Source organism: Pistacia vera, unplaced genomic scaffold, assembly GCF_008641045.1.
Source record: "Pistacia vera cultivar Batoury unplaced genomic scaffold, PisVer_v2 Contig392, whole genome shotgun sequence".
Classification (NCBI taxonomy): Eukaryota; Viridiplantae; Streptophyta; class Magnoliopsida; order Sapindales; family Anacardiaceae; genus Pistacia; species Pistacia vera.
The window spans coordinates 210682-276128 of record NW_022196215.1 but is presented as its reverse complement, the minus strand read 5'-3'; the positions used below and the strand labels follow the sequence as shown (position 1 = coordinate 276128).

Genomic DNA, 65447 nt, shown 5'->3' with positions numbered 1-65447 from the left:
CTAGAAGCACCCGTCAACGGATAGGTTCCGGTTCTAAATTTTTGGAACCATTACTGTGCGGTTCCGGTTCTGGTTCTTATAGTTAGGAACCGGAACCGAAACCGGTAACCAAGACTAATATAAAATAAAATTAAAGAGTAGGGGGTTAATAAAAACTTTTGTAGAAAAAGTAATGTGAATACATTTATATTTATATTTCATACCATTTAAAGTAAGTTGGTTTGACTTTTGAGAATCTATATTTACAAAGTAATAGAGTTTGTAATTTTAAATTTATAATTTGTAATTTTATTTTTGTTAACAAGTTCCTAATGGGAGAGTATTTGAAGTTTTTAAGGGTTTTTTTGCTATTTTAAAAACTTTTGTAGGGTCATGTAATTTTACAGGGTACCCAACACCGAAACCGGAACCGTTATTATAAGTTTCGGTTTCAAATTGCAAGGAACCGTCAGTTTCTGTTCCAGTTTTGGTTCCTTAAAAAAATATAGAATACCCGGAACCAAACACCTCTAGTAGTATGATTCATATTTTATGTTGATGCGTGATTCTAACACCAACTAATCGACACGTGTGTAACGTTGATTGGTCAAGAGACACACGTGATTATGGATAGAAAAATGTGAAATGAATGCAATGAAAGCCTTTTAAAGTGGTTCAGATGCTAAGGTAGCAAGTCCTACGTCCACTGATTTGTATTAGTAATATGGGTCAGGTCGCAACAGCGGACTGACTTACAAATTATTAGGAAAAGTAAATTACAAAGTTTGCAAGAGAGTTTTTTTGTAAAAATGGCCGAATCCCCTCAATGAAGGGGTCTTCTCCCTTTTATAACCAGATAAGGGCGTGTAATCATCATTAAATCCATGGGTTGGTGTGAGTGTCAGGACATAATCCGGCTTTACGTCCCATTGCCCCCTTCCCAAGCTGATTTCACGCGATTTATTGCAGGGAAATGGACACGTGGGAACTCCATAGCATTTGGCAGGCCTGACGTGTACTTACTGTTCTGACAGGAGTAGGTTACACTGCATCACGTGACTTTCCATGTCAGCCCTTGCTTTCCCAGGCATAACAGAAGTCCCCTAGTTTTCGAGGTTTGAGGATCGAACCTTGGAAATTAAGTCATGTCGCAATTGGAGGTTCTGGTAATTTCGACCTGAACGGAAGAAGCTCGGGACAGGGCCTTTTGCGAACACGACCTCGCATTCTGTCCAAACGACCTGACAATCATCATCCTAGCGACCTGGATTCATCGGACGTTTCTTACCGTGCCTTAGGGTTGGAGATTCAATGAACCTGTTTCCACGCTGTCAGACGCTCTACATGTGTTAAAGCGTCTGGCAAGCGCATTAAATACGTTGTGTGCTGACCCGGCATTGTTGTGACAGCATTAATTGCACGACACATTTGAAACAACGACCCTCATCACAGCATTGAATGCGACGTGGGGCGCATTTAATGCGAAGAGAGAGAGAAAGCTGTCGTTTCAATTCCGAGAGGTGGTAACCGTCGGATCGCAGTCCATATAAAAGCCCAAATTTTTCAGATGAAGCCACCAAAATCCCATCTGCCTCGAGCGACAAATTTTTGCAAACCAGAAGTTCTTCTTTTTCGATTGGCGCTTCTCAGATATCTGAAACAAGATCCGTTCTTGGCCACGCCCCCCAAAAGGTAAGGTCTTCTTCTTTCTTCCCCCCCCCCCCCCCCCCCCCCCCCCCCCCCTTTTTTGTTTGGTTGGTGGGCAATGGCGTTGGGTCTCTCGGTGTTTCACCGGAGACGCGACGTTGTCGTCGGATTCGAGCCGTGGATGGCGGCTCGAGTTACTGTTAGGGTTTAAAGGATTTGTCCCATGCCGCCGTGCGGGACAACATGCGATGGCTAAAATGACCTGTCTGTCGGTGTTGCAAACTCTGGAATGGAACCGTCAACGTTCAGACCCGAGAAAGCGGCCAGTTCGTCCTCGCGGACGCATCCCTTGATGTCTTCTTGGTTCTCACCCAAGAAGAGTTCAATAGGATAAAAAGACAGTTCGACGTCCGCACAGAGGTGTTCCTCGACCACACCCGGTCGTCACGGCATCCTTCCAAAGCCTTGCTGCGATCTCTGAAGAGATCTTCAAGGGTGGAGGGATGATTCCCTTCCATCCTTTCATTAGGTCGGTCCTGGATCACTTCGGGATCGCACCGATGCAGTTGACACCAAACGCGTATGTCATCGCCATCGCGATGTACATCACGTGCCGCAAGAGTGGCTTGGGCGAGCCAACGGCGGTGGAGCTCGGTATCGCCTACTATCTCAAAAAGAGTAAGGACAAGGATTCCTATTACTTGTCCCGACGACCTACCATCGCCGAAGGGATACATAGCTATCCCAACAACGCGGGGGCCTATGAGACAAAATTCTTCTTTTTCTGCTGTGACGGCCACTGCCGTTTTCAGAAACCAAGTAGGTTCTTCTTTGCTAGGTTCATTGCCTGTTCGTCTGCTTTATCATAACGACCTGCCTTCTTTTGCAGTTAATAAGACGACCAGCCAAGACCTGCTTGACAACCCAGACAGGCTCATGTCTTTTGGAGTCCTTCCCGAGGAAAGCCGGGACGCGAGGAAGCTCGTGACAACCGCGAACTTGCAGAAGTACGGTTTCATCAGTAACAACATGTCTTTGGAGCCCCTAGAAGGTAAGTTACACTGATTCCCTTCTGGTCGCAGAATAACTTTTGCTTACTAATGTACTTGCATGCAGCAACTACGCCTCCGAAAGAGTCCGAGCAGTCTCGCCAAGCACCATTTGTCTTCCCTCGATCGAGGAGATAGAGAGCGATCGAAGCTGCTCGTCCTATTACAGCACAACAGGTGCAAACAGCCGCGCCTTCCTAGCCCCGTCTTGTGCAAGAAGCGACCAGGACAGAACAGGTCGCTTAGACACCACCTGCTTGCCCAAGGTGGAAGGCTCCGGCCCAGAGGTCGAAGAAGAGGAAGCAGATTCAGGTCGACGAGTCAGAGACTGAATCTGAGGAAGAACCTTTGAGGTCGCGACAGGACTCAAGAAAGAGGTCGGGCAAGGAACCCGCGGACGAGACGATCGCTGCCGACAAGGCGAAGGGCACGCCAGTGCTGGACTCGTTGGGGAGCCTGCCCGAATACCTGCAGCCGATAGTCTATTCTCTGCTCGAGTGTGGGCTATCGGAGTCATATGATGAGTTCGCCGATACGGGCAACGACCTGATGACCACGTCGTTTCAACATCTAAGCAAGGTAAACGAACTGCTCTTAAAGTTTGTCCGCCGTTTTTATTCTAATTCATTTCTTGCTCGCAGGTTTTGCTTGCGATAAGGATGTTTATGGACAAGACTCGGCTGGGGGCCGCAAAGGGGGCAAGCGACCTAAAGGAGGAGGTCGCGAAGCTCAAACAGAACATGGAGTCCGTCGAAGCGAAAAGAATGCAAGCATTCGAAGCGGCGAACAGGTACCTGAACCAAAAGGATGCCGCTCTGCGAACAGTGGACTTCCAAAAGGCGGAGCTTGAACGACGTGTGGAGGAAGTAAATGAGCTTCAGAGGACAACTGCTAGGCTCTCCAAGGAGGTCGGAGAGAAGGACCAGGAGCTCCAGACGACCTCCATATGGGCTCAGCGAGCTGAACAAGAAAGGGAGGCTTCCGAAAAGGAAAGGCTTGCTCTGGAGGCCGAACTTCAGGAGAGTCGAGAAAGAATTGCTTCACTGACTGAAGAAATGCGTATCCAGTTAGAGGAGACCGAGGATAAGGCCGCCGACTGGGCAATCGGGTCCATCTATGCCCTGCGACCGAAGAACCCAGATCTGGATATTTTCGACCTCCCACAGGGGTGGCAAGAGACCTTGCGAATTCTGGCGGAGGAAGATGATCAGGCAGCAGCGGCCACCCGAAGATCCGACCAAGCAGAAGGTTATGGTCCTGCTTCGAAGGATCCCCCCGACCAGCCATAGTGCAATGGGTGTGACTCCATTAAAATAGGATCTTAATTTTTGTTGTAAATAAATGAGAATACATTTTGCTTTCAATTGCTGTTCGCTTTATCATATATGAGTGCAGTTTACAATTCAGTTTTACATAGGCAATATTACATGTGAATCGTTACAAGCGAACAAAATAAATGTGAACTGCTTAAGCGAACAGAATAAACGCGAACTGTTTAAGCGAACAGAATGATACTTTACAACAAAGGGGGAACTAACAAAATCAAAAACTGATCTATAATGAGAGCCGAGTTCGTGATTACTGATAGTATGGCCGGAGGTGCTCGGCATTCCGAGCTCGGGGTACTTTGGAACTGTTCAATCTTTTGAGATGGTAAGTCCCCGGTCTGATCACCTTGCTGACCCGGTACGGTCCTTCCCAGTTAGGTCCTAGTACCCCCGCACTTGGCTCCCTGCTTCCAAGGAGAACTTCTTTTAGCACAAGGTCTCCGACCTAGAAGTCTCTTCGCTTGACCTTTGAATCGAAGAACCTTTTCGCACGTTGCTGATAGGCTGCTATCCTTAGCGAAGCCTTGCTGCGGTGCTCTTCAACGAGATCCAGACTTGCCCTCATAAGTGCTTCTTTTTCAACCTCATCGTACAAGTCTCTCCGAAGAGAACCAGTTCCCACCTCTACAGGAATCATTGCTTCGTAGCCATAGGCTAGCGAAAAGGGGGTTTCTGAGGTGGAGGTTCTTGAAGTTATCCTATACACCCATAAGACTTCGGGGAGATCGTCAGCCCAATTTCCTTTGGCTGCCCCAAGCTTGGCCTTCAGAGTGTGCTTGATGGTCTTGTTGACAGCTTCAACTTGGCCATTCGCTTGCGGTCTGGCGACTGAGGCGAATTTTTTATGGATGCCCAGCTCATCGCAGAACTGCTTGAACTCCTTCCTCTAGCGCCAAACTGTTGATGCGTGATTCTAACACCAACTAATCGACACGTATGTAACGTTGATTGGTCAAGAGACACACATGATTATGGATAGAAAAATGTGAAATGAATGCAATGAAAGCCTTTTAAAGTGGTTCGGATGCTAAGGTAGCAAGTCCTACGTCCACTGATTTGTATTAGTAATGTGGGTCAGGTCGCAACAGCGGACTGACTTACAAAATGTTAGGAAAAGTAAATTTAAAGTTTGCAAGAGAGTTTTTTTGTAAAAATGGCCGAATCCCCTTAATGAAGGGGTCTTCTCCCTTTTATAAACAGATGAGGGCGGTGTACTCATCATTAAATCCATGGGTTGGTGTGAGTGTCAGGACATAATCTGGCTTTACGTCCATTGCCCCCTTCCCAAGCTGATTTCACGCGATTATTGTAGGGAAATGGACACGTGGAAGCTCCATAGCGTTTGGCAGGCCTGACGTTTACTTACCATTCTGACGGGAGCAGGTCACACTGCATCACGTGACTTTCCACGTCAGCCCTTGCTTTCCCAGGCATAACATTTATATGCACAAAGTATCTTGGAACCTTATTAATCCGCTATTAACTTCTCTGTGATAATAATTGTTGATGCTGTGGTCAACTGTATTTAAATCAGAATGGAATTGATCAAAATTTGGTCTCGAGCAAAGAATGGTTGAATTCCCTGAATGTTGTGCCGTCTAATTTATACTCAAATGGCCTTTAGTTTACGCCTTATGCTTCTTATTCTCTTTTTTCAATCAGGGCAGAACCATTAGCTGCCTATTCTGTTAAAGGTTCTTCGGAATGGATTTATGTTGATAATCCACAAAACCAGCAAAAAAAAAATATAAGTATAAACTAAAGACAAATGTTAGAATTATGTTGTTTCATAAGGGCAAACGAAATGATAGAATGGAATTTAATTATCAACTATAAGTATGTTACAAAGAACAAACTTTGATACATAAATTGAGAGACAAAATACTCCCGAAAAGAGAAAAAACCGACCAATGAAAAAAAAAAAAAAAAAAACCCTAAAATGGCACTAAAACTAATAAGGGAAACAAATATTGAAAACAAAATAGGGCACATTTGGACAGCGGGGAGAAGTATTTGTCAATACAAAAAATGTAGCAGGCACTACAAATGTGAAGTATGATATGATTTCTTTGTCTATAATAATTAATAAATGAAGATCTCAAGTGGTAAATACTAATTCTTCTCATTTTCCTATTGGATGAGACCTTTTCTTACTCATTACAAGCTACCAAACAAAACTGAATGAGCTTTTTTTTTTTATAAATATATATATATATATATATATATATATCTATGTTTTCCCAGGACGTCCAACTGCACCCTCTATAAGTTATGGCCTGTAAATTCATAATACTTTAGAGGTATTGAGCTTGTATTCTTTCTCTGTTGTCTTCCCACCACGACTTCGCGTGCACTTCTCCGAATTTTTCTCGACTGTGCAGAACCAGAATGAAGATTTAGTGTAAATGCATGTAAGAACTCAACATTGATTTTTAAAAAGTTTCAGAAATAACAATTTGTTTGTGGAGGATGTGTATCTGCATTACCTGAATCTGACGCGCCGAAGCTCCCTAGTTCCATCAGCTAATTGTCTGATGGTAATATAGACTCCAGGCTCATCTTCCTCAACCCATTCTGTCTCTACTTCACTGGCATTGCTAACGGAAATAGAGGGCTCATCTCGGGATGAGGTTGTTGTTCGTGACGCGTCAAAAGAAGATGTGTCTCCTCTCGGACCAGTTCCACCGTAAGCACTTGATCCGGCATTGTAATGCTGGCTGCCACCATGATCCATAGGGTATCCAGAGGGTTTATATTGGCTTCTAGGCATCCATTCTCTGTTCATTGATGAGCCCATTGGGCTTTCCCTTGCAGATTCCATCCTTGAGTAATTAGAATCTCTGTGTACCTGGAGGGTTATAATATCAATATGGTTTCCAAATCAGTTAATATGCATATGAATAGAAATATAAATGATTCTAGGTAACAGTGGCATTAAGTTGTCTACAAGCATCAATGTCTTTACTAGTAGAATAAGATCTCATTCTTTACATCTTCATATAAACTTACTTTTACAGTTTACCTCAACCACACCTATCGAATTGGACCTATTTATTAAGTTCTGGAGAATCTAAAAGTGCAGTTACTCATGGTTAAACAAGGTTATCAATGAGTGTACAATATCCTGGAAATGATGTAAAAGAGTATAGTTACCTCATCCTCAGATCTTGGAGGAGTGTGAAGAGCTTGGCGGTTAAATCTCTGTACATTGTAAAGCTCCATGATTCGATCATAATTCTCACCCCACCATCGTTGTGCTTGCCACTTATTAAACATCTCTCGACTTCAAGTTAAAATGCCCCAATAAAATTAGTTTGTCCGTGTGTTAGTTACTAGAGTATCAACTATAAAAATTTCAAGACAATTGGAGAAACTTAAGGTTCAATTTCTTTCATATTTGATCTATCAATATAAAATACTTGATATGAGCCCATTTGTCAATTCTATTGTTTATGCATTGCCTCATAAATAATACAATTTGAAATATCAATTTAGTATAGTAAAGGAAGCCAAAAATTACCAACATAAGCAGTAATAAAACTTCAGAACTACTTTTAGCTTTATATTGTGGCCAGTAACAGATGCCAGCTGAAATATCTTAGCTTTCAACAAAAACTAACATTGGAAATTTTCAATGTATAGGCTTTAAGTTCACGGTAATTTATTAATTGCATACCTGAAGCGAATTCGTTTTAGATCATTCCCCCCGTTAGGAAGAGAAACAAAAGTAATGTGAACACCAGGCTCCACTTGTGCCATCCACTCCTTGGATTCATCCTCATCGTCTAGCACCACATCACAAGATTGGACTGAGGCAGTATCCATCCCTCCACCGCCAAATGCGCCAGTAAATCTAGTGTCCGACCTCCCAGTAGGATGATGACCAGGCCTCGTAAAGTCCCATGCAGGCGTCGAACTTGAGCTCCCACCTCCTAGATACGGATATGGAACACCTTCTGAAGCCACATCGTAATCCGGATAAGGCCTCTGCCCTTTCTTGTAGCTACTAGACCCCGTGCATGGTTTGCATTGCCGACCAGAGAATTTCAATGCCATATCTTTGATCTGCATAATACAAGTTCAAATTAAATCATTGGAACATTTTATCACAATGCAAGCAAGTAAATGAAATTGAGATGCAGTTTCATAATTATATTTTAACTATAAGTAATGTTACAGTTACCGAAAGGAGCACATCGAATTCATGCAATGAATGACGTGGCGTAATTCTGACCATCAATTAATATTAATTCATGATTAATCGACAATCAGGATTGTACTATATCATCTGGTGCATGAATTCGATACACTCCTTTTGATAAGCATAAGAGAGATGTGATAATGTTGTCTACATGATTATTTTTGGTCAACGAAATTCCCTGAACATATTTGGTCAAACTAATCAACCCAGATGGTGAAAGAGTCTAAAATGAATAAGTACTTTTCTGCTACATAAAATCCTGAGGCCTGCTTTGGCTGTCAATTTAGATTGCAATTTCGAAGTTTTTTTTTTTTTTTTGGATCGCTATGCATCGACAAGAATTCAATGTGGGACAGGGGCAAGGACATTGAAAATCTTTTTCTAAAACCACTAGTCTTTTTATAAAGATTTCGACTATTGCTTAAGTAGGAATATGTTGCCACTATTCTGTCCTACAATTACAAGTTCTATGGGACCCTTATTTTAAGATCCGACCTTAAAGATTATTATAATTATTATATAGTTATATCATGGTATTAAAATAGTGCACACAGTTTTTTCTTTTTGATGTAACTTTTGGTAGAGGTTGCCCACCCAATTTCAATAGTGATTTTGATAAATAAAACTTAATCGAAATTGAAAGTGTTATGATTATCATATAAGCTAAACATACCAATCGTAAATTTACATCAGAATAACATTGAAATAATATTAAGATTTATAGCATCATTTGAAACTAAATAAAAAAAAAAAATTAACATAGGTGTAAGGTGCCATATATTTTAAAATATCTAATAAGATTTATTTATTTTTACCCTTCATTTCTCATCTTTAAAGTCAGTCTATTCAATTTTATAACCTACAAATCGTTAGTTTTATGTTAATAGAAATAAAAATTGAGAAAAGAAATAATAAATTAAATTGTAACATAACATAATATTACTACATAGTAATTAATAATACTAATTAAAGTCGATCTTAAAATAAAAGGTCCAACATAGACTCACAATATAACATGACATATTTCCCTATTATTATTCATATATATTTTTTTGAATTTTTATCAATCATAAATTGCAATATTGCAGTCAAGGGTTTTGACGAAGCTGAGAAATGAGCCAGTGTTATGTCAGAACTAAAAACTGCAGTGGGTCTGTTGCACTGTTATTGTGCCTCATCGAGACGAAAACAAAATGCATTCAAGAAGACAGCAAATTTTCGAAAACTTTTTCTAGTTACAGGGAGTAGTAGGCTCAAAACCCTAGTGCCAGAGACAGACTTGACGATAAAAATATTAATGCAGTAAAAATAAAGCCTCTCTTTTCAGCGAAGCTCAGAGAAGAAGATTACGTTGCTGATCAAAGTTTCAAAGGAATCTTTTATTTTATGCACAAAAACTCTCCTTTTTATGACTGTACGAAAGACTTAAGTAAGAAAAACTTACTATTTATTTGTCTCTTGTATATTTATAAAAAGATTCAGAATTAAAAAAAAAATAAAAAAATGGGACGCCAATCACGTGATGGTCAAAGTTATTATTACCGTGGGTACTGATTACTGAAACAAAAGCTACAGCAAGAGGTAGTCATTTATCCATATGAGTATGTGACACTAATTAATATCCACCACATAAAAATAAAATACACACGATCACACATGAACCTAACCTCGTCTATTGCCTAAACCTAAAGGCTAAAGAAACTAAAAATAAAAATAGAATTACTAGCTTATTTATTCCTAAATTAATAAAAAAAATGAATGGATTAAGATAGGCATAAGAGGAATGGTGGTGATGGTCCCTACAAAATATGCCGGGGGGGGGGTAATGGAGTTATGATTTTGTTTGTTTTTACTGAAAAAGAAAGGCTTAGATAGAAGATGAAGAAAAGAACCTGCGCCGTCAGGCTTTTGACGGCTTCTTTTGTACTAGGCGTGCCACTCCCACGCGCTCCTTCTACTTCCTCCCCACCATCTGCCATTTGCTTCGTACATGCTATACACGTAAACATCTTCCCCTCTCTTTCCTTTCCTTTTCTTCTTTTTTTTTTTTTTTTTTTTTTTTTTTTACTTATCTCACCCCTGCGCAAATTCAATCAAAGATAAATTACCACAATACCCAGAACACATAAAAACAATCATTCTCCAGATCCTCTATGTTGCAGGTGCAGGAATCTTTATTAATAATTAATTACTAATTTATTTGTAACGTCTATTTTACAGCAAGATGAATGACAATGAATGAGGAAGAATCAAAAGAGATGAAGATTTGGGAATCATGATGAATGTGGGTTTTGGGGAAAGACAAAAGGAAAAAAGAAAAGGAGGGAGCTCGGGATCAGAGAAGACCAAGAAAATATGTTTAAACTATAGGCAGTCAATAATTGAAAGAAACAAAATGGGGACATGCCACTTCTCAAAGTGGTCTAAAATTAGATGGAGACTCACTGAGCATTCTGCTTTAATGTAGAAAAAGCCCCATTAAAGAATAATCAAAATCAACCTCCTGTGAAGAGCCGAAGTTTATAACAAAATATTAATGAAAAAAATACTCACAAAATATATAGTTTTATTTATTTATTTTATATTTTTTAAATTGTTTAATGTTTGTGAATGACAGTGGACCAATCTGAAGCAATGTCAAGAAATGAAAACAATGGATGAAAAGACAAAGAGACAAGAGAAACAGTAAGAAGAAGAATCACATTGATATTTGTTCATTGAAAAACACACAGTACATCTGCATCCATTATTATTCGAAAACGACTTACCTAAGCCGAAAGCAGCAAGCTCTATTTTTATTTTTATTTTTGGGTCTCTCTTAGCTGTCTTCTTAATTCTCAAAACAACTCCTCCTCAGTCGTCCTTCTTCGTTCTCAGCAAAACTTTACTCTCAGTCATCACTTCAAATAAATTCGAAATTTCAATAAAATTAACTACATTTATACGTTAATTCTTCTGCATTATTTTTCTTTTGAAATAAAGCCACTGAAGAAAATTCACATAATGGAAAATGCAACTTGCGTGAACTCTTTTAACAAGATCTGAAATCATATCTCAATCTAAAACACTTTTTATTTCTTTGTTTTTTGAGGAAATAAAGTGAGTAGAATAAAGAATTAAAAGAACCAAAAATTAAAAAAAACAAAACAAAAGCAAAAGTGATGCTCTGTTTGGTTGCTGAGAAAGTGAAGAGAAAACACTTACCTCGATCAAACCTTTTACTGCAAACAACTTGCTCCTTGATAGTAGCTCAAAACGGAGATTGTACAGCATTAATTCTCAGCTCTTTTTTTACTTTTTTTTTCCAGCTGAAACACCACTAATTTTTCTCAGTAATAATCATAATCCCTTCAATTTCGCCCACAGAATCAACTCAAGAATCTTCTAAAAAAATTTAGACAGACGCCAGCGATGTATCGGCGATATACCAGTGTTTGAATCCGAAACGGGAAAAGAAAAGGAAAGTTTCGGATATACAGCTCCGGGTTTTACGTTACAAGAAGGGAGAACGTGTTGGAGTTCGAGTATATATATACAAGAGAGGGGCTTTGACGGCGTTAAATACATCCGTTAAATAACGTAAACGTGAAAGTTTGATTCGTGTATACGTGAACAGAAACCGTTTGGTTAAGGGAGGATTTTTTTTTTTGAAAAAAACTTTGGTCCTGATGAGTGAGGACATGTGGGACCTAGATGTCTAGGTGATGCAAGGGAGGGATCTCTTACGTGTTTGGGAAGTAGAGTACGTGGCATTAGAAGAGAGGTGGAAAAGCAATGGATGAAATGAAAGGCTAGGATTTGATGATGAGATATTTTGACAGGTTAGGAACAATCACATCAGGTTATATGTTATGTTTGAGTTTGGTGGATTTTATAATTTTTTAAGGTGGAAAAATTTAGAATATAATTAGATAAATTCTACATATGAAATTTTTACAATTTTGGTGGTATTTGTGCAAACAAATTATTTATTTTGATTATTTCAAAAGAGGGAAATATTTAATTGAAATTATTTCTCGTAATTATAATGAGGCCCAAAATCAAGATAAATCAATGACAAGGACTCATTAGGTGAAGATATTTTAGAAATATATATTGCAATTAATTTTACAAAAAAAGAAAAATTGGCATTAATAAATTTTATACTAAAAACAGTAAATGACATAGTCCCAGGTTTGACAAAATCTCAAATTGGTATCTCATGTTACATTTATTCCAGATTTTCATCCTTAAAGTGATGGAAAAATATTTGATGTAACAGTAAAGGGGTAAATTGGTCATTTTACATGGGTGACGCACATTAGCATACCGTCGCCTCTAACAGTCATTCAGCGCACGTTAGTAGACGACGTCCCCAACGTTTTTTGCTCTTTTTCAGGAGATTCTTCCACCCAAAATCACCTTTGTCACCACCATTTGAACCCTCATCCTCCCTTCTACAAAACCATACCCTTCACAACCCCTCATCACTCAACGATCGCCAACCAGGACAGTTGCGATATGCGACTGGTTGTTGCCAGTTTCCGGCCGTTTTGAACGGTGAAAACCCTAACCACCACCACAATTTGACTCATTGCATCCTCCCCTACAAAACCCCTAACCTTCCCAGTCACGGCAGCTCACCGTTTGCTGTCCACCACTTCACCAAAAAACGGACGATGAACACTAACTCTCAGCCAGCGAACAACGGCGAAACAGTTGTTGGGGACATAGGGTTTTATAGATTTGGAGATGGTGGTTGCAGTGGTGGTGTCCAATTGGATTTTTGCTGTCGGAATCGACCAGAATCCAGCGAAGAACACCGAAACCTTAGACCTAATGGCGTCGGCGTTTGGAGGGGCCAATGAGTCAGGAACCAGAAGGGTTTTCGATGACGAACTACGGGGAAGGTGATGGAGGTAACCACGGGGTTCGACGCTGTAAAAAATAGCCTAGATCGAGCTGTGTTTTACAAGGGTTTGTAGTGACTGAGGGTGTTTTTGACATAATTTGAAAATAAAATAATAAGTTTATAATTTTACTAATTTAGGGGTTAAAACAAATTAGGGTTTAGGATTAAAGATATTATGGTAATTGCATCCTCTAAACCCTAAAAATTATAAAACTTACTATTTTATTTTTAAATTATGTCAAAAACACCCTTAATCACTACAAACCCTTGTAAAACTAAATTGGGGTTTAGGATTAAGGGTAATGATACCCTCTAAACCCTAAAAATTGTTAACACTTTTATCTGAAGGAAGAATAAGTATAACCTGATATACCAATTTGGGATATCGTGAGAATATGTCGTTTACTCTACTAAAAATGGAGTGACGTTGTCGTTGGGGAAGCAAAAGACTGGCAATTGGATTTGATTTGAAAATAAAGATAACAAATTAAATTAAAGCACTAATAAAAAAAAAAAAAAAAAAAAAAGAAAAAAAACAAAGAAATATACAGAGGACAAAGTACAAAATTTATAATAATAAATTTTTAAAAGGACAGGCTCCGTATATGTTCAAGTCCAATCAAGTATGTACTTATTTATAGTGCTTTGGAGGTAAAGGGAATCAACCATCTTGTTAGATATCTAAATTGGAAAATTACAACATCTTCAATCTTGTCAACCCACAGCAAAAAGCCTATTGGTTTTTTTATTTTGCCTTAAACGATAGTTAAGTAAAAGTTTGAAAGGGATTATAGTGTCAAATTTATAATCTTTTTGAATAAACATGTAATTTATGAAAAATTAGCGACGAAAGTTAAAATAAAAATTTTTTATTGTTTTTGGGACAGAGAGATTAGAGTACGGGAGCAGAGCATTATACATCTGGGGACTGACTAACCGGGGGTGAGCGGTGACAAAAGGGTGAAACTGAAGGGGGTAGAGCAGAGAGTACTTTAATCAATAGAAATGAAACTGGCTATTGTCGGTTGTCAGGTAGGAATAGGATAGGAAGGCATAGTGGGGAAGTAACGTTTTGTTTTTGTGTAGAGAAATGAGAATGAGAAATGCTTTAACTTTAACCCCACTGTTTTTGTCCTTAGCTTTATTCCTTCTCTTCTGGGGCTAACCCCTCTTTAAGCAAAGAATGCTTGGAATAGAGGGACAACAAAACAAAAACAACCCAATTTCATTTCTCTTTCTATTTTCTCTTCCACCAAACAAACACCTATTTAATTAAAATAAATAATTTTATTGTGTTCTAATAATAATACACGTTAAAACAATCATTTTTCTAGGTGGGTATTAAAATAAAAAATAAAAATAAATGGGGATGCCACATGGCAGGATATGGAAAGCCAAGCTTTAGGTAAAGAGGTTCTAAGAAGATCTTGTTAAGCAAGAAAAGCATAGTCAATGTCCAACTCCAAAGCCATTCCATTCCATATTCTGACTCTCTCAAAATGATTTTGATTTTCCCATTTGTTTGGTTTTAAAGAAACAAATTCAAAGCCACTCCATTACTTTATTTAACAACTTTCTTATTATTCACATATGCTTTACTTTGTGTAAAGACAAAAAACCCCAGTTGTGTAATGTAACAATATGAATTTAATTAAAAGCATATAATGGGATTAAAACGTTGGGGGGTTTTGAAGAAGTAAAAAAATAATGGGGTTTGAAAAGTGATTATAAAGCAATTCAGCGATCTATTCTAAAGTTAGATCTAATCTAAATCCTAAGTCTTTCCCTATTTCCAATGTGTTGATTGATTACTTTGATTGATTTTATATCTATCTTTTGATTTCTTGTTTCAGATAAAAAACATGAACTTACTCATTGTTAAAAGAAGAGACCCATACCATTCCAACTTGACTATTTTTTAACCATATAAACTTTTACTCCCTTGGTCAATTACTATACTAACGTCTTCCTCAAACTTTTGAGATTCAAATCCTACAGTGGAAATTATGCCATGCGCCTAGAGATGGTTATGGCCTGTTTGGTTTGATTTTGTTGAAGAGGGCAGTTATTGAAGCAAACGCAGGTGAAATTTTTATATGGAAAAGAGAAAAAAAGAAAACAACAAAGGCGATATTCGATTGTATATATGTAGATGAAAAGGCAGTCACCTGAATTTTATGGATACACTTAACTAATGGGGGCCCAAAAAGATTTGCCTAGCTGTTTTGGACTGCATGGGAGGGAAATCAATACTAGGACAATTTTCCCGATTCGTACATTGGACTGAATTCAATTAATATATTCTTTTTTGTTTGAAGATAAGAGAATGGAATGACAATCTCAATTATGCTTACACCTATTGTCACCATTTCAATAATATTCCCATACAAACATTGAATTGGAATAACAATATTGCTCTAACATAGAATATCTGACAAAATAATGTTTTGTTTGATAATTCCAGAGATGCTTGTGTTAAGGTTGCAGAATTTGTTTAAAGCTCCTATAGATTTGAGAGATCTCTGTCCCAAGCCTTTTTTTCTTTTCCTTTTTTTTTTTTTGAAAGAGATGTTCCGAATTGGCAACCAGCGAAGCTCTATAGGTTTACTATAGTCTATTTATATATAATTTTCTTAAGGAATATAAGAATATTAAGAAAGTACTGTTTCTTGAAAACTTAGAAGCCAACAAAACAACCCACTAAATTCAAATGAATCTACAAAAAAGGGTGTGTTATATATATTCTTTCTTTCTTGTATTAGAAGTCAAATAAATTTCTAAAATTTGCCTAATATATTCCAGTTTGTATTGCGAAGATAGATAGAATCAAGAATTTACACAAGCAAGACCCATCAAATTTACTTTGATTATCTAAGTATAACAACATCACTGCCACTATCAGGCAAAAAAAGGAAAAAGAGATAACTTGTTAATTAGTTCATATAGAAACCAAAAAGAAAATGTGAAGTCCTACTTCTTACGAGATCCACCCCAAAGAGATTGCCAAAAAACAGGCCAATTCTTCTGCGCCTCATTCCAACCCAAGAGTGAGCCTTCCCTCAATGGATCCCAACTAGACGATACAATGCCATAACTTACCCCCAGAAGTGCAGTCCCGAAGAAGATAAATGAAACAATGAAGGGCACCCAAGTAGGAACATCAATCTTTAAACCAACCTTGAGATAGTAAAAGAATGGAAAGAACAGGAGTCCTATGAACAGGGGAATTCCCACTGTGAACCCCATTCTACTGATCATTCTGTTGGTTACTATCTCCGGTATTACGCCTTCTTCTCGTTCATCTTCTTCATCTTCTTCACCTTCATCATCGCTATCATTGTCGGGCTTTGACTTCTTCATCTTTTTTGCTTTCTTTGGTGAAGGTCCAAAGCCTCGTGGACTATTCAAGGTGGCATATAAGGTTGTTGAGTGTGATAAGTGAGTTTGGTATTGGTTCGGATTTGTTTTGGAAATTGGAAATTCGGAAAGTTGTTTGGTTGGAATAGACAAGGATGAGAATGCGGACGTCAAGGGTGGTAGTGTTCTTGTAAGTGAAGAGAATTCCGCGCCTTTCTCCTTTCTTAAATATGTGTGACTCATTTCACATTTGATGGATGAGGTGCAAAGCTTTGGAACTGATTTTGATAGTTCATAATTACAATCATTCTGCAAGATTGCAGGTAACTGATTATTTTCAAGACAATATCAGCAAAATTAATGAGATAGATAAATCAACAAATTTTGCTGTCACTTAAATGAAACCTTACATAATAAATTATGAAATTCATCACTTCAGAATACATCATTCGTGTTTAAAAGATGAATTATAAACATTGACCAATCTAAGCTCTTGGGGAATAAAGCACCAGTGGCAGTCAAAAACAATTTTCAGGCTTAAACAGGAAGACAGACAACTATTCACTTCTTTTGTGTGGTATAATTAAAGCTCATCTAACAAAGTTCTATGCCTGCAGTTTTGAGTCTAAATGAAAACCCTAAACTACAGTTGAACAAAAATACAACTCCAATCTGCAAACTGTTTACCATATTTATTTTATTATCCTCTGGCTCAGGATGACTGACCATTTTCCTGACATGTAAATACACCAAAATCACCCTGGTTAAGACAAGGATGGCAACAGTACAGGACCGCACAATAAATTTTTGAGTTTTTTGTGCCAATATACACTATAAGGCAGAAGCCATAACGGTTTGATTTTGTTAGATCCATCTATATCATTGGATGTATCCATTTGGAGTCTATTGTTAAGTATGGATTCTGACCAAGTTGATGAGTTAATTCTCCTGACCATAAGCTTTGTGCAACCCAGCAGAAACATACTCAGGTTACAAACTTACAATTAACGACACCACAAAGCAAGGAAATTATTATGTTAAACCCACTTCTATGATTATGGCAATAGGACAGGCTATAGCTTTAAAAAGCAAAAATGGTCTAAATTATGATGAAATGTGAACCCGTGAAACCACCAGACCAGCAACGCTGAATCAGGGGCATGTGAATTGAAGACAGAAACTGGGTCATTGACTCATTTTGATACGGATTGGGGGGGTTTCAAGGAGACAAAAATTGCCACTGTACATGAAGAATCAGGGACATGTGAAATGTGAACCCGTGAAACCACCAGACCAGCAAAGCTGAATCAGGGACATGTGAATTGAAGACAGAAACTGGGTCATTTTGATACGGATTCGGGGGTTTCAAGGAGAAAAAAATTGCCACTGTACATGAAGACTCAATGTGATAAATTTGCTAACTGATTAGTTAATGATATAATTTGCTCAGAGCTAATGCAGTTTTCAGGTTTGATTAGCAATCGAAATGGAATTCATTGTCAAAGACTACCCAGTATTCCTATTAGAGGCAGAATGCAGCAAGAAGTATAAAAATCTAAACAATGTTGAAAGACTTATAGAATAATAATGAAAAGACCCTCAATTATCAGCCAAAGTTAGAATAAAAAGTAGCCAATAAAGACATTAATGAAAGAGAAAGAGTTTACCTTAGAAGTGGGTTGCGTTTGACAGAGTTTATAGGGCCATGCTATAGCAGCCATTCATTCACTTCTTTTATTTATTTTCTATGGTTCAGAGGAGCAACTCAGTAGCTTTGGGTTTTATGAGAAAGACGAGGGAGAGCTAAACTATTGTTGGTCTGATTGATCTAAAAGACTTCATGTTTCGTTATTGAGCTGAAACCCGCCATTAACTAACACAGAGAGGTAAGGGATAAGGTTACATGTAAGGTGGGGTAATAATTTTATTAGCCACGTGTGAATTCCCTTTTAAATAAGATATTTATTTATTTTCACCCAACCCTGAAATTTTGAAACGGATCAGTAATATCCATATTTGTTCAAAATTTTCAGTATATCCCCTAAACTTTACTAATTAAAGATAGAAGTATATGAACATAGGCATTCCGATCATTTAAAGTATTTTATTTTTCTTTGAAAAAAGATGATAGACACAAAGGTGGATTAACATTGATCACGGTTGAAGAGGAGATTCTCTTTGGGTTTGGGAAAACGCTTCGCTCCCATAATGGCTTCTTCTACATCAAATGGTTGATTTTTACGACAAGCTATAATCCTATGGCAAAGGCCATTTTTACATAATCAAGGGCGCAATTATAACCAGTCTTCACCACGAACCCACATTGGTCGAAATTGCTTAAAATAAGTTTCTAGTGTTTCTCCTCATCCTTGTCGTAGCAACATTAAAGTCTTTAAAGTGAACACCCATGAAGGAGATAAATCCTACCGAAACCATGAATCTGAAAGGGAAATGCTCCTCGATTTTTTCATTCATACCAAAATGTTTTAATATTATCTATGTACACACGATGTTCTCTAAAAGTATAAAATTAGGATTTAGGAAGATAAATTGTCTTATTTTGATATTAAAAAAAGAATAAATAAATTAAATCATTTCAACAGAGTGGATATGTTACAGCTCCAAAATGAATTCTTCAAATCGTTGCCTGATTTACGATTCTTAAAAGCATTCATATGGCATAAAATGGCAATCTTAAATTGTGTAATTTTTTTTTATATTTTTATATATGATATATAACAAATATTTACCATCATTGTTCTTTAATGCTTAACTTTAATATAGAAATCGATCAGAAAAAAAAAAAAAGAAAAGAAATCAAGAGAAACGTTTCAACCATAGCATCCCAGTGTTCATGGCGGTCATGATGTTAGGCATATTACTTTACGTTTGATAAAATTTCAACATGTTATTCTGAAGAGCTAGTAGTGACATTGAAAGAATCAATATATTTGATAAATGTGGCGTATATAAAATGCGTAATACTCTTGAACTATGAGAAAAAGAAATTGAAGAAATATTCACCCAAGAGTTCTATCAAGGAATGGCCAGAAGAAATCAGTTCTAGCCTTCTAGGTTGTCTGAATCCCGAAACGGCTTTGGAGAGTACCGACTGCTTTCTCAAAAGAACTTGAAATTTCCGGGATGGTTTTTTTGCACACTGGAAAATTTCAAATGAAGAGCAAATGATTAAAGGCTAAAAGAATAATGAAGCAGTGATTAATAAACTGCTAAAATACAGTTAGTTTGTACCCTGTAGTTGTTTTTACATAATCTCTATGTCTATGATTGACCTGTAAATCTTCATTCCTAATCATAGGTCAATTTTCGTTTTTGTTACAATAGATTTGAAACAATATTTTATAGGCAAAACACGAGTTAATCAAGTTTAATTAATGCATGATCTGAAAATCTGTTGATACATAAAGGGAATCTAACATCTACAGTCGAATCATACCTGATTTTAGAACCTGTAAAACAAAAGAAATTGTAGTTTGTAATGTATCATTTTCTTTTTTGGTGGCCCATGCTTTCAAGATATTTCAAGGCAACATTTCAAACTAAAATTATCATCCAAACAGTGTCACTTCTCAGTATAGGACACATAGAGCTTCATATTAGCAAAAAATATTCAAATATAAACAAAAGAAGCAATAAAATATTACTACTAGAAGCAGTGGCTTGTGCATCCTCCATGATCTCTACATATGAAGCCTGATAAACGAATAGCGAAAAGGAAAATCAGATCTTTAAATATAGAAAATAAATTATGGATGAACTTTGATTGCTTTTTGTTTAGTGTTGAGCACAAAAAAGCACCTTCATTGCTTCCTGACTTTTGTTAATTCTTTCTGTCATCTTCTTGTATTCCTTCTCTGCTTCATCCATCATTTGCTGGCATGTTTGTGTCTGAATCTATAAAATCAAAATGGGAATACTGAGTTAAAATTTTGATAATTACATGTTAATGCATTTATAGTTATCTACCCTCCCAATAATACCACCTGTTACTATTATTAGTTTTATAAGAACCACAATGGTCAAAGTGGCACAAGGCATCCAGAAGAAGCTGAGAAACTTTATATAAAGAATAAGGGTGAAAGTTTTGTTCAATAGGACAACTGTGCAACAATTAAAATTTAAGCAGCTGGAGAGAGTTCATGCTCTAGTTCACTTTTGGATTTAGGCGCTAAAAGTTAGTAATATAAAAAAATTATGATTTGTAGAATGTTCTCAAAGCATGAAAATAATTTGTTAAGATAAATATAATATTATCATGAAAATAGTACAAGGCATTTAAAATGTACATCTCCATAAATTGAATCCATCATTTACGAATACAATCAAAACGCCATAGTTTTTACCAACTAATTCTTATTATTACATTTCAAACCAATCTCGGGACGAAAACGAATTGAATATTCAAGTAAAATTCACAAATTAAAACTGAACTGCACAAAATTCAAGCTCAGTTGCTCAAAGCTAGACAGCTATAGTAAGTTCAATTTTGCAGAGAGATGAAATTCAAACGTTTCTACCAACAATCTACTAATTATGAAAACGTCAAGCCTTCAATTAAGAGTGACCGATCGAATTTCACAAATTCAATATCAATGACAATGCTCAATTAAACTACTATCTCTAAACTTAAATAACGCTGAAAATTCAATCAAACAACTTTTGTAGAAAGTGCTTATAAATAAAAATGTTTTCTAAAAAAGTGCTTTCTGAAAAACTTTATTATAGTAGATTTGAAGTGTGTTTACCTTGAAACGTTTGTGGAGACGAGAATGAGAAGCTTCGAGATCCTTAAGAATCTCAGAGTGAGAACGTTCGATGAGATTGCGTTTCAGATCATCCAAACGCGAAGACGCCATTTCCTTCAGATCTGATATGTTGCTTAGGGTTTTATTACCGAAATTCATAGGAGCTGGTGGTGGCGATGGAGACAGAATGAGAGCGGAGGCTATTGGCTTCTTATACTTGTAACCGCTTTTGTGTTTGGACGCTGAAGCCGAAGTTGTTTTGTTTGATTTAGGAGACCGGTCTGGACTTTCCGGAGAAGCTGAGGACGACGACGACTTCCCGTTTACTTTCGCTCTTTTTATCTTTCTCGCTCTCTCCATTTCCTCTGCTGATTTTCGAATTTCAATTTCTAATTTAAATGTGCTGTATTGACTACCGCGTGTGGTGGATCTAGCATTTCAAGTGGCGGGTTTTTTCAAATTCTTAAAGCTCGCCTGCCGCGTGCTACCTGGCACGTGCCAAAACTTTAGGGGTGTCTTTACTAGATTATTAAAACCACTGAAACTTATTAGTTGTAGAAAATACCACGGGTGTAATTAATAGTTATCCTTTAATAAATTAAGGCCAAATAAAATGACAACTTTCCGTCCTGGTTTTAGAAATACCTAATATTATCTTTATTTTTTGAATTCAAGTTCAGAATTTAAAACTTAATTGTAAAAAAAAAAAAATCTTATCGATTCACCTTATATATATAACATTATGAATCAACCAAATTTCCAATTTATAGTTATTTTAATCCCAAGTTAATAACTTTTTCTCACCAAAATAATGATTTAATGACATTTTTCTATCCACATTTTTAAAATACTATTTTATTGTCTAAATTTATATTTTGGTAACAAACAGAGAGCAAACTTGTTTCAAGTTATTGAGGTTTTTAAAGAGGAGAGGCCGATGAGTCTTTTGGTAATGAAAGGTTAGATTTTGATGGTTGGGATTGGTCAGAATTTAAACTAAAATAGACGATTATGTAAACCCTAATCGCTCGATTACTGATAATTTATGGGGTCAACATGAATAGGGTTTGAAGAGTTTTTGTGAGTGATAATTAGAGAAAAGAATGATGATAGTATAAGATTATAACGATACTAGAATAAAAAATAAAATATAAATTTAGATAATAAAGTGATATTTTAAATGTCTATAAGTAAAAATATTCGCCGATAAACCTTGATTGGGTGGGAAAATGTGGGTGAAAAGGAAGAATGGGTTGGCTGTTTCAAACCAAGGGAAAAAAATGTCTTTTTGCGATACATTGGGTGTAAAATTTCATGCAGGCCTAAAATTAAAATTGACAGTTTGGCCCAAAACGCAGTAGCACCGGGCCCTATTCCAATTTGTGGCTCATGGTTCTCACCCGCTCAGCAAAAAGAAGCAAAGCAGAGTCACATAAATACAATCAATAGCTACAGTCTTAGAAAGAACAAGAAACAACCATAAAAATTAGAAGAGTTTGATTAATGGTAATGGCCATTTAGAAAAAAGTTCGTGTTTTTAATTTTTTTCATTGGTTCTTGATATACTTAAGAGGGTTGATTTACTTTCATCAGGTAGTGATGATAATAAAAGGGCTGTTCAGGAGATACGAGAGATGGAACCCAGTGCATCCAACGCGTGGAGCATTTTGGGGAATGGGCGTGGGGATTGGGTGCGGCGTCGGTTGGGGTCCCGGCTTTGGGCCGGAAGTGATTGGCTATGTTGGAGCCGGGTGCGGCGTTGGGTTCAGTGTTGGCTTCACTTTTGCTGGTGTTGGCATTGGTCTTCCGGCGAACTTTATCTTTCAACTTCCTTATAATGGTGAGCTTGTGTTTCTTTACATGTAATTGTACATGTAAGTTTTTAATTGATTTTTCATGTGTTATTTTGTTACAGCTATTAATGCAACAAGAAGTGGTGCGTTTGAGTTGGCTTTATCAAATGCAAAAAATGTTGCGGGAGATGGGTGGAATCATATTTCTGGGGTGCAAAGAGAAGCTACTGCAAGATTCTCTAGCTTCAAGCAAAAAAGTGATGTCCATCTTAAGTCTATTTGGGAAGGTTTTGGGAGATCTGTTGTTTGTTTTTTGGGGCCTGGAAAAGGTATGCCGGCAGATATGATTTTTTTCGTTTACTTGAATTGTCAAAATGTTGGTTTTTGTTGTACTTGGAATGTGGATTTCATTGTGAAAGTAGTCACTTTTGATATCAATCAAATATCTTTTGTGCTGCCATTGAAGTTGCATGGATTTGCATCTGCACGCATGCTGGTGAAGAGTGGTAATTTGAAATTGACTTGCATAAATATTTTGTGTCCTACGAGGATTTTTTGGATGACTAACTAATAGTTAGTCGCATTATTCATGACTCGAATGTTGGCATTATTCGGCAATATAAAATCTTTGCTGCATTGAGCAGTGAAGTTATAGAGAATAATAAGTGATATAAAACCCTTAATTTAACAGCTCGTACTTTTTTAAGCCAAGTGGAGTTCTGTTCTACATGTTGAGTTCAAGTATATCAAGCAAAGGTTTGAGGAAAGATAGCAATATCCAGAGACTGAAGTCTCTACTTGTGAAAACCCATCAATAGGTTTGCCGTCTGATTCCACTTATTTGGATTCATGTGGGGATATCTTAGATACCCCATGGCTAGTAATTCCTTCAATTTGATACATGGATACTTGAAAATCTGAAGCTAGATATGGAGTTGTTGCCAGCAATAAATCTTTAAGACAGTGTTTGATGTTAATAGGTAGAAATGATCATTATAGTTTTGCAAAGATCAATATATGTAAGAGTTTCAAACGCTACACTGTACTAAAAGAGAAGATCTTGTTTAATCTATTTGTGTTTTGATAACAAACAAGAAAAAAGTATTAAGTGAATGATAAAAAGTGGATCAGTTTTCTACTAATAGAAACTCATTACTTGTCGGAACAACTTCCTAATTTTCTTGAATGACTGAAGTTTCTTAAATCCCTTGGAAGCAAAAGCTCATAGTGATTTATGAGAGTGTGCCTTATTGAATAAAAAACCATCTTCAAAATCCTTCTACATCCTTCCCTTCTAAATAACCAAAAATCTGCCTTATACATACTCCATAATTCTTCCTCCTCTTAAAAGCAGAAGAGTGTTATAGAAACAAACAAATACGTGGATCTGAAATCACCCAGAATATCCTAGCAGCCTGACAAAGCTTGTACCAGAATTTAAATTTAATAGGGCAGTGAAGAAACTAATGAATGATGTTTTCCACCTCGCCTTTACACTCAGGCACTGATAGATAATATGCATTTGGCTTTCTTCTTTGATAAGCCAAGGGCCATATTATCACTGATTGCATTCCATTTGCCTGACCATTCTTCTCAGTTAACATTGCCCTAACTGTAATATACAGAATAAATCTAGAATTTTGCTTCTTTCAGGGTTTGTGATTGGCAGATTATATTTCCTTTATCTTGTTTACCTGGCTCTGAAAGCCATAATGGCCATTATGTGTATCTTGCCTATTGGAATTTTAATATCATGTCAGTTTAAAAATTTTGAATCTTCTGAGCCGTACTTCTTCTGTTCATAATTTGAGTGACTTTTAAGCTTTAGTCCCTCAGGAGATTGGAGGTGATCCTTTGGGGTTCATTGTGAGTAGGGAGATCTTGTTGTACAATGTACACCTTTTAGTGAGACAATTCTTAGTTTAACTAGGCTTGGGATTTATCAGAAAGAGAAAGAAAGAGGAGAAAATTTGACAGAAATGTTAGAGAGAATGTTTTAATAGGCAATAACAGTCATAAGTTGTGTACTTCATATATTCCTCTTTTACATGAAAGTATGATGCCCGTGGGGCAAATTAATCATGCAAATTAATCATGATAAGTATCAGGTTCAAATCTCATCAATCAGAAATTAAAAAAAATATATGGAAAGAAAAACGAACTGCTCATGCTGGATCCCCTAAATATTTATGGGCAGCATTGAAAGATTTGTGACATCTTCCCTTCTGAAAGATCCAAAGATTTAACAGCTGTTTGACATGCTTACTCCAGTGCATTTTGTGGCGTCTTGTCTAGTGTTGCAGCTGATTTTTATAAGTGTGCTTTATGGGATGTTTTTGTTTCTGATTTGAACTCAGGAGACTTAACAAATGCTGAAACCATTCTTATGTTCACATAATCTTGCATAATCTGCACTTCTCTCAAATTTTGTAACTTCACATCGGATAGTCCCTTAACAAGAGCTAGCTGTCATTTATAACTGAACTCATTGCGTTAATTTTTTTTTTTTATTAATAATTTTCTTTTGGCTAACAAGTAATGGGATCAAACAATAACATGTATATGCCCTCACTTGCAGGTCCAAAAGATTAATACCACGGGGAACTGTCAGCTATGTGGTCATATTTTCTTTATAGATTTGCAAGAATTGTAACAAGGTGCATCTTAGTGAAGTTGATGCTTTTATACATATTGGAATTATATCTCACTGAATCATTAAGTTGTATCTTAGCAATAGTAACAAGCAACTTTATTCTGCCATCACCTTTGCTTTCTACTAAATTTGATCCTAGTTTTCTGTTCTGTTGAAAACTTTGATCCTAGTTTTCTTCCAGGGGGTGTAAAACTTGCAACATGTGTATACATATTTTTCTTCTTTAAAGTTTTGAAAAAGAGAAAAATACGAACGCACGATATTTCATTTTATTGTTGTATTTGTTGACTTCTGAAATCAATTATTGAATAAAAGCAATCATCCTCTTCATATATGCGATCATCTGTTGCAGGTTTTCATCAACTATAGACATCCTGGGAAACAGAGTTTGCCATTCATTAAATCACTAGTACAGGTATCTTCAAAATGCAGATTGGAAAATGCCATCCTGATACTTCTATAGGGTCACACTCAGTACCAGCGGTCCTGTGCACTCAGATTTGCAATGGTCTCTTTCAACAGATGAAGATAAATAATATTTGATAAAAACAGAAAACCGTTGTGTATTTTATAACTAAACGATAACAAGAATTATTATATTTTAATTACTATAACCGATGAGACTCATTTGAAGGTTTCAATAATGTTGCCATTGTACTATCTCAAAGAAAAAAAAGATGGCAAAAAACCAATAATACATCCACCATTTTCAGCAAAATAACACAAAAACACATATATTTACTCACAGAAAACTCTTAAGAAAGGATGAGGAGAGCAGCAAAAGGCTAAAAGCTTCAACAACTTATGGGTATCTCACCGATTAAAATTCCTACACCTTTTTCATCTTTAAAACCTACATTTAAATCCACACAAACATAAATTATAGTTCCTCCTTCTGTCCACCACAACCAAGAAACACCCTCAAATCTAGTTTTTGCTCTCACTGACAAATTAAAAATCACCTGTCCGTTTCTCTTATCACTGTTTATCTTGTTCAAGACCTTATTTGATGAAAACACACTATCCCCAGTTTCCAATTTCACATTCATTGTGTTTTCTTCCATCATTTTAACCTTGAAAGGCTGAATGCCAGCGCCCAGAACCGAGTGGTTCCCCGCCAGGCTGAAATCTTCTTGGTAGAATATAATGCAATCCACATAATCCAAGTAAATTTCCCACAACCGGTCTGAGTTTTTGAAGGTGAGGTTGATATCCCAGTTAGCTCTTAATGAAGTGTTGGTGGTGGATAAGTTTGAGACTGACATTGAATTGATGAAAAGAACTGGGAGTTTTGGGCCAAGAGTGAAGTACATGAGGATACAAACTAAGGCAGTCAGCGAGATTGCGGTTGCAATTATAAGGATTGGAAGGGCAGTGAGTTTTGCCAATCTTGTCGTGCCGCAGGGCACACGAGGCCTTGATGGATGGAGCTGTGACGTGTCGCTGTTGGACAGAGGATAGACTTTTGTTTGTGAACGATGATGATAGGATACTGGTAAGACATGGTGTTCTTCCATTTGATTTTGATGAGGAAATTAACAAAAAGTGAACTTCAAATTGAAGAGAAACTAAGAGAGATGAATGTTTTTGCAAGAATTTTTTTTGTTGTTGATGAAATCGAAGGTTGTCCATGATAATCTCCAAAATTTATAGCATCGGTTGGTGAGGCAGTTCTAACTTATAGGTAGTGTAACTGAACTGATTGAAAAGTTTCTATATTTGCAGTGTAATATGACATGAAGTTTCAATCGACAGTTAGCCAAATTGCGAAGTTTCTGCTCTACACAAGTAGTCAGAGGTTAAATATTTATACATATCTTAAATTTATTTGATTCACGTAATAATATATAAATGTGCTGGAAAACATTCAAAAGATTAATTATATATTATAAGAAAATAGCTCCATTAGAAAATATATCATTGCTTATATTGATAATGTATTAACATAAAACAAAATTAAATACTAATAAACCCATAATACAATATATATATATATTTTTTAAAATGTAAATATTAAAACCCATAAACTAAAAAACAAATTCAAAACTAATAAACCTGTAACACAACAGTTTAAAAACATGAAAATATTAAAACCCATTAACTGAAAAACAAGTTAAAAACTACTAAACCTATAATACAACAGTTTTAGAAGAAAATACTAAAACTCATAAACTAAAAATCAAATTAAAAACTAATATAAATACGAACAGAGTTGCTGAGGAGAGGACCTGTCATAGCGGGTGGGATAACCAAAATTCCTTAGCACCGTTCATGTATTTTGGACAACGTTAGTGAAAATGTGGTTTATGCATATTGAATTATGAAGGTCTACTGCAACTTCAGCTATAATTTCAAAGTTCTACGGTCAAGAATGACTTTGAGAACTAGACAGACACAGTTACATGTAAAATTGCGATGCATCTAAAAGGAAAATCTATGAAGCAACTCTTCAAGAACCTACAGCAGCAGGTGAAGATCCATTGCTTACATACAAATTTGCTTAATTTCAACCTGCCGGACACTGAAAATGCCGCTAACACCAAATTTACTCCAATGAAAAATCTCAAAGATTAAAAGTTCAGATAAACCAATGTATATTCAAGCAACACGAATTCGTAGCACATTTATTCCAGACAGTAAACTTAAGTACACACTACAAGTTGGAAGATAATTCAGCTAGATTCCAGAGAAAAGTTAAATCCCACAACTTATAAGTACACAAGCTGCTAATGCAACAAAAGTGGGAACTCAAACATAATGATACAAAGACAATTAATTAGACCGGTCTCCTAACAAACCCATAACATCTCTAACTCAGAAATTTTTCCAGAGAGGCATCTGCATAAAATGAATATAAAGGTAAGAAATCATAATTTTAATATTTTGAACAAGGTGGGATTGAGCTTACCCTTTGAAGAGTGACTAGACCTTGCAAAGAATTCAGAGGAAGCCACTGGGATGGACATCGATAGTTGAGTTGTGGATGATGAGTTCTTATTGGCTCTCTGATCATCCAGATAGTAACCAAAATCTATGGTTTTAGGCAACTCATTTGGAAGAGACTGAAGGGACTGATTCTCCTGTTTGGCAGACCTTGGTGAGCCAAACTCCCTGCCAAAGAAATAACGTTGCTGTTGTTTTGATATTGCCGCATCAGTAGTCATTGGGTCAAAATCTTGTAGCATCTGCACAGTGGAGCAACTAGTTTGAAGTAATGCACCATTTCTCTGATCCAATAGACGGTTTGAGGGATTTTCAGACGCTGTAAGATGCCATGCACCATCTGCAGAAGAATTTATCCCAAAACTCCTCACACTCTCATATGCTATCGGTAAGACATCATCATCTACTTCAGGCTTCAGTCCTTGGACACACCTGTAACCCCAAACATACAATATTCCGTTAAATTACTTTCAATGAATTACCCAACTGAGAAGTCACTGAGGAAGCACATAAAAGAAACCGATCTCCATTAAAGTAAAAAAGACAACCAAATAATGCAACAAATTACAAGACAAGTAAACCCACATCCAAATCAAATCAAGTACCCTTCAATTTCTCTCTTATTTTTAATTCTTAATCACCAAATTTTAAGAATTCACAAGAAAGTTGACAATATTTTGAGAAATACGTATACATTAATCATAATCTAAACAAGAATGTTCTCTTCTTATGTCTAGTATACATAAGAAGACCATAATGTTGTACAACCCAGCATATTAAAACCCGTTTTATATTTGCTCACTGACATTCCAACATCTTCACTAGAGGTTTCTTAAGATGATCAAATGTCAAGCTGTTACAATCCATACTCAACTAGTTGAGATATAAAGCTTGACATATATTCCCTCATAAAGACATTTCAATGGACAATCTTGTCACTGATATTTTCATGCATGATTGGACAACAAAATGTAAAAAGTTAAAAGAACTGAACATGACAGCAATGTCAGCAAATATATTCCAGCCCTAAAGAAACAGAATAATCCAATGTCACTGCCGTTTTCGTTAACATAATCATAAACACGTGCTTATAAACAAAGTTCCATATACTATTTACAACAAAATTTCATAATGGTTGACAGATGATTAACATGAAGCATGCAAAAAAAGATTTTTTTTTTTTAAAAAAAGAAAAAAAGAAAAAAGGTAGAGTTGTGCTTACATATATAAGAAAAAGGTACTACCATACTGGTTTGAAAACTACAACTTATAAATTTAGTCAGAAATGATGGTTCCAATAAGCTTTTATATTAATTAAAACTGAAAAACAAACAATTTATGAATTCTCAAACTTCTGTCCCTCTTAAAACTTCTTCATCAGTAATAAAAAAATTTCTGCCCTTGCAAGGAAAGATCAACAAAAGTTATAAGCATTATGAGTGGTTTATATTTTCAATTTTTCAGTATTAAAAATTTGTCGAAATTATAGCATGAAAGTAGAACGAATTTTATATAAGCAGAACTATTTTTAAAAGTTTATAAAGGAAAATTTTTATTAGGACAGAAATTAAGTCCCTTACTTTTAGATACTTACTCATCCCGGTCTACAACCCAAAAGGTATTTGGGCCCTACTAGGCAAAATTTATTTTCGTCCTCCCCTCAATGAGGCTGGGACCCATACATGAGAGGAATTTTGTCATCCTTAGACAAGAAGTACCCCTCAGGTGCAAGTAGAAAGTCTTTTAGCAAGAGCATAAGGTCAAATGGCACCAGCATTTGATGTGCGACCTACAATTATATTAGATACTTACTCATGCCCGATATTAATGTTTGTCTGATGTAGCTTCTATTAGTTATTTAGATACAAATATGAATTCATAGGACCATTGTATCTCTAGATAAGAAAGAAAAGGAAAGGATCTGTGAAATTTCTTTATAAAGATTAAATCAGTCTATACGACTTGAGGAAAACCTTAAAACATAAAACAAGGGAAAAGAAGGTTTCCAAACTTGTATATCTTGGCCAAAGCACATGCCACTTACCACAGATCTCCAAAGAACAGTGCAAATATTCTATCCCAAAGGGTGAAATCATATCCATATCATGACCCACCACCAAAACTAAAACCATGAACAAATGAAGGAGTCGCCTCCAAAAACTGGCTGAAAATTCCTAACCATGTTAGGTTTGTAAGCCCAACAATGATGCCCATATAATTCAAAAGGTATCCAACAAATGATATAATCCAATTTATCAGAGGAATCAGTCAGAAACCCCAATCAAGTTTTAACTAAATATACTCAAAAACATCAACCAAAATGTCCTGAAGTATTTAATAAGACTTTGATGTGCACCTAAACCCACCTTAAATAAGACAGAAATGTTACAGAATAATTTATAAGCCTCACGCATCAATAAAACAAGGTTAAACTAAAAAAAAAAAGTGTTACAGAAGAATAAACTGATCAAACAGATCTGAAGAAAAAGAAGAAGAATGATGAACCTGTAGTCTTTATTAGTGATCCAATAGGGAGAGCGTGAGAGATTGGTTGAATCAGTGATGGGATTTTGGGCAGCGGTGGTCCCAATTTGTGATTCCACAGGCTTTCTTGAACGGTAACGGCTTCGGTTCATGTGCCGCTCACAATACTTGGAGTCCGGATGTGCATCTTTGGAGCACCTCCACTTCTTGCCGTCAGTTCTCCGGCACCTCCCCGGCTCCGGATCAATTTTCTTCCCATAATACCCCACTACAAAACCAAAACCCTAACTCTGAACAACAGAAAATAAATATAATAAAAAAAAATAGCAAATAATAGGAGCTTACGAGCGGGGTGGTGGAACAAACTTGAAGAGATCAACTGAAGGCTCCGGCGAATGGGGACAAGGAGATCGGGCGGGACGGGGAGGCCGGCCTTGAGGTACTTGAAGATGAGGGCTTGATGCTCAAGCTCGTGCCACTGCGACACCGTAAAAGCTGAAGTTGAACTACTAGTGCTCATATTTTTAGAGTAATATTTATTTATATTTGAAATGTTATAAAGAGAGGTTTTGATTCCATGAAAATGAAATGCACAGACTCACAGACGCCTCCAATGGACTCTGGGGGCGGTGGATCTGTTACTTCCTCCTCTCACACAATATTATTTTTATGTTTATGTTCTCTTCTTTGAAAATGAAAATGACGCAACATAACCCCATAATTTATTTTATTCTCAAATTATTTTTTTAATAAAGATATTTAATTAAAATATGTTTTCCTCAAAATGCTTTTCTTGTAAGGCAATTTATCCTCTTTAAATTATTTAAAATATATACATTTAATTATGAAATTAAAATTAATTTAATTGTGTCAGATTGCATCAATTATCCTTGGAATAATATTATACGTACATTATTCCCATACAATATTTCTCATACAATATTATGTGGTAAGATATGATTGGATAAAAGTTTAATTTTAATTTTAAATTAGTTAATTATATCTTATCACATAATATTGTATAAAAAATATTATATAAAAATAATATAATCGTAATATTACTCTTACCCTTATACTGTTTGTCGTGTGGGTGATGCCAATTGCAGTTAATTTACGCTCTCAAAAACCAAAGAGACCGGAAAAAAGCTTCGTTTTATCTTTAAAAATAAGTACAGCAGTATACTGTAAAGTCAATGTGTCAGCTATCGTTAGCAATTCCTAAGTTTTGGTCATAAAATTGACCAATTAAGTTTTCATTAACTATTTAACTCAATGATGAAGTTTAAACTTCAGTTTAACATTATTTCTAAGTTTTGGATTTGAAATTAGTAGAAATAGTTTCCATTGGGCCATTATTTTTGGAAACCTAATTCACCCTACAATTTGGATTGCCATGTCCGGGGTATCACATTATCTTAAGCTAAAATTTGGAAACCAGAGCAATTAGGGTTTGTGAGGTAATAAATGTAAAGGTAAAACAATATATTTTAAATAAATGGTTGATAGCTTTAGTTAAATAATATGAATTGTAACCATACCAAAATGGTCAACCATTAAATTAAAATTTCGTCAAACTCAGTCGTTTGTCTAAAGTTGGTCAAAATTTTAATCCTTTGACAAAAAATGTTAATAGATTATTTAAAAATTTAATTTCTCCTCTTAAATCGTTGCATTTATCTAACAAAAAAATTTATACTAAATTTTCAGAATGACACGAATAAATCTCTAGTGTTAATGTTAATACTCCAATTCGCACATGGAGGGTTTGACATTATGTGTCCATGCAATCCCAACACATGCACATGTTATAGATTCAACATTTTTTTTTGACTTATTGTCGTATTGTCAACATGCTCATGTCAATTTAATTTTTTTCAAACAATCCACTGATGTTAAGGCTAGTTTATATTTAAAAATAAATTAAAGATTTTAATATATTTAGGATACAGCTTAACTTGTTAATTGTGCAAAATCTTAAACTAGTTGATAATAATAATTATTATGTGTATATTAATGGATTTTATCTTTCAAAGAGATGTCCGAGTGCTTATAATTTATTACGTTTTTGAAGTTGACATTTATGATGACCCATGTAACAGGTTAGGTTGTGCACTTGATCTAGTATCAACCTTTTCTCAGGATTGTAGAACTTGTAATGAAGATTTTATATAAACTCTTTGTATGTATAATATTATATTTAAATACTCTAAAACTTACATATTATAAAAGGAAATCTAAAAAAAAAATCATTATCTCATCTTACAAATTCCCATATCCACGTTCATCTGGTCGAAGACGGTTAGATCGATGCATAATTGATTAGATCCAATAGATCGTATTCTGTTTCGACAACTGTTGACGGTGGTGACTGACGGCCGACAGTCGTTTTGGATGGTTAAAGTATTTTGTTAAATTTTAAACTTTTATTATTGAGGTGTTTTAGCTAAATTCTCAAATGTAAAAAATTAAAAGCAATGCTAAGATATGACAATTCAGTAAAAATCATCCAATAAATATTTTATTCCTCTTAATCAAATATAATAATTATTTATACTTACCAATCTAACTAAATATTTTAATATAACATATATCCGTTAATCTTTAAGGTAATCTATCTTAGTAGTAATCCTATATTTTCAGTAATAAAAAATTTATAAAATCAATTTTAAAATCATTTATCATGATAATTATTATTAATAAACATAAAAAAAAGGTGATATAATTATGTTACATCAAATTTTTTTTTTTGGTAATATGCAGATGCATGAGATTATTCTGATGTTGATGTTTATAAGTGAGTATTAGGAACAGTGAAAAATATTTTTATTTTGGATGCTTCTGCTGTTCTGCTAAAGCTGCCCGACAATAAATAATAAAAAGTTAAAAAAACCTGCCCGGACAGCTGCCGCGACGGTCCGGCCCACTACGCCCCATTAAAAATTGAACCAACTTTGCATCGAACCAGAAAGAAGGCCTAATAAATTATCCTAAAAAATGAATCTTCCTATATACAAAGCCTAGAGTACCACTCCTAAAGCACACAGTACAACACCTCCACTGCATCCCCCGTTAATTTTTATTTTCTTCGTATCATAAGCAAAGAACATATATATTCAACAATAGCACAAAAAAACAAATAAGTTAAAAAAATAAAAAAGCTAAAATCTAAAGAAGCTATTTCAGTTTCGGAACTGAAGAGAGGAAAAAAAATAAAAAAAAAAATAAAATCGCACACAGAGACGCACGAGTCTTTCTCCAGCCATGAGTCTCTTCGGTTTGGGCAGGTGAGTCAGAATCAAAAGCGAATTTGCATTTACTATGATCGGATCTGTTAATAATTTGTGATCTGGAGCTTCTTTTTGGTTTATAATTAGAATTATTATTTGCCGCGCAGCTTGTATCTATTGCATGTCTTTTGATTTTTTGATATTTTTTTTGAATAATCTAAAAAATTGTATGTTTATGTTATGAATTTCTTATTCTGATTTGTTTTTGTGAAGTGGCGAGTCGAATTTTTGTGTAATCATTTTTGATGAATTATAATTCATGTGTTTTTGTTTTTGGGTGAATATAGATTCTGGAGATTGTGTTTAGCTGTTTGGAACAAGGATAACTGATAATTTTACTTGTATATGTTTTGAGTAAATCGTGTGGATATAGATCATGCCAGCATATTGAGATTCGAATACTTTTTTTGCATGATAATTTATTTAAGCTTCAAGCTGTTTGATAAATGTGTGATTATTAACTGTTAAAGTATCTTCCATTTCTGCAATTTTTATTTAGTCTAGTGCTGACTTTATTTGTGTAGATCAGAAAATGGTTGAGATTTGTCTGTTAAGTTCCCATTTTTCACCAGATAGATGGTTGAAAATAACACATGTTACCCTTATCTGTTGATCTCTTTTCAGCTTGATTTCTTGTTGAAGCTCAATTGGGTGAACAATGTACATTAATGTTTTAATATTAATTCCCTTTTCATGATAAACTCTTATTGTGTGGACTTGTAATAAGTTTTGTTGATTATAAAACTGAACATAGATAGTTGGTCGAAGAGATATGGTAATTCCCGTTGTTGGCATTTCTTATATAGTTGTTTGATTGTGTTCTAAAAAATTGGGGATACATTGATGATTGTGTATATATGTAATGATTTTGATGAAAGGTGATTTGACCCTCAAATGAAAGGGCAAACTTCAAACCATAAAGATTTAATGTCAGAAAAAGTTTGTGTGGGAGTGAGTAGAAATTTGAAATATGCAAATGCAGTTTACTATAGATGGCAACATTGTCTTTGTTAGTTCTGGGATGATGGATGGTCAGGGGAATGTGTAGCTATTTATGGTCTGTACTAGTGTAAGTAAATAGTAGGACTTTGAATTGATATTGGCGTTTGAACTAGGGATGTCTCATGCATACACATCCATTTGACTTAATATATTTAAAAAATTTGCCATACAACACTCTTCTTCTCTGCTTTCTTTCTTAAGCATGTCTAGATGCTGATGTAGATGTTTATTCATGCGGCGAAAAGGACTTCCGGTTGTATTCTAGTTCATGATTGATGCCTTGTAGAACTTTGTCATTTAATTTTTCGGTTGATGAATCTTGCTTGATAAATTTTTCTGGAAACAGAAATCAGAGGACATTTCGCCCAAAAAAGAGTGCACCTTCAGGGAGTAAGGTTGGTATTCTTCTTATCACTAGTAGTTTTTGTCTCTACCCTCTTTCTTATCTGAATAACATGGGATATTTACTATTCTTCAATTGATGGTATGATGTTCATATTTGTTTTTTTTGGTTGAAAGATTGAGGCATACTTGGTAATTTTTGGTCTTTTTGTTTTAAAAAATAATTCGAAAATGAAAATAAATTAAATGTTTATCTTTTCCTGAACTTCTGATGCAGGGTGCACAGCTTCGGAAACATATTGATGCCACCCTAGGTAGTGGAAACCTGAGGGAAGCAGTAAGGCTTCCTCCTGGAGAGGATCTAAATGAGTGGCTTGCTGTCAACAGTAATACTCTTCACTCACATGTTTTAGAATATCTTTTTCCTTCAAAATAGTCTGTATTAGGGCTAATATATGTGTTGTTTTTTGAAAGATGTTTTGAGAAAATGTCTTAAAACAACTTTTTATAAATTATTGCCAAACTTCTGTGGTACATCATTTCTGAAATCAGTTTGTTGGGTTTTTCTATTTCAGCTGTGGATTTCTTCAACCAGGTAAATCTGCTCTACGGAACCCTAACAGAATTCTGTACTGCTGAGAACTGCCCTACAATGACTGCAGGCCCCAAGTATGTCATTAGATTTTTAATTTCAAAATATACATTATAGTCTGTTCCCTGGAACTCTAAAGAAATATTCTATATGTTTTGCTTGCTTTAAGTGTCTTCCCATTTGTATTGAGTTTGCACTAAGATGTTATTGCTTTCTGCATTCAATGTCTGAACTTTTGAAGTGTTAAGAGTTTTGTTGCGTCTTAAATCCTCTCTCTCTCTCTCTCTCTCTCTCTCTCTTGTTGGTAAGTAGTCTCAAAGTGAGGTAAATGTTGCAAAACTAAAATTTGGGATACTTGAAACTTTCATTTTATGTTTTCCTTATTGCTTGATCGACCTAAGTTGCCTCCACGATTTTTCAAGACTCTGAAACTACTATTTGATTGTTCTAATTTGTCCATTTTTGAGTTCATCACTTGATAAAGTTGGGAAACTTCACAGGTATGAATATAGATGGGCAGATGGTGTACAAATAAAAAAACCTATTGAGGTTTCTGCTCCAAAATATGTGGAATATTTGATGGACTGGATTGAGTCTCAACTTGATGATGAATCCTTATTTCCTCAAAAGCTTGGTATGTAGATTATGGCATATGTACTTTCATATTCTAATTTTTTGTGATATGGTTAAGTTGCAATTCTGGGTGAAATTTTTTTAAACTATTATCCTATGCGATGGGAAAGACTATATTTTACTGTCGCTACTATTTTGGCTTGACTTGGTGGTCATTTGTATATGGATGTTTGCTAATTTGAAAATTACCTTTAAATTCTGTAGGAGCTCCTTTTCCTCCTAACTTCAAGGAGGTTGTGAAGACAATATTCAAAAGATTATTCCGAGTATATGCCCACATTTATCACTCTCACTTCCAGAAAATTGTGAGCCTCAAGGAAGAAGCTCATCTCAACACATGCTTCAAGCACTTCATACTATTTACCTGTGTAAGTTATAATAAATCCCAGCTTTATGATAGACCAGATTATGTGCCCATTCTTTATAGCTGTGTAGATACTAGAACACACCATCTTTTCCCTGTTGAGTTATGAAAATAAACAATTATAAAATTAGGCGAGACATGCATGTTTTCTGATGGAAGAACGCATTTGAGTTATTATTATTATCATAATTTTATTATTTTCTATATTGAGTCTACTGCTTTTGTATGCAGGAATTTGGTCTAATTGACAAGAAGGAGCTTGCTCCACTTCAGGAGCTTATAGATTCCATTATCATTCCATACTGAACACTGAACATGGGTTTGGCATATCCTGAAAAAAACGATTTTATTTTTAGGGATATGTAATAAAGTTAAATAAAGACTTTTATTTGACTTAATCGTTGCTAACACTGCTCAATATTATAAATTCCTCTGAATTTTGCTGTATTCCTTATATTTTCTCAAATTGTTCCTTTAGCAATTTTTTCTGTGCTTGTTTCCAGAAAATGAGCAGCTAATTATATGTGTCTGTCAAATAGGTTCAGTTGGAAGAGCAGGATCTTTTGGATGTTGAAATTTCTAAACAAATGGGTTTTTTATATGTAAATAGGTTGCAATTCTAAACTGCAATAATATATTTATTTAATCTTAATTATATTGTATTCAGTTAAATAGCTACAGTTGGAATTTTCACGGTTTTTATCATTTTTTTTGATATGTATAGGACGTAGCAAGATGAATCCGGTTATTGCACTGTTTAAATTTTCAATCTATAATAAAATTTTTAAAGCATTAACTATTGTTGGGTTGAATTAGCTTTCAGAAGATTTCCATATTCTTTAAGAGTTTTTAATGTAATGCTTTTTTTTTATTTTTTTATTACTAGTGTACTTTAGTAGTAAAAATTTTCTTGTAATTTAACAATTGTTTCTTCATTATTTGATCAAATACATTTTAATAAAAAATATTTAATGATTGGTTTTGGTTTTTCAAACACAATCATAACAATAGGACAGCTTGTTTATCAAACCAACATTAATTATCACATCATTTTATCATCCAAATAATAATAATAATAAATCAAATATAACAAACAATAGGCAATCCTTCTCCAGCCTCAATAATAAAAGAATATTGGACTGCCTTATCCTTATTCCTACATCTAAATATCTATCATCCTATCAATTATCTTTTGAAGCCACAGCTGAATCCCATTTACCCAAGGCATGAAGATGTTACCATTTCTCTTTTAGTCACACACTTTCTGGACATTGAAAACGCTATTCACGTCCATCTCTAACTGCGCTGTGAGTTCACTGGAAACCTGTAAAGCAACATAAAAAATGCTTCAGTAATCATCATGATAGAACCAGACGTCCCAAAAAACATCAACAACTGTTATCATTAAGAAGTTTGGTTTAACTGCCTCTATCCAGACTCTGCAATATAAATGCATTCGGCAAGGCATGATGCAGTGTGTCATGTGCCATAAACAGTAAATTTATGCCAACTCTGAAACAGCTACTAATTCGTATGACAATCTATGTATCTCTTGCTTATTTCTAAACACACAGAATACAAGGATAAGTAAATACCCTTAATTCAATCTTGTTATAATCCATCGTGGACTGCTTGCAAGCTCCTAATATCAGATTCAGAACTCTCATATCTTGAAGCTGCAAATATATACGATACCACAACTCCGATAAGGACTCCCAAGATCATGGAAAAGAGCTGGAAGTTAGCGAACAACTCGCCTCGAACCTCACTGTCTGTGGACCGACAAGAGATCATATTTCCCTTGAGCTGACAGCCCTCTGGCATCATGGAGCCATAGAGAGTGAAGGCAGTCTGGTAGAACCAGAGGCCTTGGAGAGTTATAGCAATGCCACTACATAGATCAACTGGAAAGCTGGTCGGAAAGATAGCTCCAACAACAGTAGTTAAAATGCAAAGCCCTATCAAGAGGACGAGCAGGAGATGATAGTACCCCTCAAGGCCTTTATGAGTTGTTGAATGAAAATAGAATAGCAGATACTCAGCACAGAATGCTGTGGCAGCAATCAAACACAGGGATCCTTCAGGCAAGGGAAGAAAGCTGAACAAAAGAATTCAAAGAAAAACAGAAAATGAATTAGCTTTAAAAAAACTCAATTAGTGATAAATCTAAGATTATCAGAAATTTATTCTAGCTATTGTAATAGGAAAAGAAGTAACGGAATCTAAATATCATTACAGTGACTAACGATTAGCACAAGAGTGATAATTTTACAGATACAAAATCGTGGTCTGCTCTGATGCGGACTGAATCCCCATTGTTCAGCAAATACAATTGCCAGTATAGAAATTGATACAGTAGAGAAAAAACAATGGAAAAATAGCCCTTAACTATGAACCATTGGTTGACCAACAACATTAATATTCAAACTGAGTTTTGTGCACATAGTACCAATAAAGTTAGTTAATCTCACGACGTGAAAAAATGTTTTTTGAATTATAATCTCACAAGATACAAGATTTCTGAACTTTCAGAATAGTTTTAAATAACTTCTTAATTTTAATTTCATTGTTCAATTATAGCACTGTTTTATTCATTTTTGGGTGTGCTAGCACACATATTTTCTTAACATCTCTGAAAATCACCAAGAGTTTGCTTTTACACTTGTATGTGAAATGATAAAATTCCTCAAGATATCTAAAGATATAAAACTAATATCTAAATGAGGGAAATATTAGTTTTTCTCTTAATAAAAAGGAAAATTTTACACCTGGGGAAGGCAAGTAAGTTATTAAAGGAAGCCTAGTTTGAGTCTGATACTACAGAAAACAGAGATAAAGATTGGCCAAAGTAAATTTAATCAGTGATGCAGTCATACATTTAACCTTCTATTAGTTTATAAATTTTTAGATCTGCATACTTCAGCTTCATATTGTGATATGATGGTAAGAAATTTTTTTTTTTGCTGGAACTTAAAGGTTTAATGTTAGAGCAGTTATTACTAGCAATGAAGTGTTAGACATTAGCATAGAAAGATGTTATTGGCCTTCACTACTAGCTACAAAGTCCCTCTATACCTCATTGAGATGAAGTAATTCAGAAGAAAATATCAGGAGAAACTCAACTCATCGAGAATTTCTTCAGCAAGCTTCATAGTGAAACTTCTCTCTAGATTTACATTTTATAATTTCACAATCTGAAACTTTAACCCCTTACAATTTATGTTTTTCCATTCTCCGAACCAGTCAAATCTCATGTCCCTCATTGACAATTATGTTCAGGCCAGCAACATTTACAGCAATCAATTACTCCACCTTTTGATGATCAGATTTTCAGAACCCAAGAAATTAGGCCCTCAATTTAATTGATAGATCTAAAGTCAGATTTCCAGGCTTCAAGAAGTATCAAACATATAACTTTACAATCCTAAGACACTGAGAAATAGAAATTCACTTACAAGTCTGCTATTACCAAAAAGGACTAAAATTTAAAGCTTGATCTACATAAAAGAGGTTTTCGCTTTTTGAAGACAGAATGAGGAAAAGCCCACAAATTTATGCTCCTTTCTTGTAACTTCTCAACAAAGCAATGGGGAAAAATATATATATTTTTTCAAAAAGGAGTATCATTGTCATCCTCTATCATTGTTTCTCATTTTCTAGGTTCCTTTACTATTCCTAAATAGTTTCTTCACCTAATCAAAACAATGAACAAATAATTATCACATAAACTGGAATCTTTAACAAGTAATAATGATTACTCCAATAGTGTAATCCAATCTCAATTATTACATCTTTTACTCCCATGAAGGAGATACTAAAATATGATAAAACTTAAGCTATATATCACATAACAAAAAGGCTACTGAAATTAAAAAGGAAAAGTAGGAGTAACTAACCTCGTTTTCTCAGAGAGCAGACAAACGACACCGAAGACAAAGAACATAAGAAGCATCCCAGAATGTTCAAAATCGTTCATGTGATGCGGGTTCAAGACTCCATTGACAAAAAACTTAAGATGTGTTGAGTACAGAAGCTCAATACACATATCAATAAAAGCACCAATTGCTACCACATAAAGCTCCATATACTTGAGCTTCCCATCAAAACCAGGAACTGGGTTCCAAACCCGGACTCGAAATGACTTGGGATTTGATACATATCGAACCACAGAGCTCCATATGTGCCACACTCCAACTAGAAGAAAAAGTGTTCCAGGTAGAGCATGGCCTTTGAAAGATCCCATTTTTCTTGATATATACACTCAGATTTGATCGGTTAAACCTTTGATTGCTTCTTTATGAGCTACGCCTCTTCTTGAAACAGAGAACCTTTCCTGTTTAAGAAAGTTCAGATTTTTTGAATAATTCGTTCTTCAATTCTACAGCAGAGACTTTTGATTTTGAGGTTGATCTCTTTGAACAATTGCTTCCTTTTTAAATTTCTGTATCATACCTTTTGAAAACCATAAAATTTTGACTTTATAATAGAAAACACTACAATTTCGAAAGGGAAAAAGAAAATTAAGCAAATCTAAAGAAATTTAGAAACCCATTTTTTGGTATTTACCAGAAAAAAGAAACCAACTATTAAAAAAAAATTCCTTGAAAGAATCTTTTTACAGCTAATTAACAATAATACAACAGCAAACAAATTGAAATTTTCTATGAACAAAAAGGAATCAGATCTTATTGTATGGAAAATATAACTACATCACAAATCTAACAGGAAAATTATATCCATTAAACTTGTACAGAATAAAAATAATTAAACAAAAAGCAAGAGAAACGAGATTTGTGTTAATAATTAAAAGTAAAAATGAAAAGTAAATACTTATGGGCTGTAAAGAAAGATTGGAAGGCAAAAGAAGAGATGAGATATGGAGATGAATATGAATATGATTGTTTGTACTTACGAGAGATGATTGAAGGGAGGCGTATAATTACATGATCCAAAAAGTGATGCTATTCAGAACTGCATGAAAAATAAAAGAATATAAAAGTTGCAGAGAAGTAAGATGAAAGTGGTGGGTGGTGGGGATCACAGACGGCCAGTCTGAAAAGTCAAAGAAAAAAAAAGTGACGGCAATTTTATTACAATCAAGTTTTGATCGTGCATGTGTATTATATTTGTATTTCCGTTACACGTCTATCAATTACAATCCATCAATATACGTAGCTCCTTATAGTTTGTCAAGCTATATCTGAGCTCCCCGAATTTTAATAAAGATAACAACCTGAAGAACAGGGACGGAGCCATAAGGGTTTATAAAATTTTGTTAGTTCCCTTCTACTTTGTATTTTAACAATATACACCCCTTTATTTTACTTGTCGTCGAGAAAAAAAATCATTACATTTCTCTTTTGATTAAATTATTTTCATATACTAGTTTTAAAAACATAAATATCTTAATATTGGTATGTTGATATTTTTTAAAAAAACAAAGCATAAAATAAAAGTTAAGGATTAATAGAAACTGTTTTGTTATAGATAACCGCATATGTCGTGCGATTATATTTAAAATATTCTTTCAAGTACTTTCACGATGCAAGAATTAAAACATTTTGTAAATCAACTACTTCTAATTTAAACAACACTCCAACTATATTTGGATTCTGAAAAGCCTTTTGCTATCAATCAAACACTACGAAATAAACATAAACATAATTTTATATAAAGATTTATGAACAAAATTTAATGTATTTAAAAGGTCAATTTTAAAGTTTTTAATATAAAATCTTGACATTTTATCTTATAAGCAAAATATAATAAATCATTTAAGAGAAATATATATATATTTTTTTTTATAATTTCCTACAAGGGTTTATGTGCTTATAGATATTAGTTTTCTATTTTATTTTTGCCACCATAGAAATATAACATTTGCAATGTTAAATGTGATGTTAAAAAGAATTAAAATTACATTTAACATGCAAAGTCTCAACCTCCCAACCAAACAAAACAAGGAGAGGACTAAAATACAAGAAATAATAACTAAACTGCTTTCTGCTTAATAAAATCACTGAAAGCATCCAAAGAAGCCACTGAACTTGTAGGAAAACCATTCTCAAATCTCTTCCCAATCACTTCAGCTCTCTTCTTCATTTCTTCATCTCCCATCAGCTTCTCAATTCCCTTTATTATATTATCCTTCTTCGTCATTTCTGATTGATCATCACTAACCATGTACCCCACTTTAAGATGATTGATTACCAATTTCGCATTATAAAATTGGTCACCTCTGATGGGCCACGCCAAAAACGGGACCCCACGCCCGATTGCCTCCACCGTTGAATTCCATCCACAATGCGACAAAAATCCCCCCGTTGATGGGTGACTCAGTATCAACAATTGTGGTGCCCATCCGCGTATTATCAAACCTCTTTCACCAACTTTGCTATCCAGCCCGTGGGGAAAATACCCTTCTTCTTCGCCTTCTCCGCCACTTAGGCCCAATAGCTGACGTGGCGGGCCCGATCTACCTGAACCGGCTTGAATTACCCAAATAAATGGCTGGTTTGATGCTTCTAATGCGTCGGCTATTTGTGGGTACTCCTCCATTTTGGGGCCGACTTCACTACCGAATGACACGTATAAGACTGATCCACGTGGCTTCGAATCTAGCCATTCGATTACCTCGTCTTCCGTCACGTTAGACCGGCGGTTCGATCTTATTTCGCGGTCGTGAAGCAATGAACCGGCTGATTTGTAGAACTGTTCCGGTAATAGTGGGCCGACTCCCCAAACCGGTTTCCCCGTTTGATCAGCCAGGTACTTTATAAATGGTCGTTCGAGATCATCACACGTGTTAAGCATCAACGCGATTGACCCCGCTACTTCCTCCACCCACGGTGGTTGTTGACCCGGACGAGGTGGGCCCATCATCTTAGGCCCAGGTGCGCCTGGTGGACCAGGGAAGCCAGGCCTCGGGCCTGCACCTGGTGGACCAGGGAAGCCCGGCCTCGGGCCCGCGCCTGGAAATGGGCCAGGACCACCTGGTGGGCCGAGCATACCTCCTGGAGGCCCATGAGGCTTGCGCTTAAGATCCGACTCAGTTAAAGCCATCTCTTCAGGCAACCCGGGGAGCAAACGGATCTCTCCGGGTTTGAGATCTTCCGGGTGGGCCTTCCACGTGGCATACTCCATAGCCGCAGAACAAGCACCCGAAGTGAAAAACCCAATTGTCGGAACTCCAAACTTTTTGAAAGTATCATCCGTCCAGGACATCATAACATCAACAATAGCACAAACGGGTCGGACCCCGGTCGAAAAGAGATTCTGAAGGCCCTCGGCCATCTGGCTGTGCTGGTGATGGTGGTGTTGAAGTGGGTTGGAGACTGAGCCAGGCTGCGACGTCGGTGGCGGAGACGAGGGTATTTCAGTAATTTGAAAGAGAGGAAGTTGACGCATAGAGGAAGGGACGTTATTGGCGATATTGGAAGAAATGATCAGGGAGGTTTTGAAATTACGGGAGGCTAATTGCTTGCATAATTCCATGCAAGGATAAAGATGGCCTTGGCCGAAGAATGGAACAATCCATATCTCGGTGTCCAGATCAGGAAAAGTTGAATAAGAAGACATGTTTGATATTTTTGTTGGATGGTTTCAGGATCAAGAAGGTTTGATATTTAAACGACGAGAAAACTTAGAGGCGAAGGGTTTGGGAGGGTTTTACCAGTAGGTGATCGTAGTTTGACTGTTTGTTGGAGAAGAAGTGAAGGGAGAAAGAAGGGAAGGGAGAAAGAAGGATGACATTATTGGGGAGGAATAAAGGAGTATGACGTGGGAGAATCAGGACCATTAAATTATTATTGACTATCCACTGTTGGATAATGGATAGATACAATTGACCTGCGTTAATGTAGTTACGAAACAATAATCAACCGACTCGCCGTGTCGGCAATCTGAACTGATATAATAAGTCGGTTTGTGTAAGTAATACTACGTTATAAGATCCACGAAGACTACAAAGATATCAAACATTTTTACGCGAAATAAGGTCATGTATAATAAAATGCATCTTTTATTTAAATTTACAAATTTAAAGTTATATCTATATCTGATTAACTTCTTGATATAATAAAGTTCAAGTACTGAATATATTACTCAGCCAATAAAATGAAATTTTAAAGAAATTTCCACCGTAATTATTCATAATTCCCAGTATAACACATTTGTTACTTGCTAGCAATACAAAAAAGCCTGTATCACTTACCCAAAAAAAAACCTGTATCATGACAATAATAAGACTGGGTAATGAAATTTTAAGGAGGCGTTTAGTTCAGGAATGTTAGATTATTGGGAACGTTGGATTACTGGAAATATATATTATCTTGGAAGATTATTGGGAATATTTAGAAAAAATGTGTTTGGTTAGTTGGTGGGTATGTTATATTAATATGTTTGGTTATAGGGAATAAATTGGTGGGTATGTTATTTAAATTACCAAATTGTCCATTTTTCAAATATTAATATAGTATTATTTTTATTATTAATTTTTGAATAATTTTTTTTAACCCTCAATATTTCAAATTTAGTTAAAACACCCCCGCTTATATAAAACTTTAATTTATTATGAAATCACCCCCACTACCTGCCGCCACCGCAGACCACCGCCGGAAGTCTCCGAAAGTCCCCATCAGCAGCTGATCGTGACCAAGAGGCTTCGATATGGCTGTTTCTAGCCATATTGATGGCCGAAAACGACCATATCGAAGCCCCCCCCAGAGTCTCCCACCAAATCTCGTTCTTTTTTAGGGACTCCGGTGATTTTCCGGCGGCAGCCCATGGTGGTTGGCCTGCTGTCGGAGGTGGTGGCTGGGTGGCAGTGGTGGTCTGTAACTTATTTTAAATATAAGGGCATTATTGTCCAAAATTTTAATTAAACAAGGATAAAATTGAAATAGGATATTAATGTAAATTTATTTTAAAGTAGGGGTATTATTGTCCAAACATTTTATTAATAAGGGATAAAATTGTAACAAAAAAAGATAACCCTGGTAATCTCAGAATACTTAAGAAAATAGAGGTAATCAGATTACCTCAAATATTACCAATAGTAACCACTATTGGTATTTGAAGATTACCAGTATATTATATTACTTAACAACCAAACATGGTAATCAAGTAATATAAGATGATATTACCCCATTAATCTCATATAACCCTCAACCAAACGCTCCTTAGGAGTAAAAGTATGTTAATAAATCGAATCAAGATTCAAAACCCAAAAATTCTAGAATGCCAATGTAATTATGACATCTTTGAATTATTATTATTATTTTATCATCGAACATGTTTGGATCAGTTTGTATGTACCTCAACTCAGGAGCGGACCCAGCCCTTTAGGCTTACCCTCATATTTTGAAAAAAAATTATTTATATATAGACCCTGTAAATTTTTTTTATATATATAGATTATAGAGGTCTATTTTCAAATTTAAAAAAAATGAGAAATATTATACATATATCCAGACTTATAAAAAATTTGCTATTAATATATATATTTCATGCCTACATCATATTAAAAGTTTAAAATTCTCTACACTCTTTTCTACATCCATCTGTTTTTTTATGATTTTATCCCTAAAATTTTTTATTCTCTCATTCTCTCTTTCACTTTTTCAATGTTATTCGTTCTTAAAACTTTTTAAAATTGAAATTGTTGAAACTTTCACTCATCAATGTGCTACAATTAGCTTCGTTTTCCGTTTTCTCAATTTTAGATATGTGTATTGCTCATTTCATTTTAGTTTATTTTATGGTTGAATCATGTTTATTTTTTGGAGGTTTTTTATTCTAATTTGATGGAAAAATGCATAAATCTTGTGAGTTTGTTTTGTATTTTGTATTTAAGAATGTTCATGCTTTCTCAAATTAAACCTTAACTATTTTTACTAAATGTTATTCTTCGCCCTTCACCTACCATTTTCTTATATTTCAAACGACACCGTTTAGCTGCTCAAAATTATTAAAGAAGTTTGAGTTATTATCTATATTTATACTAAGAAAATTTTCCTTTTTTTATATTAATTCATATTAAAAGTCAAGACAACGTTGACTTAATTTAAGTTTTGGTTGATTTTAGCTTAGGCTAGACCTAATCAAAGTCATAAAAATTTATATTATAATCTTTGAAAGAAAAAAAAATTAAAATAAAAAAAATAGGAGAAATAAGAAATTTGTATAGAACATTTTTTGTGGATTGTGATTGTTGTAAACTCTTTTAATTATATTGGATTTAAGTGAATCGTTAGATTCCCATGGTATTTTGCTCTCTTTAATAAAAGAGGTTTTTCCACGTAAAAATTTTATTGTGTTTCTTGGTGAATTGAATGTTATTTTCAACATAATTTGCCCAAAGTTTTGCTTCTCATAGATTTATTTAAGTGGTAAAGTATTGTGTTGTTGTATTATTTTCTTTCATATTATTGATATTATATTATTTCCTTTGCTTAAGGTTTGTTGATTTTTTTTTTAAATTTTTCACTAATTGTTTGACAAACAATGGTGGAGCCACGGAGGCCTCCCCTGGGCAAAAATCCTAGGTCTGCCACTGCCTCAACTAATCTTTGGGACTTTGTAATTGTCAATGGATAAGAGTCTCAATGACCACCCCTATTAGTGTCCGAGAAAACTTGAACTCAGGAGCTCATAAAACTCCTTCTGCTTTTTTACCATCAAGTCATCCAATAGAGATTAATCTTTGAATTATTTAAGGTTTATTATCTAAACCCCATATCTAAATCTTGGGGGATATCAAGAATAACCCTAAACCCTCATGGTTATCCAAACGCTATAAAATATGTTTAAAAGGTTTTGAATACCCATATCACCATTTCCCTTTAAGTTTGTAACTTTTGTTGACATTTTTTCAACTTTGTATTTAATACTAATTAAATTATTAATGATTTTTTCATCACCCATAATAATTTATAAACATCACAAAACGAATACATTCTTAAATAAAACGAAAAACAAACAAAAAAAAATTAAAAAAACTCCACAATAGCTGTCTCCATCCACACACCTCCTCTCCTCCACTACCTTCCATCTCCCTAACCTCTCATCATCCAATCTCCTCCCTCCCTTCCATCCAAAACTGACCTCCCCAGCCCATTTGTTTTCCCATTGCATCTCCTCTAAACAAACAAACCCCAATCCCCGACCTCCCCAGCCTATCTGTTTTCCCATTGCATCTCCTCTAAACAAACGAACCCCAATCCCCCCCCCCCCCCCCCCCCCCCCCCCCCCCCCCTTTACCTTGTGTTTAGCGAATTACATTAAACATCCTCTAATTTCGAAAATAGGACCCTAACCCTTGTTCCGTTAGCTTTTATTGTTAAAGATAATTGATAAGCAAGTAAAATTGATCTAGCCTCTAATAGATTCATAGAGGCCCGTTCTTGCCGGTAATTCACAACGGCCTACACCACGACTGGAACTAACCGGTAATTCCATGATTGGAAAAGGCCAGATCTGGCCGTCGTTGACCGACAACGACGACCATATCTTTAGTCGTTACTGACGGCCAAAAATGGACTTTTGCTACCGTCGATGACCACATTTGGTCGTAGATCTGGCCGGAAAATGCCATATTTGACGCCATACCAGCCAAATCCGACCGGTATATGTCGTTATGTAATTTTTCGGCAGTGGTGGCTGGAATCTAGCACTGCAGGTGGTGGGAATGTTTTTGTCATTTTACAAAAAATTTATATATTGGGGTGTTTAGTTAAATTAGCAAACCTAGGGTTTTTTTTTTTTTTTTTAATAAATTTTTAAATTTTACCTCGTAGTACTCTCTATTCAACTACCCAATATTATTCCCAAAATCCTATCAAAAAATAATAAAACAAACGGACCCTAAGTTTCTCATAACAAATGTAAAATATATATTTTTTTCTTTTAAAAAATAATCCATAAGTTATTCCCCAGTTGAAACAACATGACACTAAAAAGAAAAAACGAAGGAAACTTTTTAGACAAATCATGCCAAACATAAAAAAATTATGTTATTATTTATCACAGATTAGTTATGAACCTTCTTTAGGATATTCATTACAGACTGATGCTCAGCTTCCCTTCCATTATCTCCCAAATCTTCATCCATAGAGTATGAGGGAAATAAATTCCAAGCCATTCTCTTCCTTCTTCAGAACTCTTGGAAATTGAAAGCCAAACAAATCAAGTCTCAGACTTCCAATTTCATAAAGATGAACAAATGCATGAGAAAAAATAATTTTATTAATAAAAAACTCATACATGTGCTATAATACAATTTTACATTCAATTCTCTTTTTATAGATTTCTAAAGGGTTAAGATTACATTAAATAACAGCAAAGCAATTGCTGATTTAAATATTAAATTTAAAAATGTAACTTCTTCTCTTTGACACATCAGATCTTCTTCTTCACTTTGACAACACTTTGATGCATATCTTCAACACTCCTCCTTGCATCAATAATGCTGCAAACTCCCAAACTCTGTAGCCATTCTTGCTATCATACTTGCTGCCATTCTTGTAGCCATCATCAAACTTACTCCTCCTTTGGGGTAAGCATACAACCTTGTAGCCACACTTGCTGCCTTGCTGTGAGTTCTGCAACCAATCTTGCAGCACTCTTGTTGCCACTCTTGCAGCCACTCTGGCTGCTTTGCTGCCAATCCTACAGCCAACTTTGCAGCCGATCTTGCAGCCAAACTTGTTGCATTGCCGCCACTTCTGCAGCCAACTTTGCAGCCACTCTTGCTGCCATTCTTGCAACCTCTTGCTGCTTTGCAGCCACAATAATGAAGACTTTCAAGCTTACTCTCCTTTCGTATAAGCCTAAAACAACCAAACACTTCACCACGCTTTAAGTGTTGATTCTTGCTCCAAATTTCATTGAAGTCTATCACAACTTCAAGTGGTTGAAAGCATGTTCTTCTGTAGGTTGCTTTAGGAAATCTTCAAAGTCCTCTCTCGAGCATTCTGTTCTCTTGTCGTGGTAACACTTTTATAGCTTTTAAGTGCCGATTCCTACTCACAAGCTTTCATCCATCTCCCATAAGTCCCTTAAGATAAAGGGCTCTGATACCATTTGTTGGAAATTGGAAGCCAAACAAATCAAGTCTCAGGTTTCCAATTTCATAAAGATGAACACACATATGAGAAAAGATAATTTCATTCATAAAAAACTCATACATGTGCCATATTGCAACTTTACATTCAATTCTTTTTTATTGATTCATATAGGGATAAGATTACATTAAATAACTGTAAAACAACTGCGATACAAACTACTGATTTAAATATCAAATTTAAAAATGTAACTTCCTTCTCTTTGACACATCAGATCTTCTTCTTCACTTTGATAACACTTTGATGCATAACTTCAACAAGAACTATTTTCCAGGTAACATAATTGGGTAAACTAAGCAATGTGTTTGGTTTTTTGTGGATGCCATGTTAAAGGTTTTTTTAGCACTATATGATATGTTGGAATTGGAAGCAATAAACTTTAACACTTTTTCTGAAGAAAACAATGAACTCTCATTCTTTATTCATCAATGTTTTACTGCTTTTATACAATAAATGAAATACTACTTCTACTTCAAAACAAAATCTACTTTCTTAGTTAAATACAAACAAAACTCTTATGAACTAATATTCCTAATCAAGTTCTACTTCCCTAATTTAACTCAACCAAATCTCTTATGAATAAGAGTTGTTCTAAAACTAAAATACAGGAAAATGAATAAAATTGGAACTCTGCGATCCAGGACGCTAGCCGCGGCCACCATCTCCATCACTACGATTGTCGTTCTTCTTCACATTCAGTGCTGCTTCTCAGTGCTCACTGTAGCGACCATTTGTGTCGCTGCATCGATCGGTCGTCTTGCCTTCTTCATCATTTTGTTGCAGCTTCTCACTTCTGCCAATGACAAGTTCACTCTCTCCAAAATAGGTTCACACTTTAACACTCCTCACTGAACCTTTTTTGTGCCCATCCCAAGCAAGTTCTTCAACATTACAAATCTTGATTTTGGCAAAATCTTAGTGAAGATATTTGATGCTTGAACTTCAGAGCAACAATACTCCAACTTGATTTCCTTTGATTTTTCAGCTTCACGAACAGCATAGATGCAATCACCATTGCATTCATTTGCTCCTCTCCCAAGTCTTTCATCAACTTCCGGATCCAAATTGCTTGATTAGTGGCAGCTGCTGCAGCAACATATTCGGCTTCTACCGTGTTTTGCGCCACAATCTCTTGTTTCTTTGAACTCCAACAGAATACTCCAGAACCAAGTGTAAAGCACTACCTAGTAGTGCTTTTCATATCGTCAACACTTCCAACCCAATCGCTGTCAACAAATCCTTTTAGTCTCTCCTCATCGATTCTTTTGAACCATACTCCATGGTCCTTGGTTCCCTTTATGTACCTTAGAACTCTCTTCCTAGCAGTGAGGTGTTCTTCGCTTGGTTCTTGCATAAATCTAGATAAAAGATTAGTTGCATATACTATATCCGGTCTCGTTGCCATTAAGTACATTAAGCTCCCAACCAAGCTTCTATAGTTTCTACCATCAGCCTTTTTCTTCCCATCATCTTTCATGAGTTTTAAGTTCAATACCAGAGGAGTCGCTTTAGGTTTGCTATACTCCATTTTAAATTTCTCAAGAATTCCTTGAGCATACTTCTTTTGACATATGAAAAAGACATCTTCTACTTGATTCACCTCTAGACCTAAAAAGTAGTTCATTCTTCCCAAGTCACTTATCTCAAATTCCTTCATCAAGCTTTGTTTGAAGTCTTGAATTTTCTTCTTTTCATTGCTCGTTATTAACAAGTCATCCACATAAAGAGAGACAATTAAGGTTCCTCCACCTTTGCCTTTCACGTACAACGTCGCATCATTCATACTCCTCCTAAATCCTTGACCCTCAAACCAAGAATCAATTCGGCTATACCACGCTCTTGGCGCTTGTTTCAACCCATATAGAGCCTTTCGCAACTTGTACACCTTTTCTTCTTTTCCATGGACAACAAACCCCTCAGGTTGTTGTACATAAATCTCCTCCTCAAGCCAACCATTAAGAAAAGCTGACTTGACATCTAGATGAAGTATCTCCCACTTCCTTTGGGTAGCTAAGGCAATCAAAAGCCTTACGGTGTCTAGTCTAGCAACCAGTGCAAACGTAGCAAAATAATCCACTCCAGCCATTTGAGAATAACCATTCACAACTAATCTAGCTTTCAACTTTTGAATCGTCCCATCCGGATTCAGCTTAGTTCTATACACCCATTTCACACCAATCACTTTTTTTCCTTTTGGTGTAACAACAAGCTCCCACGTCTTGTTTTTTTCAATCATAGCAATCTCTACTTCCATTGCATTTATCCATCCTTTGCTCAAGCACGCTTCATAAAACGATGTTGGTTCTAACATGACACTATTACATCTTTGATAGATATCGTCAAGTGATCTAGTACCTCTTACTCCCACATCATTCACCTCTTCATTTTCTTCAATGTTTTCTTTTAAGGACTCTTCAACTTGCACTTCCTTTTGTTGCTTCCAACTCTATGTTGCTTTTTCGTCAAACAACACATCTCTACTCACTGAGATTTTCTTCGAATTTGGGTTATACACCCTATATCCTTTTGCTTGGCTGCTATATCCCATGAACATCACCTTTTCTGATTTCTCATCAAGCTTGCTTCTCTTCACTTCAGGAATCCCCATGTAGCAAACACAACCAAACACTATAATGTGTTTGAGCGATGGTTTTACTCCACTCCAAGCTTCACAATGTGTTTTGTTCTTTACAGTTTTTGTAGGCAATCTATTTAGCAAATAAATTGCGGTATTCGCAGCTTCAGCCCAAAACTCCTTAGGTAATTTTTTTTTTTAGCCAACAAGCAACGAGCCATCTCCATGACAGTCATATTTTTCCTTTCGAATACTCCATTTTGCTATGGGGAATAACTCACAGTGTATTGATGTTAAACTCCATTATCTGCATAAAAAGAGTCAAATTCGGCAGAAGAAAACTCTTTGCCATTGTCAGTCCTCAAACATTTTAAAGAGGTTCCACTTTGGGTTTCCACCATTGCTTTGGAACTCCTAAACACACCAAACACATCAGATTTTAACTTCAAAAAGTATATCCACGCCATCCTTGTTACATCATCAATGAACAAAAGAAAATATCTACCTCCATTTAGTGACGACGTCTTCATTGGTCCACATAAATCTGAGTGAACTAATTCTAACTTCTCTTTGGCTCTCCAAGTTGCTGAACTTGGAAAATGTATTCTATGTTGCTTCCCTAGTTGACAACTTTCACACACCTCATTACTAACCCCGATAGTAGGAACATCTTTCACCATACTTTTATCTACAGTGAATTTGATTGAATTGAGGTTGAAGTGCCCCAATCGTTTATGCCATAACAATGACTCATTCTCCTCCCTACTACTAATGGCTTTTTCATCCATAAAGCTCCAATTTACTACAAAACTCCTGTTTTTCATGGGCACACACATAAACGCTACCCCACTAGGATCTTTTATCTTACATTTATTGTCAACAAATTCAAGCCTAAAACCCTTTTGCATTAATTGACTCACACTCAATAAATTTTGATCTAAGTTAAGTACTAAAAGAACATTAGTGATAAATTTAATACCTTTTGTTGTTGGTACAACTATGGTGCCCTTTCCCTTGATTGAAACTCTATCTCCATTCCCAAGTTTGACCATCCCTTTCATGTCTTCCAAATGCGTGAATATTTCTCCCTTGCTAGTCATATGTTGAGTGCACCCACTATCGATAAACCAAGAGCTTTCTTGTTGTTCAACATCTGCCATCAAAGCGATAAACAACAACTATTCTTCATCTTCATCTTCATTTTCCGCAAGATTTACTTGTTGCTATTGTGATTGACTGGATTATGCGTGATGTTGGGTCTTCTTTTGATCACAATCTTTCTCAAAGTGACCAGGTTTATTGCAGGACCAGCATGTCTTTGGTGAGGAATCTCTCTTCTTTTTATAACAATCAACTTCCTCATGACCATTCCGCTTGCAATAATTACAAAAGCTTTGACCTTTCTTCTTACCATCTCCCTTACTCTTACTAAAGTTTTTCCCGTTTCTCTAAAATTTGGATTTGATCACAGCCTTTGTTTGTAAAGCAACTTCTAACCCACTCTCATTCCTCATCTTCCTCTTTTGTTCTTGTGCTTCAAGAGCACTTATCAAGTCAGCCAATAACATTGATTTAATATCCCTAGAATCTTCAAGAGATGAAATCTTGGACTCGAACTTTTCTGGCACACTTACCATAACTTTTTCGACTAACCTTTCCTCTAGAAGGATTTCGCCCAAGATTCTGATTTCATTCACAATTTTCATTAGCCTATTAGAATATTGCGATACACTCTCCGTCTTTGACATCCTCATACCGTCGAGTTACCGCTTCAATGTGATGATCTTCATGTTCCTTGTCTTCTCAGAACCTTAATACTCTCTCTGCAACTTATCCCAAATCTTTTTGGCGATAGTGCAGGCAATGATCTTCATAAAGATGTCTTCAGTCACAGCCGATTGCAGGTATGACAAAGCCCTTGCTCTCTTCCTATCTACTGCCTTTTGTAACTCCATTTGAGCGATTGTTGGATCCTCTGGCAGTTCTTGAAAGTCTCCTCATATCTTGGTGACTTCCCACAAATTAGCAGCCTGTAGAAACCCCTTCATCTTTACCTTCCAAATATGGTAGAGATTACCTGTGAATATAGGAATTGGTGGCATTGAGCATGATGGAGCCATCTTCTTTTCAGATTCTTTTCTCTCTCAAGTGTATTTGCTCTCCCTCTTAAAACCCTTCCACAGATCCCTTAAGAAAACTCCACTCTGATACCAATTATTGGAATTGGAAGCAATAAACTTTAACACTTTTTTTGAAGAAAACAATGAACTCTCATTCTTTATTCATCAATGTTTTACTGTTTTTATACAAGAAAGGAAATACTACTTCTACTTCAAAACAAAATCTACTTTCCTAGTTAAATACAAACAAAACTCTTATGAACTAATATTCCTAATCAAGTTCTACTTCCCTAATTTAACTCAACCAAATCTCTTATGAATAAGAGTTATTCTAAAACTAGAATATTAGAAAACAGGAAAATGAATAAAACTGGAACTCTGCGATCCAGGACGCTCGTCGCGGCCACCGTCTCCATCGTCGCGGCTGTCGTTTTTCTTCACGTTCAGTGCTGCTTCTCAGCGCTCGCTGCAGCGACCATTTCTGTTGCTGTAGCGATCGATCGTCTTGCCTTCTTCATCATTTTGCTGCAGCTTCCCATTTCTACCTAGGACAAGTTCACTCTCTCCAAAATAGGTTCACACTTTAACATGATATATAAGAAATTTGCTGCTCAGACATAAACTTATATATGTGTTTCTGATACTATTGAATGAACATTTAAATTCAGAATAAAAGAATCACCAATTCAGAGACATGTACATTTAAAAACCATTAGAAGAATCAACATTGTTCCTTCTTTAGCTTTCTTGTCACACTTTCTCACACTTCGCCAGAAGCCAATGTTGCCTGCAAGTAATTTAATATATGTTATTAAAGAGGTGTTTGTCTAAGCTTATAAGCTGGTTAAACTAGCTTATAAACTCTAAAATTAAACTGACATGTTTGTTTATAACTTTTTTAAGCTTATAAGTTGAGCTTATAAACCAAAAAAAAAAAAAAAAGTTGGGGGGAGGTACTTTTTTTTTTTTTGCTTATAAGCTAATTTGACTAAGTATATTACCACATTATCCTTGTTTAATTTTAAAATTTTATAGTATACCCTAATTTAATATAGTATCTTTTTTAGTCATTTTATAATAAAATGTACTTATAAGTCACATTTTACCAAACACGTCAACTACTTATCAGTCACTTATAAGTACTTTAACCAAACACGTAATTGCTTAAAATTTCAAATGTTTATAAACTAATTTTCATAAGCTCAGACAAACAACCCCTAATACTATGAACAAGTATTCTGGATCTTTCTGCGCCTATTTGTAAATATGATGAGCATGTGGGACATTCTTTCAGGTAGTGACCTGTTGCAGTTGATATTTGGAAAAAAAAAAAAACAAAAAATCATAAGTTGATTTATATCAACATGGAACATACTGAAATCTCAAGCTGACGGCAGGATATCCAAGGCGACTTCCTTGAGGGATGGCATAGCTTCCTGTTGATGCAAACAAATATACTTATTCCCCACTTTCTTGAAGACTTTCCAGGAACCTGGGTAGCACCTAACGGAAGCGAAAAATACTGTTTAATTTATCAGTTACAGCAACATCGAGAAAGTAGTGACTATATTTTAAATATAGCAACTCTATGGAGCTAAATAACAGGTAGCAGTAGAGATTTCCGAATTTTTGAAAAACATAAATTAGTTACACTAAAGCAGCAGAATCTCAGTTACTAGCTAGCGAACCTGAACAGAGCTCCTCCATTGCGACCTTTAAAATTGTGAATATAATATACAGTCTCCATCTTAGGCAGGAGAGTCTTGGTTAGTGCAGCAAGCTTAGGGTAGAAAAATGGTGGATAATCTTAGTCAGTCAAGGATAACTTTGATCTGAAGAGACAATATAAAAGCACCAATGATATGGACAAATGCTGCAACAGTTTGGTCCTTAACTTCCTAACAATACCAGGAAAAGAAAAATTGTTTCTTTAATTAAAAGATAATTTAAAAAAGAGGAAAGTAGAAAGTAATCAGAATTAAAATAATATCAAGTGGTGAAACAAGTGACCAATTTGATGGGTGTTTATCTAAAAACTGTATCAGCATCAAAATTATCCTAAAACAACGAGATTGATAATCATGCAACAATGGCAGAGGATACACCCAGACCTTATCCGGTCAAGTTCTCCATTGAATATAATCATTTTCCGTGTAGTATTGGAGACCGCTTCCTTGTAAAGCTCTTCCACCACAAGCATCTCTAAATGGCAAAGAAATTGCAGAAATAAGAACCTTATAGAATGACTACGTATTAAGATGACAAGATGTTTGAAGCTACCGTTGACATTAAAATATGGATAGGCGACTAGGAACATTTCATCTTCTGGTTTCACGCGGTCTGCCATTTTGACCTTTTCAGTGAATCCAAAATCCTCAAAAAATGATGGCTTTGTAAGATAGTCCAAGTTAAAGGATGCTCCTTCAAAAGCTGATTGTCTTGCAAATTTTACTTCATTTGCCTCCGGGAAAAACTAAAGAAACAAATATCAGGTTTATCCACATAAATTTGACCTAAAAATGAAGACACCAAATGACTGACCAAAATCACAAATCATTCAAGATCTTATATCAGAGAAACAGAACAAGGTCTTTAAAGTGCACAGAGCGTTGGTAAGGCACCCATGTAGCAATGTTTACACAACGTATGATTGATATTTTTTGACTCAATGCAGCCTGAAAACACATATATATAAGAACTTCTTGACAATTTGTCAACAATATCCTATATCACGAAACATAAGGTTGATTTCACTGTCATTTGTCCAGAAAACTTCATCAACTTAATAATAGTATATAAATAAGAATCTTTCACATTCTTTCTGAAAAAAACAAATGCAAATCTTTTTCTCAACAATCATGAATTCAGAATCACATGAACTATATAAGATGGTCCTAGTGACAATCATTTCTCACTTATCTAATGCTGCAATGTTAGTTCCCTGAAATATAATATATAGAAGCAAAATATAACAAGTTTTAACAGATGATGAGGCCAAACATATAGAATAACAGAAAATTCTCAAATCCCCTAAAATATTATTTGGTTTAATCAAATCATGCAAAAAATAATATTTCAAAGCTGGTTATGCTATAATAAGCTTCATAATTTAAAATAAAATTGAACATTCACTTAGCTTTTACTTTTTCCTTACACAAAAATGCAGTAAGTTCAGATTTACAGCCCTCTACCTTTCACTCCTAATAAAATTAAGAGAAGGATGCACAACAAAACCTCTCCCCTAACAGCAGAGTGCTTTTCTTGAAAAGACAAATTGAAGGAAAAATATTATTCTAGTACCGATCATATGCACAAAGGCTTACTATTCTAGTTCGTGTAGCTTTCTCAGGAGTTACAAACTGATCACAAAATTCACGTATTAGCATCATACTTCCCGTCATTTCTATTCCTCCTTCACCATCACCTGTAACACAGTCTAGATAAATTGGGAGGCAATAAAAGGGATCCCCAAGAGGGATGAAGGTGGGGCAAGTGGAAAGCACCTGGTACAGAATCAAGTCCAGCTGTTGGGAATTCGATTTCCTGTAACATATACTCGTTGGTCACAAACTATATACTTTCGGCAGTTGATGTGTACTAGATTATAAATTCTTCTATTATCCAGTACTAACTCACCATCAACTGTTTGCCATCCTTCGCAGCTAATTCGGCTGCATTTTTTGCCTGTTAATTTTTACAAACCCAAAGTAAACGTCACAACCACAATAAATACAATAAGAATTCAAATTCTAAAAAGGTTGGAAACATTGATAATACACCAGATAGACATACACACACAGAGAATATACATTCCGTAAGGTTCCTCGGAGTCTGTTCCATGTCCATTTCTTTAAGTTGCTTTTACCACTTATCTTTAGGTGCTCAATATTCAGATACAAGTAATGTTGACCGATGATATTGTTTAATTTACATAAATTTCGTGTCTATATAGTTTTATTATAAATATATACATTTTTTGAAACGTGTCTTTGCTTTTGTTTAGAAATACACATTATAATTATCTAAATAAACAACAGAGAAAGACACCTTACAATGAACACATACTACTGTCTACATTGAAAGCAAACTCACTAAAAATATCTATCAGGATTTAATAATAGACGATTTGTAGTCTTTGAAGCATCATTGGCACAACTTTTATAGTATTTATTGCATTTGCATTGCATGTTCATTTCTTGCTTAGTATCGTATTTGATTACCCAGACTTATCTTCTTTTTTTTTTCATTAAATTCTTCTACTTCTTTTTCCATCAAGAAAAGACATTATGTTTCAGCAAAAACTCAGTGATATTGCTGAACCACAAATCTTGCACAGCAGAATTTTCTCATTCTACACCTTACACTATCAAAGTTCACATAATTAATTAACAAAATAATTGCAAATTACACGATACATATAAGGTAAAAGCTTACTTGTTCAAGAAGCTCAGGATAGTCACCGGGGAATGGCACATCAAAGTCAGCCGACTTACTTCCATCCCGTGCAACAGAACAAGTAGAACAATCGAGTCTTCTGTACACTCTCAATGTGCTGACTCTTTTACTACCAAAATTGTCATGACATTTTATTGAGGACTTTTTGTCGTTAAACTACAATATGTGACAACAAATTGGTCAGGCAAAGAAAACCTTCCACAAAACTTCAATCCAGAAAATTTAGTTGTACTCTATAGCAAAGTGATTCATTCCATTTAAGCAATACATCAGAGATTCCATAGTCGAACTATCAAATTTTAAGCCGAACAAATAAAAAAATAAACCAGGAAATTTATAATTCAGAATAATAAAGCAAAAATAACAGCCAATCTGCAACTCATTTATCATAAAATAAAGCACTTCATTATTACTGGCCAAAAGAAAATCAAAATTGTAACTGTATAACAATGGCTATGAAAAGCTGAGCCCTATAAAATATTCAAAAACAATTAAGAAGCTAAAAATTGGCTTGCCTTTGGAGTTTGAATTGGAGGAAGAGTAGACAGGACGGTGGCGGCGTTAGGTAACGGCATTTTGAAGCAGAGGGAAAGACAGAGATAACGGAATTCTCATATATGTGATAATCGTGCATGTAGCCAGATAATCGAATCTCTGTTGTCTGTTCCTGCTGCCACTCGGTTGGACATTTTACGGGTCGGATTTGAAAGTGGTTACCCAAAATAACCCGCTGCATCAAAGGCTTGTTTGGATTTATATGTTTGTTAGCGATTTTTAAGATTTGAGGCATTTTATTTTTGTTTGTTTCTAAAAAATTTAACATTTATTTTATATAATAGATAATCTTTATAAAAAATAAAACTGGAAAATTATAAATCCAGTTCTTATCCTTAAAATTTGTGGATAATGTAATAAAGAGACAAATAAATATTACAACAAAATACGAAATGAATTACCGACAAATGACCAATTCCAATTGCTTTTATTTGTTTCTATAAATACTTTGGAATTAATCATGCTTTGGCTACATTAATTTATTTCTTGAATGTTATATAAATTAGTGTACTGAATTTCTGGATAAAGTTGAGAAGTTTCCACTCCTCCGTTTCCTATTTCAAAATTTTGCAAGACATCCCTCAAAAAATACATGATAGAAAATTAGTAATGTATTTCTCCAACTTGCACGGCATAATTTTTGCCTTCAAACTAGAACGAAAATACAAAACAAATTTATTAGATTTTTTCTAAATTCGTTGTTAATAGAGTAATCTAAGTGGTATAATTTTAATATCTAAAGTCTCGACAACTTCTCTTTGAGATAAAATATTTTTAAGTGGTTGAATGTATAAACTCTTCTTGAGGGTTCGAGGGTCATCAGGATAAGGATTTGATTATTAATTGAACTTAATTTCTACTTTGGAAGGTGCAATTAAATGGTTTAGAGTGATTTCAAAGATAATAACCAAATTAAATGGTTTTGTGTTGTTAATAGGATCCTACATCAAGATGACACACTTACTAAGTGTGGTGCTTAAGCTTAAAAACGCTCTCACCTATCAAAGTTTGTTTTTTTGGTTGAAGAACTTGAGTTATAGCTTTTGTTGAGACTTGTGTTGCGTAAAGGCCTACTTATAGGCTAAAATGCCTAGTGTGGTCTCCCACCTATCAGGTTGTTCATTTGGGTCGGAGTCTCCCTTGTGTTTGAATTCTAAGTATTGTCGTCCGGTTGGGCTCTCCCTTTGGGTTTGGCTTGAGTTCTAACAGTTTTACACAAATAACAACGTCGACTAATTTCACAGCATTAATAAGACTTTAGCGATTGTTAAAAGAACCCGGCACCTGATGGGCTCCTTGCTCTTTGAATCCCAAGAGCATTTGGACTTTCTCAATATCCACGCAAATCTCTTCTCTCTTAAGTAGGTTTCATGACCAAGAGCTAGACTTGCCTTCACCACCTTCTTTCCCAATTGTAGCCCCATCCGACAATCAAAATTTCGTTTTTCTCCATCTCCCATACTGCTCATCTCTTGCTCTTTCTGATCAGATACGAATTTATTTGCCCTCGTGGTTCTTATTAATTAGTAAAATTTCTTCCTTAGTTTTAGAATAAGTGTCCCTTAATTAAAAATCAATATTTTAAAGTAATATTTCTACGAATTAATACATTGAAACTTCATTTGCTAAACGTTGGGGGCGAAATGTAACCTTGTCTCCTTTGTATAAATTGAGATTATAGCTTGATTAAGTTTTATTTAACGCATATGTAGCTTGAAGCCATTTGAATTAAGTAGGAATATTGGTTTCATAAAGTGTGGGTAGGAAGGAACACCAAGATACACACAAAGGATTAGTAATGAAGATTATATAAATTATCTAAAACGATCTGCATGTCTTATTTGCCATAATATAGTGTACTATTTTTATAAATCTATTTCTGTTTTCTTAAAATATAAAGATAATGCGACACTAAAATTGTAATATTCTTTATCGTATGACTCAATTATGATGTGATGACAATTAATTTGCATGAAAAACGATATATGTGCTACAGCCATTGGAGAAATTAATCTCAATATACATATATATATTGGACTTTATTTAATCATACAAATTCAACACTTCAAATCATGCTTTTCTTAAGTTAATCATCCCTTTGATGATTAATTTAGGGATGAATGAAAAGCAGGACATTAGTAATGAGGGAACAATCATTTTATAAATAGCGGTGCATGTAATGATCGACGGTAGTATATTGAATTTCTGGATAAAGTTCAGAAGCTTCCACTCCTTTGTTTCCGATTTTGAAATTTGTAAGACACCCCTCGAAACATACATGATGATAATGTGTTAAACCAACTTGTTCCGCGTAATTTTGACCTTCAATTTGTACATAAACAAAGGAAAAAAGTTTTAAATTCATTAGAATACTTAATATAACTTTAATATTATATTATGTCACATAATCAAATATTATTTACATAATTTCTTATATATCCTCACCTTTTAGGGAAGCTAGAAATTGTTCCTCGGAGATGGAGGATTTATGCAACTCTTTCCCAATCAATTTCTCCCAAGTCTCGACAACTTCTCTTTGAGATAAGATATTTTTGGGTGGTCTAATATATAAAGTCTTGTTGAGGGTTCGAGGGTCATCTATTGATTTGATTGTGTACATCGCTATATCATCTTCATCCACATATATAGCTGTCAATGTAAAAATCAGATCATTAGTGAAAGATAGAAAAAGATTCACAATATTTGACAGGACCATAATTATAGAGATGATCCATTAAGAAAAAGGTCTTGTTATCAACTACCATAACCAATAATGGAAGAGAAGTACTAAATCATAACCAAATATTTCTTCCAAAGCTTTAAAGATATATTACCTTTTGTGTTGCCGTCACCGAGCAAGAATACAGAATCTTTAGAAGGAAGAATCCTACCAGGTTGACAAAGGCCGCCAAGAAAGTAACCAGCGAAGCAATTTGCGGAAACATACGTAAAAGGAATTCCAGCTTCTTCAATTGCTCTTCTTACTACCATTTTATCATCAAACGTCACTCTTCCAGGTTCCATTGCGTGCCCCATCCTCGCTGGATCAGTCCCAAATTCGGACGGCAAAAATCTCTGTCACACAACAAATTATTCAGTACACTACAACAACTATGTTCTATTCAGACACAAAGAAAACGTCGGAATAAGCCACAATAGCATTGCAAAACATCAATTATTATACAAAAAATGACGTCGCGAATCTATTGTGTCAGAATATGATTCACATACTTTGACACTGAAGCTTTATGCAATTTAAAGACTCCAACACAACACAAATCTCCCCTTTAAAATTAAAAAAGAAGATTACCTTTACGTTTCCGGCTTCTTTGATGGCATCGACAAGCTTGAGCTGAAGGAGAATTTGGTGGCTCCTGATATGAACACCAGAAATTGCACAAATGACAACATCAACTAACTTCACAGCTTTAACAAGACTCTGGTGATCGTTAAAAGAACCCGGAACTAGATGGGCTCCTTGCTCTTTGAACCCCAAGAGCATTTGAACTTTCTCAATATCCACACCAATCTCTTCTCTGTTGAGTACGTAGGTTTCATGGCCAAGCGCTAGACTCGCCTTCACCAACCGCTTCCCCAAGTAACCTGTAGCCCCAACAATCAACACTTTGCTTTTCTCCATCTCTAGATCTCTTGCTCTTAATTTCTGACCGAATACAAATTAATATTTGCATCTGGTTAATATTTACATATGAATCACGTAGAGGAAAGGTGTCAGCCATTTTTATTTTATAAATATGGTTGCTTTTATGAGGTTGTACGTAGTTTAGCTTCACAGGTAACCTTAGACCTTAAATTTAATAAACGAGTAGAATTTTTCCTACGTTTGCTTTCACTTAAAAATCAAGATAGGATATTTCTGAGTTAATAAATCTAGATGACTAGAGATGTTTCAACTACTTTAATACGATGTAGTCAATTAATTATGGTTTCTAGTTACTTTCATTTCACCCGCGCCCATAGTTTCATTTCATACACTAGTAGGGTGGANGTTTCAGAGAATATCCAAGTTTTGGGAAAGAAAGTAAGGGGCTCTAACCTTGGTTTTAAATTGGACATCACCATAGCCTATGGTACAATCAGCTCTTGGATTTGGGGAGACTCTAAAGATGGAAGTTGGGCCAACACCATTTGAAACAAAATCCTGAAGAGATTGAGATAACATATGAAGTTGAAATCAGTTCTTCTGTATTGTGTTATAAGTTCTTACTTGTGTCCTCAAAATATCTTTTAGAAAATAGTTTATCTTTATGTAATAATAATTTGATATTTGATATTTGAACTTTCCAACTTTTGCTAATTCTGATAGACATAAAATTAAAAGTCTGAGGAAGAAAATAATGCAAGATCATCGACGCATGAATTTAATTAATTTCTATATTCAATAAGAATGGAAGCATGCGTATATAATTCTCACCAGAGCTTCTGCTAATATTCAATTTGAGGGTAGTAAAATTATTTTCAATGTATGTCAAAAAGCATAATATTATATTTATAAAGACTCTATAAAAAGTTTTTTCATATAAAATATAATTGGATGAATTAATACAAGATCATTTACTATTATTCAATATACAACTATAGTATTACTCTAAATAAATTATTAGAACTGATGCTCTTACAAATGCCATTAGGAGACAGCAGCGTTACCGCCCAGTGACGGCTTTTTTGTTGGCTAAATTATGCATTGAAGTTAAAAATTCAGTGGGTAACTCGTAACTCCGAGAGTTGCCCTTTCTTTACTTATGGAGAGTATTGTAATTGGCAAAGACTGTTTTGAAATGTGCAGGGTCCGTTTGGTTCAGCCTTTGAAAAACTGTCAATGAGTTTCTCAATAAAGGATACAGTAAAAATTGTATTTGGTTCAGATATCCATCAATATTACTCAGTATTTTTTTTTTACCATTGTGAATTTTTCGCCATTATTTCTCCCAACAACAACTCTTCCTCCTTCTCGCCCAACTGCTACTGAGCTTTTCATTTCCGTATTCTCTCCATTTACTCCACTATTCTCCACCAAAGCAGACCCGTGAATCCCTTCCTCTCTCTCAGTCCATCAACCAAGCACAAAGCACCCATTTTTCTTCTTCTCCTTCTTCATTGAAAATTTCAGATCATACAACAAAGTTTCAGACTCAGCCCAAACCCATAGAACACTTTCTCCATCCTACCGTCAAGAATCGTTGCTGTGTTTCCAGTTCCTTTCAGATCCAGATACAACTCAGCTCATATCTCCCATTTCGTCGTCAACACCTCAGATTCAACATTTGGACCTAATTGAAAATCTTTCAG

General features: G+C 35.2%; 11 protein-coding genes across 14 annotated transcripts; 2 read left to right on the top strand and 9 right to left on the bottom strand.

Moving 5' to 3' along the window:
• Nucleotides 1-6214: 6214 nt before the first annotated feature.
• Nucleotides 6215-10261, bottom strand: LOC116141091 (protein BREVIS RADIX-like). Its single transcript, XM_031426634.1, has 5 exons — nt 10097-10261; nt 7680-8068; nt 7157-7286; nt 6490-6851; nt 6215-6376 (listed from the first exon to the last, which is right to left on the bottom strand). The coding sequence occupies exons 1-5, from the start codon at nt 10211-10213 to the stop codon at nt 6298-6300; spliced, it is 1077 nt and encodes a 358-aa protein (XP_031282494.1). The 5' UTR covers nt 10214-10261; the 3' UTR covers nt 6215-6297.
• A 5600-nt stretch (nt 10262-15861) lies between these two features.
• On the bottom strand, nt 15862-16608 carry LOC116141080 (protein PAM68, chloroplastic; the record flags this gene model as incomplete). The annotated part of the gene is made up of 1 exon (XM_031426624.1): nt 15862-16608. A coding segment is annotated over one exon (543 nt), but the record flags the coding sequence as incomplete, so codon positions are not given.
• Nucleotides 16609-20001: 3393 nt separating this feature from the next.
• On the bottom strand, nt 20002-21604 carry LOC116141075. The gene is made up of 3 exons (XM_031426621.1): nt 21219-21604; nt 20272-20367; nt 20002-20166 (listed from the first exon to the last, which is right to left on the bottom strand). The coding sequence occupies exons 1-3, from the start codon at nt 21576-21578 to the stop codon at nt 20065-20067; spliced, it is 558 nt and encodes a 185-aa protein (XP_031282481.1). The 5' UTR covers nt 21579-21604; the 3' UTR covers nt 20002-20064.
• Nucleotides 21605-22638: 1034 nt separating this feature from the next.
• Nucleotides 22639-26274, top strand: LOC116141100 (cadmium-induced protein AS8). Of its 2 annotated transcripts, XR_004129735.1 has the most exons (5): nt 22639-22724; nt 22812-23058; nt 23134-23340; nt 25590-25668; nt 26017-26274. XR_004129735.1 is itself a non-coding variant. In XM_031426646.1 (4 exons), the coding sequence occupies exons 1-4, from the start codon at nt 22722-22724 to the stop codon at nt 25601-25603; spliced, it is 471 nt and encodes a 156-aa protein (XP_031282506.1). In that variant the 5' UTR covers nt 22639-22721; the 3' UTR covers nt 25604-25936. The 2 variants fall into 2 exon arrangements, 1 of the variants encoding a protein (XP_031282506.1); XM_031426646.1 differs by lacking the exon at nt 26017-26274 and having other exon boundaries at nt 25590-25936.
• A 122-nt stretch (nt 26275-26396) lies between these two features.
• On the bottom strand, nt 26397-27233 carry LOC116141073. Its single transcript, XM_031426620.1, has one exon. The coding sequence runs from the start codon at nt 27179-27181 to the stop codon at nt 26459-26461; it is 723 nt and encodes a 240-aa protein (XP_031282480.1). The 5' UTR covers nt 27182-27233; the 3' UTR covers nt 26397-26458.
• Nucleotides 27234-28209: 976 nt separating this feature from the next.
• On the bottom strand, nt 28210-31767 carry LOC116141093 (growth-regulating factor 4-like). 3 transcript variants are annotated; one of them, XM_031426638.1, is made up of 4 exons: nt 31437-31767; nt 31113-31359; nt 28573-29039; nt 28216-28502 (listed from the first exon to the last, which is right to left on the bottom strand). In XM_031426638.1, the coding sequence occupies exons 1-4, from the start codon at nt 31609-31611 to the stop codon at nt 28474-28476; spliced, it is 918 nt and encodes a 305-aa protein (XP_031282498.1). In that variant the 5' UTR covers nt 31612-31767; the 3' UTR covers nt 28216-28473. The 3 variants fall into 3 exon arrangements, with proteins under 3 accessions (XP_031282499.1, XP_031282497.1, XP_031282498.1); XM_031426639.1 differs by having other exon boundaries at nt 28210-29039; nt 31458-31767; XM_031426637.1 differs by having other exon boundaries at nt 28211-29039.
• A 2457-nt stretch (nt 31768-34224) lies between these two features.
• LOC116141096 (MOB kinase activator-like 1A) lies at nt 34225-37765 on the top strand. The gene is made up of 7 exons (XM_031426641.1): nt 34225-34375; nt 35727-35775; nt 36000-36108; nt 36298-36391; nt 36815-36948; nt 37152-37315; nt 37543-37765. Exons 1-7 carry the CDS (start codon nt 34353-34355, stop codon nt 37615-37617), a joined length of 648 nt encoding a protein of 215 aa, XP_031282501.1. The 5' UTR covers nt 34225-34352; the 3' UTR covers nt 37618-37765.
• A 566-nt stretch (nt 37766-38331) lies between these two features.
• Nucleotides 38332-42394, bottom strand: LOC116141102 (transmembrane protein 45A). The gene is made up of 4 exons (XM_031426648.1): nt 42224-42394; nt 41208-41644; nt 38907-39409; nt 38332-38635 (listed from the first exon to the last, which is right to left on the bottom strand). The coding sequence occupies exons 2-3, from the start codon at nt 41552-41554 to the stop codon at nt 38923-38925; spliced, it is 834 nt and encodes a 277-aa protein (XP_031282508.1). The 5' UTR covers nt 41555-41644; nt 42224-42394; the 3' UTR covers nt 38332-38635; nt 38907-38922.
• Nucleotides 42395-43206: 812 nt separating this feature from the next.
• LOC116141095 (scopoletin glucosyltransferase-like) lies at nt 43207-45024 on the bottom strand. Its single transcript, XM_031426640.1, has one exon. The coding sequence runs from the start codon at nt 44887-44889 to the stop codon at nt 43303-43305; it is 1587 nt and encodes a 528-aa protein (XP_031282500.1). The 5' UTR covers nt 44890-45024; the 3' UTR covers nt 43207-43302.
• A 10692-nt stretch (nt 45025-55716) lies between these two features.
• Nucleotides 55717-60249, bottom strand: LOC116141099 (protein LOW PSII ACCUMULATION 3, chloroplastic-like). Its single transcript, XM_031426645.1, has 10 exons — nt 60098-60249; nt 59562-59738; nt 58764-58811; nt 58631-58670; nt 58451-58551; nt 57408-57600; nt 57231-57329; nt 56816-56933; nt 56503-56630; nt 55717-55914 (listed from the first exon to the last, which is right to left on the bottom strand). Exons 1-9 carry the CDS (start codon nt 60155-60157, stop codon nt 56510-56512), a joined length of 957 nt encoding a protein of 318 aa, XP_031282505.1. The 5' UTR covers nt 60158-60249; the 3' UTR covers nt 55717-55914; nt 56503-56509.
• A 2010-nt stretch (nt 60250-62259) lies between these two features.
• LOC116141105 (bifunctional pinoresinol-lariciresinol reductase 2-like) lies at nt 62260-63863 on the bottom strand. Its single transcript, XM_031426649.1, has 4 exons — nt 63448-63863; nt 62972-63212; nt 62583-62786; nt 62260-62459 (listed from the first exon to the last, which is right to left on the bottom strand). The coding sequence occupies exons 1-4, from the start codon at nt 63775-63777 to the stop codon at nt 62296-62298; spliced, it is 939 nt and encodes a 312-aa protein (XP_031282509.1). The 5' UTR covers nt 63778-63863; the 3' UTR covers nt 62260-62295.
• Nucleotides 63864-65447: the final 1584 nt, after the last annotated feature.

Coding starts and splice junctions, on each gene's coding strand:
- LOC116141091 (XM_031426634.1), bottom strand. CDS start 10,213: ATGTTTACGTGTATAGCATGTACGAAGCAAATGGCAGATGGTGGGGAG. Junction 7,287..7,679: donor CTAAAACGAATTCGCTTCAG/GTATGCAATTAA, acceptor TTTAACTTGAAG/TCGAGAGATGTTTAATAAGT. Junction 6,377..6,489: donor CTTCGGCGCGTCAGATTCAG/GTAATGCAGATA, acceptor GGTTCTGCACAG/TCGAGAAAAATTCGGAGAAG.
- LOC116141075 (XM_031426621.1), bottom strand. CDS start 21,578: ATGGAGAGAGCGAGAAAGATAAAAAGAGCGAAAGTAAACGGGAAGTCG. Junction 20,368..21,218: donor GTCTCCACAAACGTTTCAAG/GTAAACACACTT, acceptor TTGATTTTATAG/ATTCAGACACAAACATGCCA. Junction 20,167..20,271: donor AAAGTCAGGAAGCAATGAAG/GTGCTTTTTTGT, acceptor TTCGTTTATCAG/GCTTCATATGTAGAGATCAT.
- LOC116141100 (XM_031426646.1), top strand. Junction 23,059..23,133: donor CTTTCAACTTCCTTATAATG/GTGAGCTTGTGT, acceptor ATTTTGTTACAG/CTATTAATGCAACAAGAAGT.
- LOC116141073 (XM_031426620.1), bottom strand. CDS start 27,181: ATGGAAGAACACCATGTCTTACCAGTATCCTATCATCATCGTTCACAA.
- LOC116141093 (XM_031426637.1), bottom strand. CDS start 31,611: ATGAGCACTAGTAGTTCAACTTCAGCTTTTACGGTGTCGCAGTGGCAC. Junction 31,360..31,436: donor TTTGTTCCACCACCCCGCTC/GTAAGCTCCTAT, acceptor TTGGTTTTGTAG/TGGGGTATTATGGGAAGAAA. Junction 29,040..31,112: donor ATCACTAATAAAGACTACAG/GTTCATCATTCT, acceptor TTGGGGTTACAG/GTGTGTCCAAGGACTGAAGC.
- LOC116141096 (XM_031426641.1), top strand. CDS start 34,353: ATGAGTCTCTTCGGTTTGGGCAG. Junction 35,776..35,999: donor GTGCACCTTCAGGGAGTAAG/GTTGGTATTCTT, acceptor CTTCTGATGCAG/GGTGCACAGCTTCGGAAACA. Junction 37,316..37,542: donor ACTTCATACTATTTACCTGT/GTAAGTTATAAT, acceptor TTTTGTATGCAG/GAATTTGGTCTAATTGACAA.
- LOC116141102 (XM_031426648.1), bottom strand. CDS start 41,554: ATGGGATCTTTCAAAGGCCATGCTCTACCTGGAACACTTTTTCTTCTA. Junction 39,410..41,207: donor CTGCTCTCTGAGAAAACGAG/GTTAGTTACTCC, acceptor TCTTTTGTTCAG/CTTTCTTCCCTTGCCTGAAG.
- LOC116141095 (XM_031426640.1), bottom strand. CDS start 44,889: ATGTCTTCTTATTCAACTTTTCCTGATCTGGACACCGAGATATGGATT.
- LOC116141099 (XM_031426645.1), bottom strand. CDS start 60,157: ATGCCGTTACCTAACGCCGCCACCGTCCTGTCTACTCTTCCTCCAATT. Junction 59,739..60,097: donor CTCCAATTCAAACTCCAAAG/GCAAGCCAATTT, acceptor CACATATTGTAG/TTTAACGACAAAAAGTCCTC. Junction 58,552..58,630: donor TGGACTTGATTCTGTACCAG/GTGCTTTCCACT, acceptor ACTGTGTTACAG/GTGATGGTGAAGGAGGAATA.
- LOC116141105 (XM_031426649.1), bottom strand. CDS start 63,777: ATGGAGAAAAGCAAAGTGTTGATTGTTGGGGCTACAGGTTACTTGGGG. Junction 62,787..62,971: donor CGGTGACGGCAACACAAAAG/GTAATATATCTT, acceptor TTACATTGACAG/CTATATATGTGGATGAAGAT. Junction 62,460..62,582: donor ATTTCTAGCTTCCCTAAAAG/GTGAGGATATAT, acceptor TACAAATTGAAG/GTCAAAATTACGCGGAACAA.